General features: G+C 39.8%; 3 protein-coding genes across 5 annotated transcripts in view; 1 reads left to right on the top strand and 2 right to left on the bottom strand.

The window, feature by feature from the left end:
- ODAPH (odontogenesis associated phosphoprotein) overlaps positions 1 to 112 on the bottom strand; it is a 9,844-nt gene extending 9,732 nt beyond the window's left edge. The window contains exon 1 of the mRNA XM_069594997.1: positions 46 to 112. Coding sequence (XP_069451098.1) covers positions 46 to 112 — 67 coding nt within the window. The remainder of the gene's footprint in view (positions 1 to 45) is intronic.
- Positions 113 to 18,065: 17,953 nt separating this feature from the next.
- THAP6 (THAP domain containing 6) lies at positions 18,066 to 33,477 on the bottom strand. Of its 2 annotated transcripts, XM_069594396.1 has the most exons (6): positions 33,269 to 33,477; positions 32,808 to 32,905; positions 32,275 to 32,377; positions 28,880 to 29,087; positions 24,823 to 24,948; positions 18,066 to 18,522 (listed from the first exon to the last, which is right to left on the bottom strand). In XM_069594396.1, the coding sequence occupies exons 3-6, from the start codon at positions 32,352 to 32,354 to the stop codon at positions 18,268 to 18,270; spliced, it is 669 nt and encodes a 222-aa protein (XP_069450497.1). In that variant the 5' UTR covers positions 32,355 to 32,377; positions 32,808 to 32,905; positions 33,269 to 33,477; the 3' UTR covers positions 18,066 to 18,267. The 2 variants fall into 2 exon arrangements, with proteins under 2 accessions (XP_069450497.1, XP_069450496.1); XM_069594395.1 differs by lacking the exon at positions 32,808 to 32,905 and having other exon boundaries at positions 33,269 to 33,365.
- RCHY1 (ring finger and CHY zinc finger domain containing 1) lies at positions 33,122 to 53,580 on the top strand. Of its 2 annotated transcripts, none has more exons than XM_069594394.1 (9): positions 33,122 to 33,249; positions 35,116 to 35,235; positions 35,468 to 35,577; positions 43,887 to 43,965; positions 45,879 to 45,923; positions 46,033 to 46,091; positions 46,183 to 46,209; positions 47,138 to 47,258; positions 50,218 to 53,580. In XM_069594394.1, exons 1-9 carry the CDS (start codon positions 33,232 to 33,234, stop codon positions 50,344 to 50,346), a joined length of 708 nt encoding a protein of 235 aa, XP_069450495.1. In that variant the 5' UTR covers positions 33,122 to 33,231; the 3' UTR covers positions 50,347 to 53,580. The 2 variants fall into 2 exon arrangements, with proteins under 2 accessions (XP_069450495.1, XP_069450494.1); XM_069594393.1 differs by lacking the exon at positions 33,122 to 33,249 and adding an exon at positions 33,366 to 33,593.
- Positions 53,581 to 72,089: the final 18,509 nt, after the last annotated feature.

Raw genomic sequence — 72,089 nt, 5'->3', positions numbered from 1 at the left:
TTATTAATTAGTGGACCCACAGGGGAATAAAAGCAAAACCCTTACCTTCTGCCACAGTTACCACCAACCAGCAGACCAATAGCCAGTAGGAGAAGCAGGGTCTGTGAGCCATGGCTTCTACCCTGAGCAGTCACTGCCTCGAACCCAACGTGGCTTTAAAGGGGGTGGGTGAGTCACCCACAGCTTGATTCAGGGAGTTGTATTTGCATAATGGACCACAGCCATCAGGGCCTGTGGTGTGAGGGTAAAAAGTCAGCAAGGAAATACCAGACAGTATTTATCAACCAGAGCCTCTTATAATGACGGCCAAACACCATCTATCCACCCTTGACTGGAGTTGGATTATGGACAATCACACCCTCGCTATACTTCTAATTCCTTCAAATCTTTTTCTGTTAGTGTCTTCTCTTTACTTGTGTGCATAGGTCTCCTCAGCAAGAGAAAGGATCTGTCCAGGCAGTATTCCACACTCTTTCCTTCCATATAGCTTACCTCACAAAGCCAAACAGGATGGGGAGGGGGTTATCCAAAGGCTCAGGGACTGAAGCGGTTTGACGAGGCTGTTCACAGGTTTCAGATCAGGGATTATGTTTTTTCTGCTTTGGTTCAGGAGGCAAGAGCAACAGTTGAAAAACATCTTCTCTAGTAGCCATCATGGTGGTTGTCTAAACAGACACGAAAATTTTGGGAGATTAACTTAGTGAGTTGTCCTTTCAGGACTCCTCTGATTCATCAAATTGCCCCAAAGATGCCCAGTTTGTTTCCTGTCAGCTCCTGGAGAATGGGAGGGGATGGTCACAAGTGATTAAAAGCATGGACCCTCCCTAGCGATGATCATACTAAGTAAGTCAGAAAGACAAATATCATATGAAATCCACATGGGATCTAAAATATGGCACAAATGAGCTTATCTATGAAACAGAACAGACTCACAAACACACAGAACACATCTGCGGTTGCCCAGGGGATGTGGGGCACTGGGGGAGAGATGGATTGGGAGCTTGGGATTAGCAGATACAAACTTATAAATAGAATGGATAAACAACAAGGTCCTACTGTGTAGCACAGGGAACTATGTTCAATATCCCGTGATAAACCATAATGGAAAAGAATATGAAAAATGATGTATATAGGTGTATAATTGAGTCACTTTGCTGTATAGTAGAAATTAACACATTGTAAATAAACTATACTTAAATAAAATAAAGGTTAAAAAAAGGTATGGACTTCAGAGTCAGGAAAAACTGGCTCCAGCTCTGATTCCTTTTCTTACTAGGTGGGTGACTTGAAGCCTCAGGGATAAAATGGGGCTTGTAGTATTTCCCTCTGAGGATTGTTGTGACGAATAAAGAGGTAATTGACACAGAGCTCCAACCACAGTGTTTAATTGAAGGCCAATTGCTTAACAATATTGCGGTGGTTTTTGCCATACATTGACATGAATCAGCCACGGGTGTACATCCTGAACCGCTCTCCCACTTTCCTCCTCAGCTCATCCCAAATAAATAAATAAATTAGTTTAAAAATTACTTAATTATAAGGAAAGTTCAGCTGGCATAAAGAGGTTTGAGAACAAACAACACAGAACAGGTTTGGGGACCAAAACAACTCAGGTAGTTGGAGCAGACATACACGAAGGCGCTACAGAGAAGCTTCTGGTTTCAAATGTTCAACATGCTGCAGGCACCCACCAGACTGTTCTGTATAAAGACTGGAAGCTTCCATTAAGCTGTCTAAGAGAGCATCTTCTACTGTGCCAATATAGATATTGATAATGTTTACTGAGCATCTATTATGTGTCTAATAGGCACTGTGCTAAGCATGTAGCTTGCATTGTATAACTGAATGTCCATAATCCACGAGGCAAATATTATCATCTTTACCTACACGGCAACCAAGGCCCAGAGAAGTACTCAAGCAATGTATCCAAAGTTGCACCACTGAGGGGCGGCAACCAAGGCCCAGAAAAGTACTCAAGCAATGTATCCAAAGTTGCACCACTGAGGGGTGGCAGAGCTGAGATTTTTAAGTTGGTGTGAATCCAAGGCCTGTCTCCTCTCTTCCTGCCCACAATGGCTCTGCAAACAAATATTAAATAAAAGGTGTAAACAGTGGCCACAGGACTGGAAAAGGTCACTTTTCATTCCAATCCCAAAGAAAGGCAATGCCAAAGAATGCTCAAACTACCGCACAATTGCATTCATCTCACACGCTAGTAAAGTAACCCTCAAAATTCTGCAAGCCAGACTTCAGCAGTACATGAACTGTGAACTTCCAGATGTTCAAGCTGGGTTTAGAAAAGGCAGAGGAACCAGGGATCAAATTGCCAACATCCACTGGATCATCAAAAAAGCAAGAGAGTTCCAGAAAAACATCTATTTCTGCTTTATTGACTATGCCAAAGCCTTTGATTGTGTGGATCACAATAAACTGTGGAAAATTCTTCAAGAGATGGGAATACCAGACCACCTGACCTGGCTCTTGAGAAACCTATATGCAGGTCAGGAGGCAACAGTTAGAACTGGACATGGAACAAGAGACTGCTTCCAAATAGGAAAAGGAGTACATCAAGGCTGTATATGGTCATCCTGCTTATTTAACTTAGATGCAGAGTACATCATGAGAAATGCTGAGCTGGAAGAAGCACAAGCTGAAATCAAGATTGCTGGGAGAAATATTAATAACCTCAGATATACAGATGACACCACCCTTATGGCAGAAAGTGAAGAGGAACTAAAAAGCCTCCTTATGAAAGTGAAAGAGGAGAGTGAAAAAGTTGGCTTAAAGCTCAACATTCAGAAAACGAAGATCATGGCATCTGGTCCCATCACCTCATGGCAAATAGATGGGGAAACAGTGGAAACAGTGTCAGACTTTATTTTGGGGGGCTCCAAAATCACTGCAGATGGTGACTGAAGCCATGAAATTAAAAGACGCTTACTCCTTGGAAGGAAAGTTATGACCAACCTAGATAGCATATTCAAAAGCAGAGACATTACTTTGCCAACAAAGGTCCATCTTGTGGTCATGTATGGATATGAGAGTTGGACTGTGAAGAAGGCTGAGCACCAAAGAATTGATGCTTTTGAACTGTGGTGTTGGAGAAGACTCTTGAGAGTCCCTTGAACTGCAAGGAGATCCAACCAGTCCATCCTAAAGGAGATCAGTCCTGGGTGTTCATTGGATGGACTGATGCTGAAGCTGAAACTCCAGTACTTTGGCCACCTCATGCGAAGAGTTGACTCATTGGAAAAGACCCTGATGCTGGGAGGGGTTGGGGGCAGGAGGAGAAGGGGACGACCCAGGATGAGATGGCTGGATGGCATCACCAACTCGATGGACATGAGTTTGAGTGAACTCTGGGGGTTGATGACGGACAGGGAGGCCTGACGTGTTGCAATTCATGGGGTCTCAAAGAGTCGGACATGACTGAGCTGAACTGAACTGAACTGAACTGAACAAGAATAAAAATACAAAAGTGAAAAAAAAAAAAAAAGAAAGGGAGCTGTTGTGGTTGCAGCTGAATTACAGTGACTTCAATTCTTTGTTCTCTTAGGAGCTTATACTTGCCAACTCATTCTATTGCTCGAAGACCTAATGGTTGAGCAGAACATTTGCAGAAAGAACAAAACAGAACACAGTTCCTGGCTTCAAAAGGCTGGAATCTAAGGAGGGAGACTGTGCAAACTGAGAACCAAAGTGAATAAGAATGTAAACAACTCACCAGCTAGAAGAATGGTAAATTCCACAGACTTGATGATAAACCTAGGCAAAAATTCTAGAAATAGATGGTTCAGTCAACGATGCATCAGCAATTTGGAAAGGAAGCAGGGACAAGCTTAGTGCCTGAGATTCCACGGTTCAGTTCTGTTGACCACATGTCCTGTGCCACGTCTAGGGCTGGTATAGGTGCTCGGGCTAAAGATGGAGTTCCTGCTCTCATGGAGTGTCTAGTCTGGCAGGGACATTAAATACTAATTAAGGAGTGACATAAAGGGTTTGAGTGTTAAGATGAAAAAAGCATTGGGAGCTGCAAAGCAGAGACACTCATAACTTTACGCCAATGGGTGTGTATTACGTTTACTATTAGTACTTTGTATTCTGTATTAGAATCACATTGCCATGCGGATCTAATAAAATTAGATCCACATACTCTGTGTAACTACTGCCAGTGTTGTGTTTTATGGATTTACTGCAAACTATTTAGCCAAACATTTTGTATGATGGACATTTGTATTATTTCTTCGGCTCCTCTTTCTTTTTGTACTGAATTTCTGATGACCTTTCATTTGAAATGTTGATGAAAATAAGTAACAAAAGCAAAATGGTAATAGAATTTTTTTTTTCTGTTTGCATTTGTTGTCCTGAAGTTTATGAAGTAAAGAAATAAAACTTCAAAAGGAACAAAAATGTTTAAAGTTTCATACAATTCTTTTTTCTTTTTTTGGCTGTACTGAGCAGCATGCAGGATCTTAGTTCCCTGACCAAGGATGGAACCCATGCCTCCTGCCTTGGAAGCATGGAGTCTTAACCACTGGACTGCCTGGGAAGTCCCTCATCGAATTTTTATTTGACAGAAAATCCTAACATATCTTTTAAAAAAACTTTTATTATTTATTTATTTGGCTGAGCGGGGTCTTTTAAAAAAAAGTATTTATTTTTGGCTGTGCTAGGTTTTCCTTGCTGCCTGTGGGCTTTTCTCTAGTTGTGGGGGTCTACTTTCTAGTTATGCTGGGCCGGTTTCTCATTGCAGTGGCTTCTCTTGTTGGCCACCACAGGCTCTAGGGTGCACAGGCTCCAGAATTTCTGGCTCCGGAGCTCTAGAGCACGGTAGTTGTGGCACGCGGGCTTAGTTGCTTCATCGTATGTGGGATCTTCCAGGACCAGGGATCCAACCTGTGTCTCCTTCATTAGCAGGTGGATTCTTTTTCTCAGAGAGCTACCAGGGAAGCCTTACATTGGATTTTTAAAAAAAATTTTTTTATTTTTACTTTATTTTACTTTACAATACTGTATTGGTTTTGCCATACATTGGCATGAATCCACTTAGTTGCGGCCTGTGGGAACTAGTTCCCTGACCAGGAATCTAACCCAGGTGGCCTGCATTGGGAGTGGGGAGTTTTAGCAGCTGGACCAACCAGGAAGTCCCTGTAACATATCTTTACTGCTGGTCTTTATTTGCATGTTATTATTCAGACCATACAAGTTGAGAGCTGCTGGATGTCCGTCCGCGGCTTTGAGGGGCGCTCTGCAGAGCCCCCTATCACACGCTCAAAGGACCCCAGCACGACTGCTTGAGGATGATCAGCAGCACCTAGCCTCACTCACCTCCGCAGTCCTGATGGGATGAAGTCCCTGTTTTGCTGCCAGGCCTTAGACAACCAAAGGCGTGACAGACGTCCAATAAGGCTGGTTTCCTGCTGCAGAAACCGCTGAAGCTGTCTGGGGGAGGCGTTCCCCTTACCTGGCCGTGTGAATAAGCCGGGAAGCTGCCATCAGGGCCGCCGTGAGTCAGGATTACGGATAACCTGGGGAGAGTGATGGGTACCGGCCTGCCCCCTGAGTCAGGCCGAGGGAGTAGCGGCTAGCGCTGCGAGGCTCATTTCCTGGAGGCTCGGGGGTGGATCAGCGTGTTGTGTCAGGAGCACTGAGGCACACACTCCTTCCGGGAATCTATGGGTTTCTGTGGTTGGCGCCAACGTGGAGCAGACTGTATGACTCTCCTGCTAGGCTTGCTAAAGGCGTCTTCTGCTGGGATTTCTCCTAAAAGGGATTGCAGGCACCAGAGACATATCTCCAACTCAACCGCTTTGCAGATCTGGAGACTGAGATGAGACCTGGAGAAGTTTCCTAAAGTCATCCCAGTGATTTAACAACAGAAAGGCAGTAACATCCTGGCCAGGGGCAGAGTGATGCCCACCATGTGAGGGCTCTCATTTACCAATGGTCTGAAGCAGTATCAAACCAGTGGGATAAATCAGGGTGCTAGTCTCTGCCTTGACACCCATTAGCTGTGAGACCCTGGACCTGTCAGCCTGACTGACTCAGTTTCATCTGTATAATATAGCATTTGCTGTGTCCTATGCATCACTGTTCTAATTATTGTGCATACATCAAGCCATTTAATTCTCAAAATAACCCAGTGAGGAAGGTACTATTGTGAACCCCACTTAAAGATGAGAAAATTGAGGCACAGAGAGGTCAATTCATGCGACTACTAAGTGGCAGAGCCTTGGTATGAACACAGACAGTTAGGCTCTAGAATTCATGCTCTAATTGTTGCGCTAGGTGGACTCTGTCCCCCTGGTTGTCAGCTTATTGTTATAAAGGCTCTGTGAAAGTATCCTGAAAATACAGGCATGCACTGTAGGACAAAAGTTGGTTGTTAACATAATTTTTTTTTCAAGGCTTAAATAAATAAAAAGAGGTAGAGGGAGAACTTACAGATTAAAAGAGATTTAAGACACGTAAACAATGACAACATTTGGACCTTATTTGGGTCCTACTTCAAATAAACAAATTGTTAAAGAAAATACAACTAGGGAAATGTAAACACTGACTGGATATTTGATGATAATAAATAATTATTGTAAATATGATGGTGATAAATGATTTTAACAAAAAGATAAAGATGGATTCAGAGATAGTTGCTGAAATATTTACAGGTTATATGTTGTCTGGGATTTACTTCAAAATAATCAGAAGATGGGGAGTATAGATGAAGCAAGACTGTCCATGTTTAATAATGATTTAAGCTGGGTGAAGGGTGTGTTTGGGTTTATGTCAAAGCCCCATGGGCCTACTTTGCAGGGCTGGTGGGAAGAATGACAACTGATAGGGAGAGAGGGGGTTGGATGCTTTTTCGGAGATTCCCCTTCTAGGGTACCACTGATTTCAGGGTGACCCCAGTGCTTCCTACATGGCAGACTCTTAGTGGATTCTTCTGGCTTGCATGAATGCGTGAGCATATGGATGAATGAGTGTGAATGAGTCCGGCCCACGATGAGTTGGAGAACCAGTCTGTCACAAGATCAGAAACAGAATCTAATTTCTAGGTCAAACAGAATGATGAAATGATTCTGTATGTTTCCCAGTTAAGCGAATTGCACATTTAAAGGCATCTTTATCTATTGCTATCATAAGGACCAAAATACTCCTACACCTTCCCGCCTTATCCTGGTAGACAAAGCACATGAGAAGATTTACTAAAACCTCCACTCTGAAGCCATATCCCCACTATTCACACCTCGCAGAGACAACACTGCTCTGAGTTCCCCTGCTGTTATCTTTTGCTTGCCCTGCCCAACATGTGTCCTAGTGCTCCTGATTAGCCTAAGTTCCCTGGCTTCAGGTCTGTCTGTATCCTACACTTGTAAATCACATTGCTTTTGTATGGCCACAGAAATTGGTTTAGGGTTGGGCATTTGACTCAAGCCAAATCAACTGAGGCCCAGTCAAAACCAATCCTGGAACTTTTGTATAAGTGACTGGAAAAGAGGTGCATAAATTTTGCCTTTGGACTTGAAGTTGGGAGAGACATACCTACAACAGAGAGTCTGCTCAATAAAACTGATTGGAGAGATAGTGGGTTCAGACATCATTTGATCCCCTGGATCCAGCTATACCTGAGGCCATACCCAGTGCCCCGCATGCAGTGTGGTAAGACTGATTCTAAAGTATTACCAGCACAGTCACTATGGTAGCAAATCACATAGAGAATAAAGATTCTAGTCTAGTGTTGCTTGTTAAATAGAAAGAAGAGCTATTAATGTTTATATTCTTGTATTTGCTTACAAGCTATAGAAGTAGACAGGGAGTAGAAAACTATGCCAGTTCCAGTGGCTGGGTAAGGTAAGGCATTTGAAGAAATTAAGAGGATTCTTTTTATCATTCCATGTATTCTTCCTGAGAGCTGAGAGAAGCCGGTGACTAGACAGACTTCCCCGCAGGTGGAAGCTGTGGATACCTGAGTGTCTTGGCTACGAATGCGGTCAGGTGACTTCATTCTGTGTGCTCAGCCGCCCTGTTTATGCCTGGCAGTAGCATCAGACAGATCCAGGTTGCGGTGATGAATCACTATGGGCTTTCCCCAGCTTCAGACGCAGGGTGCGTACAAATTTTATCTTTCAACCTTAAACTGCCCCAGTTTGAGCTCCTGAATGAAATGAGTGAAGTCTGGCCTTTAGGTGTTTTCAATGAGCAATTCAGTATTTAGTGAATTGAAATCTCTGGGTTGTAGATTGGGGTTGATAACAATGTATCTCTTTGTAGAACTGAGGAGAATATGTATCAGGATACAAGCAGTAAGACCAAGGGGCAAGTTACCCAAGTTTAACTTCCTCCTCTATAAAATGAGAATAATAATAGTGCCTACCTCACAGGTTGTTGTGAGTTTAAATGAGTTAATGCCATTTAAACACTTTCAATGGAAATGGGGGCTATGTAAATATTAACTATAATTACTCTTGAAAAATAATAACTTTCTGTTTCAGACAAACGTTTCTTCTAGAACCTACATATCTGAAACAAAACTAAGAAAAGGCAGAACGTGAGGATTTATGAAAATTGTGACTTGTGAGCGTGTGTAATACCTCTCACACAGCAGTACTTTAAAGTCCTGTTTTTTAATTTTCTGAGGTATTGAGGCAGTTGGAAAGCTGAATGGGAAGGTTCTCAACAGGGAATGAAGGGGGTTTTCTTTAGGTTTCTGCTAGGTGGCTAGTCATAGGCAAGCTAATTAAAATCTTGTCATCATACTTACCCAGACAATGGTGTCTATAACTTGCAGTAGTTAAGCTGGCAGGGGTTTGAGAGAGTTCTTTGAAATATTCAGGAATTACAGGAAATGGTAATACTTTAAGACTTGTATCTAACATTCACCAATGTCTGCAGGAGATGATGAGGGTAATGGTAACAAGCAGCTACTAGTTTTTTCAGAAATGGTGTGGTTTTGATTTAAATTTGCAGAATGCTGTTAAAACTTGTTCTTTCCTTCCCTCTCCTCTCTCCCCTCCCCACACCTTCTTTCTCTTCCCACTCCCTCTACCCTACTTGAAGTATCTTCCTCCTTCTCTTTAGAACCAGCCACTTTAAACATTTTATTTACTTGTTTAGGCTGCATTGGGGCTTATTTGCGGCCTCAGGCTCTCCGCTGCATTGTGCGGGCTTCTCTCTAGTTGCTGCATGTGGGATCTTAGTTCCCTGACCAGGGATGGAACTTATGTACCCTGCATTGGAAGGTGAATTCTTAACCACTGGACCACCAGGGAAGTCCAATAATTAACCACTTTTTAACAATTTGTCACATATCCTTCTATTCCTTTTTCTATGTATTTACACACACACACACACACTCAAAAATTGTTTTGCAGGTGGGTTTAAAAATTTTTTTATAAATGGGATATTTTGAGTTGGCTTCTAAATTATTTCTTTTTCTTTTCTTTTCTTCACATGCCAATTCATATAGATGGATCTCTTTCTTTTGAATTGTTGCTTACTATTGCCTTGTATGGGTGGACCATAGTTTTATTTATCGATTCACTGCCTGATGGAATTTGAGTTCCTTTCCATTTTGTGCTCTTATAAACAATCCTCCCATAGGGCACCTGCTGAGTGCATTTGCCATAAGGTACATTTAAAAGTAGCTTGCTGAAATTGTTTTTAGATTTAAATTGTAGAATTCATCTTCATTTCATTCTAGTTTTCTGGTCCCTATGGCACTTTGTGGGCTGGATCCTTTGGATAGCCACATTTTATAGCTGGCTAAAATCATTTCGTATCCTTTCAACAAGGATATATCCAGATAATGGTGAAGGCCACAGAAAGGTGAAACGTACATCTCAATGAGGCATTCCCTACTCTTAAGACCTACCCACAAGTGTCAGAGAGAGTGTGGCAGCCAAAACATTTTTTTTAAATGCTCAGGATTTCAGAGGTAGTTCCCTTTAGCTGTATAGGCTGGCAACGCTTTGTACCATTATAAAGTCTACCTCTTTTATAAGCACTGGTACCCTTCTAATTAAATTGTATGTTGAGTACACTTTGCTGGCAAGTCTGCAGCTGGTGCCTGTCTCTACAAGGTGCTCATCTCCAGTATTTGTGGTTAGTGTCCTGCACTAACAGAGTATGCTTCACTATCTCTGTTTAACAAATCATGTCCGCTTTAGAAAGCACGAGACCTAGATTTGCCGAGGCAGATGTGATCTTCTGTATTTTTTTCTCAACAGCATAAGCTCTACCACAAGGATCTGGGAAATTTATTATCTGACACAAATCTGTTGGAGACTCCTTGGCTGTCAGCTGACCACAAATCATGGAGCCAAGGTTAAGTTCAAAGTATCTATCTAGTACGTGACCGGATACTATGAGACAGTGCTAACTCTAACTAGCCAGTTCAGAGTGAGATGAGGTGCTCGACCTAGAATGTAGATCAACACGTAGCTTCAGTGGGACTTCCCTGGTGGTCCAGTGGTTAAGACTCCATGCTCCCAATGCAAGGGGTATGGGTCAATCCCTGGTTGGGGAACAAAGATCTCTCATGCTCTGGCCAAAAAATAAACAAGTATATCCTAAAAACACATTGCTTTATTCGTGGAGAAAATCTCACTATGAAAGTATGTTGACTAAATAGTGGGCTTGGCGATGTAGTTGACTTCTTTTCTTACGTGAACTCCTTTACTTGGACACTGGTCTCTGAGCCATATGATGAGTAGCCCTGTCTCAAGGGCTTTATGAAATGGAATGAATGAGTGAATGAGACAGATCTAAGATGGATTAAGTGATCTTTTCAGAGTTGACATGGGAGGATGTGATTAAATAAAACTTTCCTGACTTTCAGTGGGACGATGTTCCTTGCTCGTCCTTGAGCTGCCACGGAGAGGGAAGGTTTGTTTAAGGCACAAACAGATCGCCTAGCTGCTGCTGCGTGTACTACTCTTATTCCCTATCAAGAGCATTTTTCCCCCCTTGTGCTCTGCCCTTCTTCTGGTTTTTATCTCCTTTCCCCATTATCCTGCCATAGGATTTAAAGAAAGAAAAACAACACATGGAAAGCTCATTGTATGGTCTGTGTTTTACAACCAGTTAAATATAATTCTCATCAATTATATTGATGAGGAAGGTATATTGTCTACTTTGTAAATGCTCATAGAGGTTCAGTAATTTGGCCCAGGTCCCATCTGTTGTAAACTGGCAGGCTTGAGACTTGAACCCGGGTCTCTTTGATTCTCCCCAGGTGGTTTGGTCCCCTACTCTTACATCTGAGGAGGCTGCTAATAGAGTCCCAGTCCTGTGACAGAAGTTTAAAAGTGTCTACATCGACACACTCGAGTTCCATGTTGGAGCTTGGAGGCTCCATACGTTTCGTAGCCACCTACTTTAATCGTCGCGGTCTGGCCACTTTGCTTACTTCTTTTGTGTTATATACGTGTGCATCCCTGTAGGCTGCCTATGCCTTCACCTTGTCATCTTTGCATCCCTCACAATACTGTATGGGGCTTTGAAAGCAGCACACGCAATGGGTTCTGATGTTAAATTGGCTAGTCTATAAGTTTCTTTATGTGCCTAAAAAGTGAAAGTGAAAGTCACTCAGTCATGTCTGACTCTGCGACCCCATGGACTACACAGTCCATGGAATTCACCAGGCCAGAATACTGGAGTGAGTAGACGTTCTATTCTCCAGGGGATCTTCCTGACCCAGGGATCCAACCCAGGTCTCCCGTGTTGCAGGCAGATTCTTTAGCAGCTGAGCCACCAGCTGAAGTAAATATTAAATGAAGGAGACTGAGACTCAAACACTTAAACTTTAAGATATTGTGGTATGAATTCTATTGCACATGTGCTTCTACTATTAATAATGAGGCAGTGAACAGTGAGGAGAAAGGCACCACGAAGCCCATTCTCCTGAACTGCACTTCTTGGCATTGTCAGATTACTGCTGTTGGAACTTCCTACTAGTTTCTAACCTTGAGGACAGGAACTGGTGTTTTCTCTGTTGGTTATCTAGAGCCTAGCGTATTTTCTGGCATTCAGTTCCTGAAACTTGAAAAATATGCGTTGACTGTGCTAAGTTCTCAGCATTTCCTCTTATACTGCTATTACTGGTGCTTGTTATGGACCCCCATGCGGTTCTTATTGCAGGTTATATCTGGCTGCTGCTCCTGGGTTCCCTGGTTCTGATCCAATATTTTCTTTTGCCAGTTTCATCTCTTCCAGCTCCTGCTTTGCACAGAGTATACTTCTGTGATTGGAAGTACAGCTGGGAGGAAGGTAAGGGATGTGGGAGCATGGGCATCGTTGTTTCTCCTGAGTGTTAGAAGTGTGGTGAAATGAAGTTTGAGGAAGCAAAGTCTGGAGGTAATCAGGTGTAAGCCTCCAAGAGTCATTTCAGTGTAGCATGGAATTGTGACAACATGTATGAAACTCTGTCTACTAGGGAAGTTCATGAAAGATTCAGGTTTACTGGAGGCTGGTTATATAGGCACTCTTTGCCTAAAACATTGTCAAATTCCAGACTCCCAGAGGAAAGCAGGTGTTCTTCACAAACCGCATTGTGTCTACAAACTCTTAAGACACAGAGAGGCCTTCTTATCAGTTAAGGAATGATGGAAATCCTCCTGAAATCCAAATTCCCAGATGCTAGCCAAGAGTCAGTTCTACAATCAGGCCTTTCTAAGGATAGCAGTCTCAGGCTTGCTGTGTTAATCCCTTTTTTCAGACCCCTTAGCTTCTGACTTGTGGGTGGGGTTGGTAAAACCTTGGTAAAGCATCTGCCTGCAATGCAGGAGACCCGGGTTCAATTCCTGGGTCAGGAAGATCCCCTGGAGAAGGAAATGGCAATCCACTCCAGCACTCTTGCCTGGAAAATCCCATGGATGGAGGAGCCTGATAGGCTACAGTCCACGGGGTCGCAAAGAGTCGGACATGACTGAGTGACTTCACTTTCACTTTACAGATCTTACAGGATGAAGGAGGAGTGGCTCCCATCTTATCTCCATTTAATTCACCACCCTGGCTCCTGCAAAATTTAGACAGAGGCTGCAGGATGACAGAAGACTAAAGCAAATTCAACCAAGGAGTAGCCCTGACAACGGCCGAGTGCCAGCTGTGACATCTTGCTAGAGTCGATTAACATGGCTCTGGGCGCATGGTAGGTGACCCAGTGATCAGCTGGGTGCCTGCCTTACTATCCCTATTGAAAACAAACAGGATCAGAAAACAGATCATATTAACATGGAACTAACAAAAAGCAACATTAACAGCCCAGGTTATAACTCTCTTGTTTCTGTTATAATTGAAAGAGACCTAGACCATGTAGACATTCTACAGAAATTCACTATATTGATAGATTATGTTAATCAAATGGGATGAGCAAGCTGTGACTAGTAAATCTGAAGCCTCGATAAAGTATGCTCTAGAGGGTGAGAAACTCATGAAATTCAGGGGTCTGCCACACCAGAAAACGTCTACTTCTGTCTTATTGACTTTGCCAAAGCCTTCGATTGTGTGGATCATGACAAACTGTGGAAAATTCTTAAAGAGATGGGAATACCAGATCACCTTACCTGCCTCCTGTGAAACCTGTCTGCAGGTCAAGAAGAAACAGTTAGGACTGGACATGGAACAAGGGACTGGTTCCAAATTGGGAAAAGAGTATGTCAAAACTGTATATTGTCACCCTGTTTATTTGACTTATATGCAGAGTACATCATGTGAAATGCAGGGCTGGATGAAGTACAACTCGGAATCAACATTGCCAGGAGAAAATGTTGGGTTGGATGAAGCACAAGCTGAAATCAACATTTCCAGGAGAAATATCAACCTCAGATATGCAGGTGATACCACCCTATGGCAGAAAGTGAAGGGGAACTAAATAGCCTCTTGATGAAAGTGAAAGAGGAGAGTGAAAAAGCTGGCTTAAAACTCAGCATTCAAAAAAAAAAACAACAAAAAAAAAACTCAGCATTCAGAAAACTAAGATCATGGCATCTAGTCCCATCACTTCATGGCAAATAGATGGGGAAACAGTGGAAACAGTGAGACTTTATTTTTGAGGGCTCCCAAATCACTGCAGATGGTGACTGCAGCCATGAAATTAAGACTCTTGCTCCTTGGAAGAAAAGCTATGACCAGCCTATATAGCATATTAAAAAGCAGAGAAATTACTTTACTGACAAAGGTCAGTACAGACAAAGCTATGGTTTTTCCAGTAGTCATGTATGGATGTGAGAGTCGGACCATAAAAAAAGCTGAGTGCCAAAGAATTGATGCTTTTGAACTGTGGTGTTGGAGAAGACTCTTGAGTTCCTTCGACTGCAAGGATATCAAACCAGTCAATCCTAAAGGAAATCAGTCCTGGATATTCATTGGAAGGACTGATGCTGAATCTGAAGCTCCAATACTTTGGCCACCTGATGCTAAGAACTGACTTGTTGGAAAAGACGCTGATGCTGGGAAAGATTGAAGGCAGGAGGAGAAGGGGATGACTGAGGATGAGATGGTTGGATGGCATCACCGACTCGATGGACTTGAGTTTGAGCAAGCTCTGGGAGTTGGTGATGGACAGGGAAGCCTGGCATGCTGCAGTCCACGGCGTTGCAGAGTCAGACATGATTTAGTGGCTGAACTCAACCACACAAGGAAAATTTGAGGCGGGGGGTAGAGAGTCCAGTGACCAGGGGCACGCCTGACCATCCCCTCTGAATAAAAGAAAAATTAGTAGTACAACTTCTATCTCTCACTATGAATGTGAAAGTTGCTCAGTCGTGTCCAACTCTTTGCAACTCCATGGACTGTAGCCTGACAGGCTCCTCTGTCCATGGGATTCTCCAGGGAAGAATACTGGCTGTTCCCTTCTCCAGATCTTCCCAACCCAGGGATTGAACCCAGGTCTCCTGCATTGCGGGTGGATTCCTTAAAGCTGAGCCACCAGGGAAGTGAAGTGAAGTCACTCAGTCGTGTCCGACTCTGCGATCCCATGGACTATAGCCTACCAGATTTTCCCGTCCATGGGATTTTCCAGGCAAGAATACTGGAGTGGGTTGCCATTTCCTTCTCCAGGAGATCTTCCCAACCCAGGGATTGAACCTGGGTCTCCCACATTGTAGGCAGACGCTTTACTGTCTGAGCCACCAGAGAAGCCCCCCACTATGAATAAGGAAGCACGATGCTTAATAAGCATCTCTAGGTTCTGATGGTAGCACATTTCAAGTCTAAGAATACTGCCCTTGCCTATATACTGGTGACATGAAGGCTGCCAGTTTTGAGTGAGGCTGGAAGGAGAGGGCTGAAAGGGGTCTATGGCAGATGCACACTGTGGTAGAAGCAGGCCTGCCACCTGGGTTACCTAATCTAGCAGACTCTAAAAGACAGCAGAGTGATTGGCGGAGGGAAGAAAAGGCAAAATTAAAGGAAAACCACTGTATATATACTCTTGATTTTTCTCTGCTCATTTTATTGAACAACTGAGTGAATAAAAACCACATAGAGCACATTACTAGAAAAAATATTTTATTTTTTAAATACATAATGGATTGTTATCCTCAATTATTTCTTTTATATTCTTAAGACTAAATATATATAAATATTAATAATTTCATCTTTTCTCAAATTAATGACAATGGTATAATTGTGATTATCTTTTAGCAACCAAAGTCTATTTCCAGAGGTTTGAACTTGATATGAGAAAAACACTGTATCAAGTCCATTGTACCTGATTTGGTGCTGAGGTTGAACTGGTGTAATGGTTTGCTCCAGGATCCAGAGGCTATTGTAAGCTTGAAAGCAAAGTGAAACCCTTAGGTTGACCTTGGCTGCTTGAGGATCCTCTGGATGGGGGTGAAGGGTGCCTAGTTCTGTTTTGCACAGGACGGCTCATCCTCAGGCTAAGCTGGAATCTCTGGGAACAGTGTGTGTGTGTGTTAGTTGCTCAGTCGTGTCTGACTCTTCGTGATCTCATGGACTATAGCCCACCAGGCTCCTCTGTCCATGGGATTCTCTGGGCAAGAATACTGGAGTGGGTTGCCATTTCCTTCTCCAGGGGATCTTCGTGACCCAGGGATTGAACGCAGGTCTCCTGCACTGCAGGCAGATTCTTTACATCTGAGCTAGGGAACTGAGGTATGCACACGTTCAGGCATTTGCCTGGATGGAAGGTGGGGAGGACTCTACTCATGTCACATTTCTACTGGCAATCCTTTCTCCATAAGGGCAAACGGGCAGCTCTGGATTCTTGACGATACCAATACTTTGCCCACAGCTCACTCTTCCTCAATGACACTAAGACCAATGAAAAAGAAGACAAAATCTTAGTTCACTGTGAACACAGAACACCAGTAATAAAAGTGACTGTGGTAACTGTGATGACAGTGGCAGAAACTGGGAACGGACTCTTGGAAAGGTCTACTGGGCTTGATTTATTTTAAGCAGCCAGGAGAGATCTAGAATTTGGACATGCAGTGTTTGGATCTATCCTTTTATTTTTCTCCATTGCCCACTGACTTTAGAAACCTAAGATCATACCCAAGCTTCCATTAGCGTGTCCAGCATAAATAGAAAATTAAATAACTCAAATAAATAAAGGGTAGCTGAAGAACACTTTAAAGGTAGTAAAAACATAGCACCTCACTGATTTCTTAGCATAATGCTAATCTTTCAAATGTGGGTAAAATTCCATTTAGTGGGAAGATTTGGAATCTTACATAAAAATACAACATGCATTATATATTTCTTGAATATAAAAAATTCAAGCAACTGTATCCTTACTGATATTAATATAACACAAAATTATAATGAATGTTTTAACACAAAATGCAGTTCATTTCTAGTTAACATAGTGAAATAACTGATATTCAAATTCTAACTATTATAGCACAGACATATGAATGGAGCTTACGTATATACATATGCTTCAAAGTAGCATTTGCTTTGGGGCTAGTACTTTTTATTCTAATGCACAGTATTTATGACTCATTTCAGTTGTTTTTACTAAGAAATCAGGAGATAAATTTCTGACTCTTGGATCAGTCAGAAAATAACTAAAAGTTATTCATCTATAAATTCAGTAAGAAGTTATTCTAAAATTGTTACTTATCTATTTCTCTAAATGAAATCTCAAATAGCAATCTTGTCTCCTAATTAAAGGAAAATATTATAACCCTCTTTCTAATTCCTATTTTAACTAGAAGAGCCACATCATTATTTTAAATGGTTTCTTCTGTATTTTTTACCTTAAAAAATGTTAGTAATACTACTTTCTGTAAAATACAAAACAGCATTAAAAGTATCCAGTTACTACTGGCATTCAGATTTTGAAGATATACCTTTACGATGAAATAACAGTCATGAAACAAAATGTTCAGAAGAACTGTCAGTAACCTTTAAAAATCAGATTTATGATCCTCTTTAAAAATGTTAAAGCGATGCTGGTTTACATCAAAGTGCTCCTAGTGAGGAGAAATGATGTACCGTATTGGAAAAATAAGACCTCATCAGGGGTTTTAACTTGGCTCCGAACAACCTTAAGAGCCAAAAGATCTGCACCATATGTTGTTCTCAAGGTTACTACCACGGGATGCCTTGTAAAAACATCTTTTGGTATTACTGATAATAAAAGCACCTTGAATTGGATTCTAGATGGACATGTGTTATAAGCAAAGATACTCCTTTGAAGCCAAAAATCTGATGCTGCTGAAGTGTCCACTTTCGACTAAAAGCTTAATGTAGCTTATCTAAAATCATTTCCTTAGTCCTACAGAATTTTCTTGATCTCTTAACATTTTAAAATAGTGACCTGGCACTAGTTTAGCTCTCAAAGTGTTCATCATTTGGTAGTGTCTGACTCTTTGTGACCCTATGAACTGTAGCCCGCCAGGCTCTTCTGTCCGTGGAATTTTCTGGACAAGAATACTGGAGTGGGTTGCCATTTCCTTCTCCAGGGGATCTTCCTAACCCAGGGACTGAACCCAGGTCTCCTGCAATGTGGGTAGATTCTTCATCTCTGAGCCAGCAGGGAAGCCCATGTAGTTTAGGCCTATAAAAACATAACTCTCACAAATTACTCCAAAACATGATAACTAGCACAAAATTTTTATGTATCTTTAAAAAAAAGCCTTTGGATAATAACTCTAATGCATCAGGCTGCAGAGGACCCAAAGGGCACTCTAAATGATGGAATGATGGACATTATTTAATGATGGTAAATGAGAATTATTTCCTTAAAAGCCAATATCAACTTTACCAATTTTAAGTAGAACATAACATGAGATTATTTCATGAAATATAGTTTTGTTCTATGCTCTCCTGACACCAGTCCCAACAGAAAGCTTCCAGTCTTTTTGCTGTTTCTTGACTGATGAGACATTCATCCTTTAATTCCCTGATTGTCTTCCTCAATGATTTTTGGAAACGTTTTTCTCGGTCTAGAACATTCTGCAGACTTTTCTTGGTATCCTCTAGCTCGCTGATCACATGATCTAATTTATGCTTAAGTTTCTTTGGGCTGTCCATCACACTGTAGCTATGTTCCTAAAAACATAAACACCAAGTTATTAAACCAGACAGACAAGCAGTTAGATAAAAAATTGTAACTAGGCCTCAGTTATTTCTCCAAATACTATGCTTAGAGAACATTTTTAAGTTGGTGATACGAAGAGGTTCAAAGACCACAGGGAGAGGACAGGGATATTTCAGGTGCCTAGAGTCCCCATCTTTGTCTAAGGTCTGGCATACACGAGGGCAGAATCCTGGGGGGAAGGCACTTCTCACCTGGAGGTAGGCATCTGTTTATGAACAAACAGCATGACACTCAAAACGACCATAACAGTTTTGGTCCCTAAGTGTGGGCCGCTAAGTTTAAGTTTTACCTATCAAAAAAACTTTTTAACCTTTTAACGGAATTGCTTTATTTGATGAATATTTCACTTTATAAGGGATGACAGGAAAGCACTGAAGCAGGTCCTCAGGCTGGGTGTGATGGATTTAGAGAGGACTCTGGTCTTGGATTTATAAAGAGATAATTTAAACACTCAGTACTTATTTTGGTTATGGTATGTTTGTTGGGTATTTTTTCATTCGAAAACACCACTGACATAATTTTGAAAAGCTGTTACTTAAAATTAGTGAAAATGACTTTGCTTTCAGCTTTGTGAAAATTAGTGAAAATGACTTTGCTTTCAGCCAAGATGAAATAAGAGACTGGATTGACAAAAGAAACCCAGGACTTCCCTGGTGGTAAAAGGCTATCTGCCTGCTAAGGCAGGAGACTGGGAAGACTTCACATGCTGTGGAGCAACTAAGCCCGTGTGTCACAACCACTGAGCCTGCACTCTAGGGCCTGCAAGCTGCAACTACTGAAGCCCAAGTGCCCTAGAGCCTGTGTTCTGCAACAAGAGAGAAGCCATCTCAGTGAGGCCAGTGCACTGCAATGAAGAGCAGCCCCTGCTCACTGCAACTAGAGAAGGCCTGTATGTGGCGACGAAGATGCAGTAAGACCTCAACACACAGCCAAAAGGTATTAAAACAATTTTGCACATAAGGACATCAGGCAAGGAAGGCAGAGACTGCAGAGAGATGGGAAACAAAGAGATGAGCCTTATGACTGCCCAACTTACTGCCTTGAGAGAGTTCTAGGCGTCAGTGCAAGGAGAGGAAACCCAGGCAGAGCTGGTTGGTCAGAGTTGAGGAGGTAGTGCAAAGTATTTGGGGAGACCAAGGTGGCTACAGTTTACAGAACAAAGTATCGATAGGAGAGAGGAGAACCTGGAGATCTTCAGAAGCTCCCTGTCAAGTATTTCCCTGAGTAAGATCAGAGTATGTGTGTAGGGAACTGCTCAAGGCTGAGGAAAGAGTGGCCAGAAAAGATCAGGAGTACCCTGAGCTCACAGATTTCACTCCCACCAGCCAGACCAGATTCATGGGGAACTGCGAAGAGTACACAGAAGAGTCTTGCCTCAGTGGTGGAGAACAAATAGCCTGAGAATTTCTGGTCCTGCCTAAAAAAAGAAAAAACCTGAAAGGACCAAATTGTTTCCAAATAACTATACCTCATAACAATGCTCAAGCATACAGGACACAAAAATATCCAGCATCCAGTGAAGCAAAATCCACAGTAAGTGGCACACAAAATTTACCAGGCATGCAAAACAGCAGAAAATATGAGCCATAACAACAGAGAAACCAGTCCATAGAAACCAACCCAGAACTAGCAAATGTTAGAATCAGTAGATGAGGAAATTAATGAAATTATTAAAACTGTATCATATATGTTAGAAAGTTAAGCAGAGACATGAAAGACATAAAAAAGAATCAAATAGGACACCTGGACTTAAAAATTACTATGTGTGAAGTGAAAAATATATTAAAGAGAACTAATGGCAAATTTGGAGAAGGCAATGGCACCCCACTCCAGTACTCTTGCCTGGAAAATCCCATGGACGGAGGAGCCTGGTGGGCTGCAGTCCATGGGGTCGCTGAGGGTCAGATATGACTGAGCGACTTCACTTTCACTTTTCACTTTCATGCATTGGAGAAGGAAATGGCAACCCACTCCAGTGTTCTTGCCTGGAGAATCCCAGGGACGGGGGAGCCTGGTGGGCTGCCGTCTATGGGGTCACATAGAGTCGGCACGACTGAAGCGACTTAGCAGTAGCAGCAATGGCAGATTAGAAATTTCAGAAGATTGGTGAAGGTGAAGATACAGCAATAGGAACTATCCAGAATGGACTACAGAGAGAAAAAGGAGTATTTAAAACACAAAAAAATGAACAGCATGAGTGAGAGGTGGCACAACTTCTGACAGCCCAATATACGTGTAATTAGACTCCCCAAAGGAAAAGGAAGAAAAGTTGAGGAAGAAAGAAATATCTGAAGAAATCAAGACTGAAATTTTTCCTAGTTTGATAAAAGCTATAAACTCACAGATAAAGAAACAATAAATCCCAAGCATAAGAAACATAAACAAAGCTAAACTACGGTATAATCAAATTATTTAAAACCATTAGCAAAGAAAAATTTTTAGCAAAGGAAGAAGATAAGAATGATAGATTTTTGATTAGCAAGCATGCATATGAGAATATAGTGGAGCAACATCTTAAGAAAACTAACAACAAACTCCCAAACTGTCAACCCAGAATTTGTCAATATCTTTCAAAAATGAAGACTAAATGATTGTTCAGAATTTTCCAAACTAAATAATGACTATTTAGAAGACTAAGTAATGATTTTATAAAAGCTGAAAGAATTTATCACCAGCATAGCTGCACTATAAGGAGTATTAAAGTTAAGTCCCTCAGGCAGAATGATACCTGATGGAAATATGGATTTACACAAAGGAATGAAAAGCCCTGCAGTGGCAACTATATGGGTAGCATTTACCTTTTTTTCTTATTATTTAAATCTTTTTAAAAGATAATTTACTGCTTAAACAAAAATAATATCAATGTAATATGTGGTTCATAGCATATGTATGACAGCTGTAGCAAAAAGGTTGGAGAAGAGAAATAAAAGTATATTATGGTAAGATAAGTATACTATACACTAAGTGGAATAATACCACTTATCATGTAGCCTGTGGTAAGTTAAACATGGATGTTATAGACCCAAAAGCAACTAACAGTTATGGTGAATGAATCAAAAAAAGGAGATAAGATGGAATTATAAAAAAATTTAATTAATTGAAAAGAAGACAAAAAAAGAAAAAAATGAGAACAAAGACTAAATGGAATAGGAAATAAGTATGATGACAGACTTAAATCAAACCATATCCTATTAGATAATTTGATATAAAGTAATATGATAATCATATTATTATAATGATGCTAAAGCTGAAACTCCAGTACTTTGGCCACCTCATGTGAAAAGTTGACTCATTGGAAAAGACTCTGATGCTGGGAGGGATTAGGGGCAGGAGGAGAAGGGGACGACAGAGGATGAGATGGCTGGATGGAATCACTGACTCGATGGACGTGAGTCTGAGTGAACTCCGGGAGTTGGTGATGGACAGGGAGGCCTGGCGTGCTGCGATTCATGGGGTTGCGAAGAGTTGGACATGACTGAGTGACTGAACTGAACTGAATTGAGTTTAAATAATCCAAATAAAATGTAGAAATTATATATAGAAAAGATTAGTGATTATAAATAACCAAGTTATATTAAAAAAAAATCAAGAACCAAAAGTACATGCCGCCAAGAAAAAACACATCTTAAAAACAAAAAGAAACAAATAGGTTGAAACTAAAGGTTTCAACTAGGATAACACTAATAACAGATAACTACGGTGGGTATATTACTATCAGACAAAGTAGATTTCAGAGCAAAGAATATTACCAGGGATAAAGAAGGCCATTTCTTAGTAATAAAGGGGTCAATTTATTAAGACATAAGAATTTTCTTTTCCAATGGGTTTGAATAATTTGATTATGATGTAGCCTAGTTTAGTTTTCTTCATGTTTCTTGTGCTTGGGATTGCTGAGCTTTTTATCTGTGGGTTTATAGTTTTTATCAAACCTGGAAAAATTTTGGCCATGATTTCTTCAAATATTCCTTTCAACTTTTCTTCCTTTTCCTTTGGAGAGTCTAATTACATGTGCATTGGGCTGTCTGAAGTTGTGCCACTTCTCAATGATGCTCTGTTCATGTTTTTCATTTTTAAAATATTCCTTTTTCTCTCTGTAGTCCATTCTGGATAGTTCCCATTGCTATATCTTCACCTTAACTAATCTTTTCTTCTGAAATATCTAACATGCCATTCAATTCAGTTCAGTCACTCAGTTGTGTCCGACTCTCTGCGACCCATGGACTGCAGCATGCCAGGCCTCCCTGTCCATTGCCAACTCCCCAAATTTACTCAAATTCATGTCCATTGAGTTGGTGATGCCTTCCAACCATCTCATCCTCTGTTGTCCCCTTTTCCTCCTGCCTACAAACATGCCATTAATTCTCTCCAATATATTTTTCAATTCACACACTGTAAGTTTTTTCTAATTCTTAGTTTTGCTTATATGGATGATAGATGTTCATCTAAACTTACTTACATCATGAAGTGATGATCACTTCATGATGAATGTAAACTAAATCATTATTGTACACTTTAAACTTATACAGTGATGTATGTCAATTATAGCTCACTAAAACTGAAAGAATAAAACAGAAAGGTACTTCCTCAGTCTGATAAAGGGCAATTATGAAAAATCCACAGTTAACATCATATGAATATCTTCAATGGTGAAAGACTGATGCCTTCCTCCTAAAATCAGGAGCAAAGCATAAAGATCAGTTCTCAGTACTTCTACTTAGCATAACTTTGGAGGTTCAAGGTAGTGCAATAAAGCAAGAAAAAGAAATGGAAGGTATTTACATTGGAAAAGAAGAATTAAAACTGTTTTTAATGATAGACATCATGATTATCTTTGTAGAAAACCTGACAGCCTTTACAAAAAAGCTTTGATAATTAATGTGTGAGTTTAGCAAATTTGACAGATACAAGACTCATATACAAAGGTCAATTTATTTCCATATACTAACAGTAATTAAAACAATGCCATTTATAATAGCATCCAAACATACAAAGTACTTAGGGATAAACCTGACAAAAGAAATGAAAGACTGTACACTGAAAATGACAAAACCCTGCTAAGAAAATTTAAAAGTTTAAATATATGAAGTGATGGGCTGGAAGACTTAAAATAGTTTTATTAAGATGTCAATTCTTCCCAAATGGATCTGTAGGTTCAACAGAATCCCAGTCAAAACTCCAGCAAGAATTTTGTAGAAATTTATGAAAGTGATTCTAAAATTTATATAAAAAGGCAAAGGACCAAGACTATCCAAAACAACTTTGAAAAAGAACAAAGTTGGAAGATTTAACACTGATAAACACTGCCTGATTTTAAGCATTATTATAAAACTATAGTAATTAAGATAGTAAAACATCTGGATTCTAGGCTTGATTCTAACATGAAAAAGCAATCAGATGAATAAATAAATGCAAGCTTCAATACTGTGTGTATGATAGTCCTTCAAGAAAACCTAAAGACATAGTTATTTTTAAAATTAGATATTTCCACATAGAACCTACAATACCAATAACTAAAGGGAAGAATTATTTATTGTATTTTATTGGTTGACATTACTTTGTTAACAAAGGTCCGTCTAGTCAAAGCTATGGTTTTTCCAGTAGTCATGTATGGATATGAGCTGAACCATAAAGAAAGCTAAGCACTGAAGAATTGATGCTTTTGAATTATGGTGTTGGAGAAGACTCTTGAGAGTCCCTTGGACTGCAAGGAAATCAAACCAGTCAACCCGAAAGGAAATCAGTCCTGAATATTCACTGGAAGGACTGATGTTGAAGCTGAAGCTCCAATACTTTGGCCACCTGATGTGAAGAACTGACTCACTGGAAAAGACCCTGATGCTGGCAAAGACTGAAGGCAGGAGGAGAAGGGGACGACAGAGGATGAGACAGTTGGATGGCATCACTAACTTGATGGACATGAGTTTGAGCAAGCTCTGGGAGTTGGTGATGGACAGGTGTACTGGTATGCTGCAGTCCATGGGGTCACAAAGAGTCGGACACAACTCAGCAACTGGACTAAACTGAACTGATTGGTTGAAATATTTTTGTGAAAGCATTCTTTGAATTAAATATGTATATATAAATTATAATGGCCCTTGGAAGCAATATTACTTTTGGTTATTATATATTAAAAAAAAATCTCAAAAACCTGTAAGTCCTAGTTTTTCAGTAAGATTTTAAAAAGCTTAATCCGAAGGGAGAGGGCATGTTCATCTTTAAAATATCAACTTTAGCCCAGTAATTTTACTTACAAAAATGAACTGAGACTGGAATTCTTCAACACACGAGGAAGCATCAACAAGCTTGTGATTGTGGTTTGTAACTGGAAGGGCTTTGAGGGTGAAGTTTTTCCTATAATGAAGCTTTTCTCTTTTCCCCTGTTAAGAATAGTTAACTGTTAATCAATCATTGTAGATATTTCTGTCCTTTTGTAAACTTTTAAATTTTTTTTGTAGTAAAATTATTATATATATTTTTAATGGAAATTGCTTTTAAAAGTCAGTAAAGTTTAAATTCACTGAGATTACTTTAAAGGAACTTCCCTAAAATAACTTTAAAGTTTACCTGGAAACATGAATTTTCCTTAAAAAAGAATGATAGTGAGGGGAGATTCATCCTACAAGGTATTAAAAATATCCTACAAGGTAATGATATTTAAGATAGTGTACTATTCTTTTGGCTTCCCAGATGGTTCAGTAGTTAAGAATCTGCCTGCCAAGCAGGAGGCACAGGAGATATGGGTTCTAACCTTGGGTTAGGCGACTATTCTCTAAGAAAAATATGAGTAGATCATGTAGATAAGAGCCTTCAGGATAAAAAATGGCATTCTAAATAAGTGGAGAAAGGCTATAAATCATGAAAAATGAACTAATTATGAAAATGTTATATCCTTTATGTACAGTAAATCACAATGAACTTCTATATAATGAAAATTCATGTAAGAATGAAAACAATGAGGAAGTAGAAAAATACATGGGAAATATTTATAAAATCTTAAATCAGACAGCACAAGAGAAAATATAGGACTACTTAAAAAAATGTATTTCATACAAAACAAACCAACACCATAATTAGAACTAAAGACAAAGAACAAAAAGTAACTGCAACATAGTTAAATGATTCATACCCTCGATATCTATTGTTGTTACAAAACAGCTTAGAAAAACATAAAACTAGAAGACTTGAATAAGTTATTCACAAAAGAAGAAGTAAAACTGTCTAATGAACACAGGAAATAATGCATAAATGCACTAATATTCAAAGATGAATTAAAACAATAAGATGTCATCTATGCCTATCAATTTCAGCAAAGGTTAAAAACATAACTTACACTGAGGATTAGGATGGACACTTTAATGCATAACTATTAGTATGGCAGTAGACTGATACAAACTTTATGATGGGCTTTTGGGAGGCTTGTATCAAAAGCAAAAGACTTAAAAATGTGTGTAATTTTTGGTCTAGCTATTTTATTTCCAGGAAATTAGTTTGGGGAAATAAGGATATGTACATAGATTCAGCTACAATAATGTTCATTCTAATGCTTTTTAAAACAGTGGAAGATGATAATCTATATACAATGGTAAGGATTGATTACATGAAGCATTTATTGTCCATACATTGGATCAACCACTATATGGTCATTAAAAATGTACTGTAAAGATGACATCACTAAATATGAGAAAGGATATAGAATCATAGGAACTCTTATAAGCTGATGGTGGGGGTATAAGTTGGTAAAACCACTTTCGAAAACTATGGTGATATCTACTCAAGCTGATCCTAGGATTCAGCAATTCCACTTCTAACAGAAATGTACATATACTCTGTAGAAATGTGTATATTTAACTGCATCAAAAGGCATGGACAAAAATGTTTGTAGTTGCACCATTCATAATAGCTCCAAAGTGAAAATCCAAACGTTCATCAACAGTAGAATAGAAATTATAGTTTATTTATACAATGTGCTGAAGAACTGATGTTTTTGAACTATGGTGCTAGAGAAGACTCTTGAGAGTCTCTTGGACTGCAAGGAGATCAAACTAGTCAATCCTAAAGGAAATCAACCCTGAATATTCATTGGAAGGATTGATGCCGAAGCTGAAATTCCAATACTTTGGCCACCTGATATGAAGAGCTGACTCACTGGAAGAAGACCCTGACGCTGGGAAAGATTGAGGGTAGGAGGAGAAGGGAGCAGCAAAAGATGAGATGACTGGATGGCATTACTCACTCAATGGACATGAGTTTGAGCAAACTCTGGGAAATGGTGAAGGACAGGGAAGCCTGGTGCACTGAAGTTCATGAGGTCACATAAAGTTGGACATGACTTAGCACTGAACAACAAATACAATAGAATATTATAGTGCAAAGAAAATACACGGACTAGTACCACATGCTGCAATGTGGATGAATCACAAGAACAAAATGTTGAGTGAAAGCAGCCACAGAACAGAGTATGTACTATATGACTCCATTTACAATAACTGACAGTGATAAAAGTCAGGACAGTGCTAATTTCGAGGGTGTAGGGACTGGGAAAGAGCATGAGGGAAGCTTCTGGGGCACTGAAAATTTTCTCCATCTTGGTCTGAGAGGAGTTACATGAGTGTATTCACTTTGTGAAAGTCCAGTGGTCTATACACTTATGATGTGTGCAATTTGTTAGATGTAGGTTGACTTCAGTATAAAGTTTAGTTAAAAAAATTGATGCTCCATATAGGTTTCTCTTAAAAATGTGATCCATTGAGCTGCAACACAATCATGCAGGGCGCCTATTACAAAATGCAGACCCTAGACTCTGAATCAAATTTTTTGGGAGAGGTGGTTAGGATTCTGTATTTTAAGCCAAGCTCCCTGGATAATATTTAGGTAGACTAAATTTGAAAGCCATTGTTATAGAAAAATATTTAACATCATGGAAAATATTATAATAGTTAAGAGTGAACTTTGGAGCTATAATACCTGGGTTTAAATCTAACCTCTGCCATTTAACAGCACTGTGACTTGGGGAATGTATTCTAGCTTTCTGGGTCTAAATTTTCTCAAGTAGTCAAATGAGAATAAGATTGTTTAACTCTTATGGCAGTTTGGGGGACTAAAAGAGTCAAAATATATGTAAAGTGCTTAGATTAGTGCCTGGCACACAGTAAGCACTGTATGAATGTTAAAAAAAGGACAAAGCAAATAATAAAAAGGATATACAATATAATCCTATTTTGTAGGAATATATAAATAGAGATGTATTTATATACAAACATACACATACAAATGACAGAAAAGATCCACATAGAGTGTTAACAGTGTTACTTCTGGATTCTGTGATTTCCTTGTTATTAGGAAATAACTTTTGGAAGTTAGTAATTTATTGTTATTTGACTTACTATGTCCATATTTTTTAAGGTCCGCTTAACATTACAGATGACACCATGGTATCGGAAACAAACCCTTTAGAGCAAACTGCAGAAGATACTGTACATTTATTAATATGGAAGAAACTGAGTCAGTTTCCACTTTATAACTCAAGTACTGAGATACGAACATCTGCAAATGTGGCCAAGACCCCTATGGGAGTAGACATCTTCTGAACTACTTCCTCTGTTTCCAGCTGTCAGGAAGGAGATACCTTTCAATAGGGGTTCATTCCTATTGGTGTGGGAACCACAGGCTCTCCCTGAATTTTCCACATTGGAATCAATCTCTAGAGTTTCTGAAAGTGAGTACGCGTTCAGGTATACAAAGTCAAGAGAGATACTGAGGGTGAAGCAGCTCATCCATGGCACTAAAATCACTGAGAAAAGCCACAGAATACAACTAGAGTTTCCTTAAACAATCCTTTTATTTATTTTTTCGACCTCTTCTTTCCTTCTCATCTTTTGGTTTTCTACCTTCCAGTTATACTTAGGTTTTAAGTGTGAATGTATGTGGCTCTCAAAGTATACTCTGTGTCTGTTGCGGCTCTGCTCTTGGCTTTTGCTCCAGTGTGAGGTGCACTGCCAGCTTGGAACTTCAGTTCAACTCTAACATTCCTCCAATTTTTAGACCCAAATCTTGAGCTATACTAACTCAAGTTTGCTTCACCAAATCTTAGTAAGGTACAGACATTAACATTTCTGAGGGGCTACTGGTAAAACACTCTTACTATTCATTAGAAAAGCTTACACAGCAGTTTACAAATCTAAAAAAAACTTAAGAGAATGGTTTTCAAATCAATAAGCAAACAGTAAAAAATGGTAGCAAGTGTGTGAAGGTTCTTAAATAGTCCATAAACAGTGAGTAATGATGGTAAGCAGCATCTGATAAACAAACCTGTAAGTGAGATACGGAATCAAAAATGGAAGGTACGACTCCAGGTTTCAGTTTAATATTTGGAGCACTTCTGTCAAAATCTGTCTTCTTAAAGTGTCTTGAACATAACACATCTCCTTTTTTAGGCTCCCAAATGCCTGCAGCATTCACATCAAGTCTTTTCATTGCTAATACCCATTTTCTTTTGATGTTTTCATCTGTAGGGAATCTAGAAAAAAATACATATTTATGTTTAATTTAACACATATACTTGAATTAAAAAGCTGTGCCGAAATTGATTCTTTAACTGGTTTGTTATTACTTTTGAAACTGGAATATTTAGGAAACCACTGCGATTTACGGTTTTACAACTTTCAGTTTTAACACTCAGATTTCTGTACCAAACATGCTGCAGGCAAATAGCCTTCATTTAATTCTTTCTCATATTATAAAGAAGAAAAGCTTACCAAGACATTTAATACCTTAGAGTAAAATTTACACCTGAAGGTTTTTCTTCATCTATAGATGATGAAGAACATCACTTGGGCCTTTTCCTATCTGATGAATTTATCCCAGATGAACAGAGACACTTGTAGTTCCATTCTTCTATCAGCATCAAAAAGTTGTTTAGTACAACATTTAATACAAAACAAGGAAAAAAATACAAAACAAGGGTATAAATGCTTGGTGAATGAATGTAGAGAACACCCGCAGTGTTCAATTTTGGAGATCAGAACGATTTTGAGATCTGGAAGTTAGCCACATCTTTTCCAATTTTCCAAGCTGGTTCAAGTCTTTTTTGGAATAAAGTGGGGTACACATGTTCATTTTTGATTTCCTTATACTTAGCAAAGTAGCTGGCAGATCTTTCTCTGGCACATAGTACAGTGCCTGGTACAAAAGCAACAAAATAAAACTTCAGCAAATGAATAATTATTAAACCTTATTGCTCCTTCTTTCCTATGCTGTCAGAAGAATGACTAAAATACTAAATTAAGACCATCTTGATTTATCTGGGGAGGCCTTCCAAATAGCTATGAAAAGAAGTGAAGCGAAAAGCAAAGGAGAAAAGGAAAGATATAAGCATCTGAATGCAAAGTTCCAAATAATAGCAAGAAGAGATAAGAAAGCCTTCCTCAGCAATCAGTGCAAAGAAATAGAGGAAAAGAACAGAATGGGAAAGACTAGAGATCTCTTCAAGAAAATTAGAGACACCAAGGGAAGATTTCATGCAAAGATGGGTTCGATAAAGGACAGAAATGGTATGGACCTAACAGAAGCAGAAGATATTAAGAAGAGGTGGCAAGAATACACAGAACTATACAAAAAAGATCTTCATGACTCAGATAATCACAAAGGTGTGTTCACTCATCTAGAGCCAGACACCCTGGAATGTGAAGTCAAGTGGCCTTTAGAAAGCATCACTATGAACAAAGCTAGTGGAGGTGATGGAATTCCAGTGGAGCTATTTCAAATCCTAAAAAATGATCCTAAAAAAGTGCTGCAATCAATATGCCAGCAAATTTGGAAAACTCAGCAGTGGCCACTGGAAAAGGTCTGTTTTCATTCCAATCCCAAAGAAAGGCAATGCCAAAGAATGCTCAAACTACCACACAATTGCACCCATCTCACATGCTAGTAAAATAATGCTCAAAATTCTCCAAGCCAGGCTTCAGAAATACATGAACCATGAACTTCCAGATGTTCAAGCTGGTTTTAGAAAAGGCAGAGGAACCAGAGATCAAATTGCCAACATCTGCTGGATCATCGAGAAAGCAACAGAGTTCCAGAAAAACATCTATTTCTGCTTTATTGACTATGCCAAACCTTTGACTGTGTGGATCACAATAAACTGTGGAAAATTCTGAAAGAGATGGGAATACCAGACCACCTGACCTGCCTCTTGAGAAATCTGTATGCAGGTCAGGAAGCAACAGTTAGAACTGGACATAGAACAACAGATTGGTTCCAAATCAGGAAAAGGAGTACATCAAGGCTGTATATTGTCACCCTGCTTATTTAACTTATATGCAGAGTACATCCCGAGAAACGCTGTGCTGGAAGAAGCACAAGCTGGAATCAAGATTGCCGGGAGAAATATCAATAACCTCAGATATGCAGATAACACCACCCTTATGGCAGAAAGTGAAGAGGAACTAAAAGCCTCTTGATGAAAGTAAAAAAGGAGAGTGAAAAAGTTGGCTTAAAGCTCAACATTCAGAAAACTAAGATCATGGCATCTGGTTCCATCACTTCATGGGAAATAGATGGGGAAACAGCGGAAACAGTGTCAGACTTTTTTGGGCTCCAAAATCACTGCAGATGGTGACATTGCAGCTATGAAATTAAAAGATGTTTACTCCTTGGAAAGAAAGTTATGACCAACCTAGATAGCATATTCAAAAGCAGAGACGTTACTTTGCCAACAAAGGTCCGTCTAGTCAAGGATATGGTTTTTCCAGTGGTCATGTATGGAAATGAAAGTTGGACTGTGAAGAAAGCTGAGCACCAAAGAATTGATGCTTTTGAACTGCGGTGTTGGAGAAGACTCTTGAGAGTCCCTTGAACTGCAAGGAGATCCAACCAGTCCATTCTAAAGGAGATCAGTCCTGGGTGTTCATTGGAGGGACTGATGCTAAAGCTGAAACTCCAATAGTTTGGCCACCTCATCCGAAGAGTTGACTCATTGGAAAAGACTCTGATGCTGGGAGGGATTGGGGGCAGGAGGAGGAGGGGACGACAGAGGATGAGATGGCTGGATGGCATCACCGACTCGATGGGCATGAGTTTGAGCAAACTCCGGGAGTTGCTGATGGACAGGGAGGCCTGGCGTGCTGCAGTTCATGGGGTTGCAAAGAGTTGGACACGACTTAGCGACGAAACTGAACTGAATTATCTGCAGTACAGCTAAACTTGGTCTGAAGTTGTAATTTATACCTTTTTCTTTGTAACATAAGCTTGATCTATTTTTAAACATTAATATAAACATAAGCTCTATTTATTTCTCTGTAACATAAGCTTGATTTATTTCTAAAGGACAGAATATATTTGAGCAGAGATCCTTGATTTGGATTGTAAACTACAACAACACAATTTCTTTGAAGGTATGTTAAAATGCAAAATAGTAATATTAGCAAAAAGGTGTGATGATATTTTTGTTAACCTGTCTGTGATACCTTTGCAGGTATCTTAAGCTTCTGCACTAATTATAAAAATGTAAAACTGTTATTGTCACTTCAAATATAACTAAAAAGGTTATTAAAAAAGAAGTTGAGAACTAAAGTTCAAAATCAAAGTTCTAGGTGGCATAGCTCAGGGGAAGAGCAACTGGCTGTAAAATTGAAGATTTAAGTAGACGTGTCTTTAGCTTCTTTTAACAGTCAAAAGTACTTGGCTTAACTACAGCAGACTCTTACACGTGAAATGTCAGTCCTTTTAACTTGGAATTTGGTAAACAGCGAGAGGCACATCCAACGGCCGAGCAACATTTCACCATTGTCTCAGCAACTCATAGGAGAACTGAAAGAAAATTAAGGGGGCAAGCGTCAGCAACTTCAAAGCTAAGGGGTACATATTTACCTTTCCCAGTACATTCCACGAGGTTAGAAAACCAAGGGCAAATATTTTCTTCTAAAACCCGCAGCTCTCCTCATAAAATTTTCTAGAGGTTTGGCTCTTTAACAAGGCAGGTCATATTCAGCTAGGCCTTATGTCAGTTTCAGGGGCGGGTACATTTCCCTCCCACCACTTCTAAGAGGCACGTGTTCCCTCATCACCAGATCCTGGCACACTGATGCCTCCTAGAAAGCTCATTCTGAGCTCTCAGCTCAAGCGTTGCTTCCTCAGGGAAAGCTTCCTTGACACCGGATTAAGTCAGATTCCCTCTGGTACTAGCTCTCTTGGAACACACACTTCCCCTTCCTAGCACTTCTCCAAGCTGTAAACCTACATGTATTTCAGGGTGTCTGTGGACTCTCTTTCTCCTTCACCAGTCTGAGTTCCCAGAACCGTTTTTGGTCACTTTCGTTTCCATGGCGTAGCTGGTGACTGGCACATAGTAAATGTTAATATACTACTGAAGGAATGAAGAGGAAGTAATGAACAAGGGGACAAAAAGGCATTCGGGTCGCTGACCAGCGCCTGGCTGCTCGGCCGTGGCCGCGAGCGCGCTAGGATTCGCTGTCAGCCGGCAGGCCAGGCAAGAGCTCCGCCCATTTCTCGAGGCTACGGCCGCTGCCGGGAGAGGGAGGGGCCGCCGTGTCACAGGTGTCGCTGAGGCCGGAGAGCGGCCCTTCCCCAGGGGCCACCGGACGTTTCCGCGCTGCTGCGGTTCTCCTCGCCCCGAACCGCGCCCAGGGTGTGGGCGGGTAGCGATGGAGGGAAAAGGGGAGGTAACCTAAGAATTATTACCGGTAGCGGTGAAGGCAGCGACTAACGACGACAACGGAGACAGTGCCTCCTTTCGCTTCCGCCCCGTGGTCCCGGGCGCCGGAAATCCGGCTGCCCCGGGTCACGTGCCCTGCCGCCATCTTGGCTCCGGAGGCCGCTGCAGCCGGGACGGGGTGGGCTAGAGCGGCGCTGCTTCTCTGGGAGTAACTTTTGGCCTGGGGGAAGTGGTCGTGGAGTTTGAGGGGAGGTGGAGGCGATGGCTTCCTCGACGCTGGAAGATGGCGCCCGCGGGCAAGCCCAAAGGCGGCGGGGCTGCGAGCACTATGACAGGGGATGTCTCCTGAAGGTGACGATTTCACTGGGCTCTTAAGAGCTTCCGCCGGGCTGGGGGTGGAGTGGGCTGGGACGTGAAGCTTGGGTTAAGTTTGTTGTTGGGCTAAGCTGTTGTCAGGAAAACTTCACCTCTGACTGGCTTCTTGCCGTAAAGAGCATGTTTTGTCAAGGCGACCACTGGCTCCACCTTTGTGTTGTAGTTTGCCAGCAAAGTTCTCGGTGGGCAAAAACCTGGCCTTGCCCATCGGTTACCTTATCAGGGGGTTCATTTATTTAGTGTTTTGGTGCTGGAAGTAGGCAGAGGTAGCCCTGGGCCTGTGCTGGCTTTTCCCAGGATCACTTTCAGGTGTGTGATGAAATAATGGAAGGCGGGTAAGCGAGTGGAGACTCGGAATACACTTTGATCTCCTGTAGTAAATAAGTATTATAGCTTGCCAGCTTCATTTTAGTGTGAGTAGGCCTAAGTCTGCCAGGCAGAAAACGTAAGCGGAAGGAATGAACTATGTTACAGTAAGTCATGGCATAGGAAGTCTTCAGGAATGAGTGGATCTTAAAGTTCACAGTGTACTGGAAGGTATAATATAAGGTTAGCTTCTTGGCCTAGAGACTTTTTGAGGTACTAGTTAGGGTAAAGCTAAGTTGCTGTAACAAAAAGACCTAGTAGTGATGTGAGTTAAAGAATAAAAGTTTATTTCTCCTCACCTCACAATTCAAGGTGAATGAATGATCTAGTTTGGTAATGAGGCTGTTTCACATGACCACTCCTTGGACAAATTTTCTCTATTGTGTTGCTAACTATGTTTTAGGGCATATAGTCATCAACTGGGCTGCTGCCATGTCCAAGTTTCATCTGGTGGAAAGGGAGAAGCGAGCGCGGGGGAAGAGACATGCCTAGCTTCTTAATACCTAGGCCCAGGATAGGCACTGATTTTATTCTGTGTGTATTCTGTTCCTAAGAACTTAAGTCATTTGACCACAAGTAACAGCAAGGAAACAGTAGTATAGCTGGGCAGTCATGTGTCCAGGAGGAAGGAGAGAGTCGACTTTCTTGTCTTGGACAACTGGAAGTCTTTGCCAATCTTGAAAACAAGGACGTCTTTTACGTTTATTGTGTCCTCCAAACTTTAAGACAGTTGATGTGTGGTAAACTTAAGTGGACTAATGCTTCAGCGTTAAAGTTGGTAAATGAATTTATCTGGAATGTCTTAAGTAGAAATTGCCTGCGTGCTACTTAATGCTGAGAATAAGTTTAGGGTATTGTGAGATTAACTTTTCAGTTTAGGGATGGCCATCTTTTATAATTCTTGTTTTGAACTGCAGGGTTGTGTTCAACTTGATAGAGACCCAGATGTTGATGGGAAAACAGTGAAATGTTATATGTAGTTATCAGTTTACCAAATGATCCATTGGTTGTAATCTTTGATCTTGTTCCAGGAGGAGGAGAAAGAAAGAAATTTCTTTTTGCATTATTTCAAACTTGCCTTGTCTTGCTGCTTATGCCTTTTTTTTCTTTTTTTCCCTCACCTGGGGATTAGGCACCTTGCTGTGACAAGCTTTATACTTGCCGATTGTGTCATGATAACAATGAAGATCATCAACTAGATCGCTTTAAAGTAAAGGAAGTGCAGTGCATAAACTCTGAAAAAATTCAGCGTGTAAGATTTTATTACATATTTCTATTTTTTTTAAACGTGTACTAATGTGGTTTTAAAAATTTAATAAAGAATATTGCAATAGCTCTTAAAATACGCAGTGTCTTGGGTTTAAATGTAGGAAAACATGTAAAGATAAAACTGCATGTACATTAAGAAAAAATCTGGACATTTAAATTAGTAATTCAAAATGTTTTGGCAAATTGTATATTTTTAGTTATTTTTTGTTTTTTAGGCACAACAGACTTGTGAGGAATGTAGCACATTGTTTGGAGAATATTATTGCAGTATATGCCATCTGTTTGACAAAGACAAGAAACAGTATCATTGTGAAAACTGGAATTTGTAGGTACTGTATGTAAAATGTTCTTTTTAAATTATTTCTAATATATCTTAGGAATAATAATTTTTAAAATCACCTTATTGGAATATAATTATATCGGGGAATGGCTACTACCCACACCAGTATTCTTGCCTGAAGAATTCCATGGACAGAGAACTTTCAGAATTACATCTTATGGGATGCTTTAATGTTAAATGTTCAGTTCAGTAACTTTGACAAATATATCTCCTAACCCTAACCATCATCACAAATCAAGGGTAAAAAAAAATTTCCATTGCCCTAAAAATTTCTTCATGCCTTCATCATTTAGCCCATCAACAATTGTGTGTTTATTTAAATTTTAAATTTGGGGTAGAAATTATGCTTTTATATGAAGTGGCTTGTAGAAAGCTAAGGTAAAAAATTAGGGTAGATTTTTCCTTTTTGAAAATTAGTTGAAAAATTTATCAAAAATTTTGATAAAATCAGTATAGGCTTAAGAATTGGATGATACAGGAAAGTAGAAAGAATGAAAATAAAATAGTCTTTAGTCCAGCCACCCACTGACAAGCTACTGTTGACTTGTTGGTGTATAGGAATTTTTTTCTTTCTAAAAATCCTAAAGTGTTACGTCCAGAAGCATATATGTAACAAATGTATGTTTTAAAGTATACTAATACATCAAACCACTGTTTTTAAGAATTAGAATGTTAACCAGTGTTGGAGCTCCAAGTGTCCTATGTCAGTCCTTTCTCCTTGTTTTTATTGGAGAATTTTAAATCACTTTCCATTTTTATGTAGTGTTTTGTTTTTTGGCTGTGCCATGTGAGATCTTAGCTCCCTGACCAGGAATTGAACTTGTGCCCCTTGTGTTGGAAGCCTGGAGTCTTAACCACTGGATCACCAGGGAGGTCCCTTAAGGTGTTTTTAAGGAAGGATAACAAATATACCAAAAGATGTGACAATCATAAGCAAACCCCCTTTTCTAGTTTTTATGTCTAGAATTTTGACTTGGGTCTTTTTAAAATTTTTTACATCTGTAGAAGGAAATGACAGCCCACTCCAGTATTCTTGCCTGGAGAATCCCATGGATGGAGGAGCTTGGTGGGCTACAGTCCACGGGTCGCAAAGAGTCGGAGGACACGACTAAGCGACTTCACTTTCACTTTCCTCTTTGCACACGTGGAATGTAGTAATAATAATTGGTTTCATGTTCTTCTCTGTTAATTCTAACCTCTGTGTCAGTTTGGATTGATTTTGATTGTTCAATTATTTTTTTAGTTGATTTTCTTGTCTTTTGGGTGACTGGTCATTGTTGGATACCAGACATTGTGATTTTTACCTTGTTGGGAACTTTTCATATTCCTGCTAATCTTCTTGAACTTTATTTTGGGATATAGTTAAGTTACTTTGAACAGTTTGATACTTCTGGGACTTGCTTTTATAATTTGTTAGATGGGTCTGGAGGTGTGCTTATTCCAGGAGTAATTATTCCTTACCACTGAGGCAGTACCTTCCTGAGGAATCAGCCCAGTACCCAATGAATTCTAAGGTTTTCCAGTCCGGCTAAAGGGAGTAAACACTGATATTGACCGTATCTGAGTGCCGAACACTGTTCCTTCTAGTTCTCTTGAATGGTTCTCTCCCTGGCCTTGGGGGGTTTCTTCACATGCATGAGTTGATGTGTATCCTGCTAAATACTTGAGGGGCTCCCCTGTGCAGCTCTGTCCTCTCTGGTGCTCTGTCCTGTGAGCTGCAACAATCTTGGGTTGCTTCGACTCTCAGCTCATCTTCTCCATCAGCAAGTCTTTTTGGCTCTGCTTTTGTTCCTCCAACTTGTCCTACTGCCTGAAAGTGCTCTAGGCAGTAAACTAGGGCAGTTTTAGGGCTCCCCTAATTTGTTTCCTGTATCTCGCAGGTCACTGTCTTTCATTGCTTGGTGTTCAGTGAAACTTGTTTCATATGTTTTGTTTGGGTTGTGTGGTGGTAGTTTTAGGTAAAGAGGGTAGATCCAGTCTCTTGTCTGTTATTCTGTCTTGGGCAGCAGTGGAGTCTCCTGCAGGGGTTTTACCTGTCGAATTGGACAGACTGATTGTAAATTTCATCTGAAAGAGAAAATATACAGAGCTGAGCAGATTTTGAAAAGGAAGAACAAGGGGATTGCCTTCCCACATAACCAAAACATGACAAAGTGAGAGTAATTTAAAAGGTATATTCTTTGTATAAGAATAGACAATAAAGGGAGAAACTGTGTGTGTGCACACACACATTCACATATTTAACATACGCATTTATAGCAAAAATGGCATTTCAGATCAGGAGAACAGGTACTAACATAACTGATTATCCATTTGGGAAACAAAAGATTGATTACTAAAATTCTATGTATTCATTAGAATATGGTTTTAGCATGTTGTAACAGAAATGCTAAATAACAAGTGGCTCAAAAAAGACATATATGTTTCTCAGGGAAAAGTCTGAACCGTGTAGTTAAACAGAAGCCCAGGTTTATCTTATTTTTGCCCTGCTATCCATAAGAATGGAGAAGGCAATGGCACCCCACTCCAATAATCTGCCTGGAAAATCCCATGGACAGAGGAGCCTGGAAGGCTGCACTCCATGGGGTCGCTAAGAGTCGGACACGACTGAGCGACTTCACTTTCACTTTCACGCACTGGAGAAGGAAATGGCAACCCACTCAGGTGTCCTTGCCTGGAGAATCCCAGGGACAGGGGAGCCTGGTGGGCTGTGGTCTGTGGGGTCGCACAGAGTCGGACACGACTGAAGTGACTTAGCAGCAGCAGCATCCATAAGATGCTTCCTTGTCTACACAATTTAAAAGAACTCATATTCTTGTCAGTGGAAAGGGGGAAATAGGTGAAGGGAAGGTACACCCTTTTCTCTGAGGGGCACAAGACAGAATTTCATTTGTGTCTTCTGTTCACGCTTCCAGGGAAGTTGGGAAGTAGTTTTTATTCAGTATAGCCTTGTGCCCAGCTAATATTGTGCAGGAAGAGAATAAGAGAAATTTGCGGACAACTAGCAGTCTCACCTTTACTATACATAGTGGATTTCAAATCGATGAAAGAAAAATATAAAAATTATAAGCCATAGTATTAGAAGTATATAGGAGAGTATGTATATGAGCAATGGGTTTCAAAAATTTTTCAAAATAAGAGGCATATCCTGAGGAAACCAAAAATGAAAAAGACACATGTATCCCATTGTTCATTGCAGCACTATTTACAATAGCTAGAACATGGAAGCAACCTAGATGTCTGTCGACAGATGCATGGATAAGGAAGTTGTGGTACATATACACAGTGGAAAGTTCAGTTCAGTTCAGTCAGTCTGTCAGTCGTGTCCGACTCTTTGCGACCCCATGAATTGCAGCACGCCAGGCCTCCATGTCCATCACCAACTCCTGGAGTTTACTCAGACTCGGGTCCATCAAGTCAGTGATTCCATCCAGCCATCTCATCCTCTGTTGTCCCCTTTTCCTTCTGCCCCCAATCCCTCCCAGCATCAGAGTCTTTTCCAATGAGTCAGCTCTTCCCATGAGGTGGCCAAAGTACCGGAGCTTCAGCTTTAGCATCATTCCTTCCAAAGAAATCCCAGGGCTGATCTCCTTCAGAATGGACTGGTTGGATCTCCTTGCAGTCCAAGGGACTCTCAAGAGTCTTCTCCAACACCACACTTCAAAAGCATCAATTCTTCAGCGCTCAGCCTTCTTCAGTTCAACTCTCACATCCATACATGACCACTGGGAAAAACATAGCCTTGACTAGACGGACCTTAGTCGGCAAAGTAATGTCTCTGCTTTTGAATTTGCTATCTAGGTTGGTCATAACTTTCCTTCCAAGGCGTAAGTGTCTTTTAATTTCATGGCTTCAGTCACCATTTGCAGTGATTTTGGAGCCCCCAAAAATAAAGTCTGACACTGTTTCCACGGTTTCCCTATCTATTTCCCGTGAAGTGATGGGACCAGATGCCATGATCTTCGTTTTCTGAATGTTGAGCTTTAAGCCAACTTTTCACTCGCCACTTTCACTTTCATCAGGATGCTTTTTAGTTCCTCTTCACTTTCTGCCATCAGGGTGGTGTCATCTGCATATCTGAGGTTATTGATATTTCTCCCGGCAATCTTGATTCCAGTTTGTGCTTCTTCCAGCCCAGTGTTTCTCAGGATGTACTCTGCATAGAAGTTAAATAAGCAGGGTGACAATATACAGCCTTGGCGTACTCCTTTTCCTACTTGGAACCAGTCTGTTGTTCCATGTCCAGTTCTAACTGTTGCTTCCTGACCTGCATATAGGTTTCTCAAGAGGCAGGTCAGGTGGTCTGGTATTCCCATCTCTTGAAGAATTTTCCACAGTTTATTGTGATCCACACAGTCAAAGGTTTGGCATAGTTAATAAAGCAGAAATAGATGTTTTTCTGGAACTCTGTTGCTTTCTCAATGATCCAGCAGATGTTGGCAATTTGATCTCTGGTTCCTCTGCCTTTTCTAAAACCAGCTTGAACATCTGGAAGTTCACAGTTCACGTACTGCTGAAGTCTGGCTTGCAGAATTTTGAGCATTTCTTTACTAGCGTGTGAGATGAGTGCAATTGTGCGGAAGTTTGAACATTCTTTGGCATTGCCTTTCTTTGGGATTGGAATGAAAACAGACCTTTTCCAGTCCTGTGGCCACTGCTGAGTTTTCCAAATTTGCTGGCATATTGAGTGCAGCACTTTCACAGCATCATCTTTCAGGATTTGGAATAGCTCAACTGGAATTCCATCACCTCCACTAGCTTTGCTTGTAGTGATGCTTTCTAAGGCCCACTTGACTTCACATTCCAGGATGTCTGGCTCTAGGTGAGTGATCACACCATCGTGATTATCTTGGTCGTGAAGATCTTTTTTGTATAGTTCTTCCGTGTATTCTTGTCACCTCTTCTTAATATCTTCTGCTTCTGTTAGGTCCATACCATTTCTGTCCTTTATCGAGCCCATCTTTGCATGAAATGTTCCCTTGGTGTCTCTGATTTTCTTGAAGAGATCTCTAGTCTCTTCCATTCTGTTGTTTTCCTCTATTTCTTTGCACTGATCACTGAGGAAGGCTTTCTTATCTTTTCTTGCTATTCTTTGGAACTCTCCATTCAGATGCTTATATCTTTCCTTTTCTCCTTTGCTTTTTGCTTCTCTTCTTTTCACAGCTATTATTAAGGCCTCCTCAGACAGCCATTTTGCTTTTTTGCATTTCTTTTCCATGGGGATGGTCTTGATTCCTGTCTCCAGTACAATGTCACGAACCTCATTCCATAGTTCATCAGGCACTCTGTCTATCAGATCTAGGCCCTTAAATCTATTTCTAACTTCCACTGTATAATCATAAGGGATTTGATTTAGGTTATACCTGAATGGTCTAGCGGTTTTCCCTACTTTGTTCAATTTAAGTCTGAATTTGGCAATAAGGAGTTCATGAGCTGAGCCACAGTCAGCTCAGATAATGATAACGGAATATTACTCAGCCATAAAAGGAATGCATTTGAGTCCTAATGAGGTGGAGGAACCTAGAACCTATTACACAGAGTGAAGTGAGTCAGAAAGAGAAAATACCGTATTGCAATGCCTATATATGGAGTCTAGAAAAATGGTAATGAACAATTTATTTATAGGGCAACAGTGGAGAAATAGACATAGAGAGTAGACTTATGGACATGGGGAGAGGGTGAGATGTATGGAAAGAATAACATGAAAACTTAATTACATATGTAAAATAGATAGCAATGGGAATTTGCTATATGGCTAAAGAAACTCAAATAGGGGCTCTGTATCAACCTAGAATGGTGGGATGGGGAAGGAGTTGGGATGGAGGTTCAAAAGGGAGGGTACGTATGTATACCTGTGGTTGATTCATGTTGAGGTTTGACAGAAAACAGCAAAATTCTATAAAGCAATTATCCTTCAAAAATAAAAATATTAATTAAAAAAAGGGGCAGAAGCATAAGCCGTAAATGGAAATATCATGTCTTTTATTACCTAGGAATTAAAATGAATATATGATAAAAGATATAAAAAAGATAGTTGACATACCAAAAAGTAATTTTAATATATACAACTGAAAAAGATTAATATCCAGGATGTATAAAAGTGTTGCTCTCAGTTGTGTCTGACTCTGTGACCCCATGGACTGTAGCCCACACAGCTCCTGTGTCCATGGGATTCTCCAGGCAAGAATACTGGAGTGGGTTGCCATGCCCTCCTTTAGGGGATTTTCCTGACCCTGGGATCAAACCCAGGTCTCCTGCATTGCACGTGGATTCTTTACCATCTGAGCCACCAGGGAAGCCAGGATATATAAAGAACTCCTTTAATTAGGTTCCTCAAAAAACTAAAAGTAGAAGTACCATATGATACCATGGGTAGTTCCATTCTTGGGGTGCTATGTGTGTGTGTGCACTTGGTGCTCAGTCTTGTTTGACTCTGCAACCCCATGGACTCTAGCCTGCCAGGCTCCTCTGTCCATGGGATTTTCCAGGTAGGATGGGTTGCCATTTCCTTCTCCAGGGGATCTTCCTGACCCAGGGATTGAACACGAGTCTCTTGTGTCTTCTGCCTTGGCAGGCAGATTCTTTACTCCTGCGCCACCTGGGAAGCCCCCACTCTTGCATACATATCCAAAAAAAGTGAAAACACTAATTCAAAAAGGTACATTTGTTCAGGAGTTTATAATAGCATCATTTACAGTAGCCAATATATGGAAGCGAAGCAAGTGTTCACCAGCAGATGAATAAAGAAGATGTGTACACACACACACTGTCTTCTCTGTCACACACACTCTGGAATATTACTCAGCATAGTAAAGAATGAAATTCTGCCATTTTCAGTATTGTGGGTGGACCTAAAGAGTATTATGCTTAGTGAAGGAACTCACAGAGACAAATGCTGTATATTATCACTTATATGTGGGGTCTTTTTAAAAAAATTAATATATATAACAAAATATAAACAGGCTTAGTTATAGAAAACAAACTAGTGGATGCTAGGGGGAGAGAGAAGCAGAGAGGGCAAGATATAGAGGTATGGAATTAAGAGATACCCGCTACTGTCTAGGAAATAGATAAGCTGCAAGAATATATTGTGCTTCCCAGGTGGTGCTAAGTGGTAAATAATCCTCTTGCCAGTGCAGGAGATGTGAGAGACGTGGGTTTGATCCCTGGGTTGGGAAGATCCTCTGAGTAGGAAATGGCAACCCTCTCCAGTATTTTCGCCTGGAAAATTCCGTGGGCAGAGGGCCTGGTGGGCTATAGTCCATGGGGTCACAAAAAATCGGACAGGACTGACTGTAGTGAGTTGCCATAAGGAAGCACAGCGTGCTTCCCAGGTGGTGCAGCACAGGGAAACAGTAGCCATTATTTTGCAATAATTTTAAATGGAATCTAATGTATAAAAATACTGAATCACTATGCTACATCCTTGAAACTAATATAATATTGTAAATCAAGCATATACTTGAGTTAAAGAGCTTCTTTAAAGTTATAAAAGACAAATACCCTATTAAGAAAAATGAACCGAGCACGTGAACAGACAATCCACAAGAGAAGTCCAAATGGCTCATAAATAGTAAAATATGCTCTGTGTATCATCATTTGAGAAATTCAAATTAAAGTGATGTTTTTATTTGTCATATAGGTAACCAGTGTTGGCTAGGGTGTGGGGAACATGGGTGCTGTTACACATTGTGGGGAGTATAAATCAGTACTGTCTTTGGAGGTCAGTTTGATAGCATCAGAACTGATGATGCACTGCCTTCTGACCCTACAGTTCCACTTCTAGGAATTTTGTGAAAAATCATCAATATGTAGTTGATATCTGTAAGAGGTATTTATTGTATCATTGCATTGGCTAAAGATAGTAAGTTTTATCAATGAAAGAATATTAAAAAATTAAGATATATCCATATCATTTAATATTATGTAACTTTGAAGAAGAATAAAGTGGTTCTGTATGTTCTTACATAGAATACTCTCCAAGGAATACTGTTAAGTGAAGAAGAAGTTGCAAAACAGGATAGAATCCATTTGTGTAAAAAATAAAACTCAAAGCGTGTGTATCTGTATGTATGTGTGTATGCAGTTTTATAGAAGAAAAAAATACTTGGAAAGATAGATACCATTCTGTTTGTAGTGCTTGCATTTGGGGAGTGATGTTGGGGAGGTAGGGATTCACCTCATATTCTTCAGTGTGGTTTGAACTTTGTTTATAGTGAATCTGAACTTATATATAATGAGTAACTATGTAATAAAAACATATGTAATCTTTTGTTTTCACATTATTTTTTTAGAATTGGTCCAAAGGAAGATTATTTCCACTGTTTGAAATGTAACTTATGCCTTGCAGTGAATCTCCAAGGGAAGCACAAGGTACGTACTTTAGTTTGTATGATTTAAAAAGTATTATATTTGAAAACAGCTAAAATCCCAATTTGTTTAAAAGCATGCTAACTTTCAGATGTTACTGAGTATTGTCATGTTGCTTTTTATTTTTAAGCAGTATTAAGTAAATGTTCTAAAGTACAGACCTTAGAATATTTGATTTACAGTTCCCTTTTCTTCTCTATAGTGTGTAAGAATACTTAACATCAGTTATTAGTATAACGTCGACAGCCTCTAAATTAGCCTGTGGATTCTTATCATTGGAACTGGTTTTGAGAATAGCTTTTAAAATGTATGGTACAGGAGAAATACAGAGCAGTGTAACCTTTTGTTAATATAGCATTCCTAGATAATCCAGTATTCCTTTTCAATAAAAATATTTTCAACTTGGATGTAGAATTTTGACCTATTGCTTGACCTATTTATATCATGGTCTTAGGTCTTTTAAAAATTATTTTTCATTATTTAGGAGAAAATCTAATAAGCTATCACTTATAGTACTGATTCTATCCAAGAGTTGAGAGAATGGAGAATCTGATGAGGGTGTTTTTAAAAAGATACTAGATAATGAAAAAGTGAAAATTAGTCACACAGTTGTGTCCTACTCTGTGTACCCATGGACTGTTAGCCTGCCCAGCTCTGTCTGTGGGATTTCCCAGGCAAGAATACTGGAGTGGGTTGCCATTTCCTTCTCCAGGGGATCTTCCGACCCAGGAATCGAACCTGGGTCTCCCGCATTGCAGGCAAATTCTTTACCAGCTGAGCCACGAGAGAAGCCCTGCTAGATCCTAGCTAGCCTAAAATACTGAGGTAGGAAGAGAAACTGAGGTGAATAATGACAATAGGGAGTACAGTGACAAGTGTAAGGGAGAGAGAATGGGGGCTGAATGAAGATGACTCCTGAGGATTTTAGTCCTGGCTTTAAGTACTTTATCAATAGACTGTAGGAGATGGTAAAAGATTGGATCTGGTTTTACAGACTTGAGTTTAGGCTGATTAACTATGCTGTGTTGCCGTTAGATATGCTGTGTTGTCTTTAGAAAACTATATACTCAGTTTCTCTTATGGTATTTTTGTTTTGTTTCTCGGTTATTTTTTTATTGTCTCTGTTAGTAAGTGGTGGTATCATCTACGCAGGTGTTTGCTAAAAAGCCTGGGTATCATTTATGGCTTGATGCTTTCTCTTACCTCTTCACACCTAATCAGACCTTGTCTTGTCAAGTTAAGAACTCAGGAGCACACATATATTTCCATTTCTTGATAGCATGTAATTTAGCTTCTCCAGATCTCAAAGGGATTTCCCAGGTTGTGCAGTGGTAAAGAACCCGCCTGCCAGTGCTCGAGATGTGGGTTCAATCCCTGGGTCAGGAAGATCCCCTGGAGAAGGAAATGGCAACCTACTCCAGTATTCTTGCCTGGAAAATTTTATGGACAGAGGAGCCTGGTGGGCCACAGTCCATGGAGTTACAAAGCCTTGGACATGACTGAGCACACTCGAATGCATGCACAGGCCTCAAATACCTCATCTGTAAAATGGGGTAAATACTTGTATGTGTTTCAGTGTTGTGGAAATTAATTGAGAATAGCAGGTAATGAACTTGACATATGGCATGTAGTAAAATGTCTTTAATATGAACTATTACTATTTATCTGTAAAATGAAAATAATTTGAATAATTAAGATATATTAGGCAATTTCATTGTTTCAGGTAATGTATAAAGCCTGAAATAATTGTGAGAGTTAACTGTTCAGTTCTTGTCTGACATATAAGAAACATATTAATGTTCATTATTACATTTAGTAAGTTGGTATTGTTTCTTTTGTTTTTTGTTATTAATGCTGTGGTTATATAATTAACATCTAGTTAAGCTTTCGGTAATTTTAATTTTGCTTTTAAACAGTGTATTGAAAATGTTTCCCGGCAGGATTGTCCAATATGTTTGGAGGTGAGCTTAAAATATTTTTTGCTTTGGAAATAGCCCCTTTTGAATTTAAAATACTGGGTATTTATATTGTATTCATGTAATTAACCACCAACTTTATTTGCTTTTACAGGACATTCACACATCTCGTATTGTTGCTCGCGTCTTGCCATGTGGACATCTTTTACATAAGTAAAGTAACTTTGTTTTTTTTCCTCAAAAATGTTTGGAAATGGTGGAGATACTTTTTGCTTTATTAAAATAATGTTATATTTTCTTTCAGAACGTGTTATGAAGACATGTTGAAAGAGTAAGTGTTTGATGGGATTATAAAAAATTGTTACTGTAAGATGTCTGTTTTTGTTTTTTGTTTTTTTTGCAGGCGAGTGGGGAAGGGAATGGACAAGACTCCCAGTTACTTATACCATGTTTGGATATGGTGGATATTTCCTTTGAGATGGGTAGGATAGATGAGTACTGTTAAATTGGGCAAAGCATGTTGGGAGAGAAACACTGGACTTTGCCTTAGTCCTCATGTTTCTATTATGTCATATCTCATTTGCAATTTGAGACAGATACCTTTCATTCCCTGGCTACTAATTGGGGAGCTTGGTGTCTGCTGAGATAGTCATACCATTGTAAAAATAAAAATGCTGAGACATGTTGCCCAAAATTATTAGCTGTTGTATTAGTCCACTATGATGAGCTGCAAAAAAAATCCAAAACTCATACCAAGATTTATCTAATGCTAATTTTGTTGTGGGGAAAGGATGCTAAAGTGAGATGCAGATAGTTAGAGGAAATTGTGTAAATGTATTTTGGTCCTGCAAACTGATGAGCAGAAATTTTAATTTAAGAGCCAGATAAAAGGGAACAGTTTCAGAATTTTTAGAAAGAAAATAACATGATCTGAATAAATTTTAAGGAATACAATCTCTTCTTTGCCTGACTATATTAAGAAATTGAGGCTGTTTAGCTAAAAAGCAGTTTAATTGGTTTTTAAAATATATTGCATATATTCTACAAAGAATATTAAATTCCTCTCCATTTTATAGAACTGAGGAAAAAGAAGTAGGTTTAAAAAATACCCTACGATACAGGATTTAAATGAAAAGGTTTGTGAGATGGTCTTGAAGTATAGAATAATGCTTGTTTTAGATGGGTTATATACCAGTTAGCCCGAGTTGATATACTCTCCATTTAATACTGGGAAAATAACTCTTTTATATCTCTCCTAGAGGCTACAGATGCCCATTGTGTATGCACTCTGCTTTAGATATGAGTAGGCACTGGAGACAACTGGATGATGAGGTAGCACAGACTCCTATGCCCTCAGAATATCAGAACATGACTGTGGATGTGAGTAGAATCAATGCCTAAAAAGACTTTTAAGGTTCCTTGTTGATGCTCATGTTTATTTTTGCCCTTTTGCTCAAATCTGTCTAAAAAGTACTATTTCAGCATAGATGTCACTGTGATGATTAATGGGAGGAACCATATAACCTTTAAATTTTAGTTATTCTGAACTCAGAGGAAAAAAGAAAATCTAAGAATATCTTTGTGCAGTACTTGCCAACACTAGATGGCAGGCAAAAGCTTCATTCTAAATTATTTACTATTAGTTAGCAGAGTCAATTGATAATAACTGAGTAGAGGTAGATTATTGGTCTGCTATTTTATTTTGATTATGTTTTAATTATTTTAAATTTTATTTAAGGCAAACATGTTTACTTTTTTTTTGAAGATTGCTTTTTGGTTTTTAATGTTTGCTTTTTATTCTAAGACTTTTAAATTTGGTCTTAGCCTGCAGTCTAAAATGTAAGAAGTATTTCTGTGCCTTTAGTCTTACGGAGAATGATCATCTTTTCTCCATTAATTGAGATGTGCTGCTGTGTAGTCTCAGAATAGCATATTCATTTACAGATTAGAATTGGAAAGTAGATAGCTTTCTGGTGCTTTAATAATTTTTGGACATAAAAAATTTCAAAAATCTTCAGTTCAGATATTTCTACACAAAAAGATAAAAACCCCTTAACAAAGCCAAATAAAAATCACTTTCTGTGTAATTTACACTGGAGCATTTCATAATTTATGTGGATAATTGTTAGGTCGATGAAAGATTATTTTTGTAATACTGATAGTTGTGTTATGTTTTACTAGAGGCTATAGTGTGCTATATTCTGTTTAGATCATTTTTTAAAGTAACAGCCTTATTGGGATATAATTCACATACCGTACAACTCGTCCATCTAAATTGGGTAGACAGTTCAGTGCCTTTTAGTGTATTGAAGATATAACCACCATCAATTTTAAAATATTTTCTCCACCCCGAAAGGAAACTCTAACCATTAGCAGTCATTCCTTAATCCTCTCAGTCTAGGCAGTGAGTACCATCTCCATTTAGATCATATTCTTAATTAATTTTCAGGAGGATTTCCCAGGCGATCCAGTGGTTAAGACTTTGCCTTCCAGTGCAAGGGGTCGGGAAGAGTCAGACATGACTGAGCGACTTCACTTTCACTTTTCCGTTCATACATTGGAGAAAGAAATGGCAACCTACTCCAGTACTCTCGCCTGGAAAATCGCATGGATAGAGGAGCCTGGTGGGCTGCCGTCTTTGGGGTCACACAGAGTCGGACACGACTGAAGTGACTTAGCAGCAGTAGCAGCAGCACCAGGGGGTGCAGGTTCAGTCCTTGGTTGAGGAACTGAGATCCCATATTCCTCATGGCCAGAAAACCAAAACAAACAATATTGTAACAGATTCAATAAAGGCTTTAAAAATGGTCCAAAGAAAAATCTCTAAAGGAAAAAAAAAAGTTACTTTCCAAGTTATAATTTAGAGAAAATTTGGATGTTTTCTACTTATTATGGTGTGGCTTTTCTAAAGTTAATACTTTTCTTACATAGTAATATATTGATTTATTTTCATGTTAACACCCTTTTTTATTTTTCAAAATCTCAGTATGAGAAGAGACTAATTCCTAAGTGGCATCTTACTGTCATTTTAGGGACGAACCAAAAGCTTTTCTTTGTTCAACTTTAGAAAGTACTCTTTTGAACTTTAATTCATTCTTGAGGCATCTAAGACCAGGAACTTTACATATTAACAAGCAAAAATATTATAAATATCTAAAAAAATTGTTGACTAAGATTGTCAGTGAAAAATAATGAAATTTATGTTTTTAAGTGTTGATCGGATTATTCCTATGTTAATTTTTGTACTAGTACTATTTATGCTATTTGGGAACTTTTAAAATAAGACTTAGTGCAAATCCACATTTTCATTTTCTAAATTTCAGTTCAGTTCAGTTCAGTTGCTCAGTCGTGTCTGACTCTTTGTGACCTCATGAATTGCAGCACGCCAGGCCTCCATGTCCATCACCAACTCCCGGAGTTCACTCAGACTCACATCCATTGAGTCGGTGATGCCATCCAGCCATCTCATCCTCTGTCGTCCCCTTCTCCTCCTGCCCCCGATCCCTCCCAGCATCAGAGTGTTTTCCAATGAGTCAACTCTTTGTATGAGGTGGCCAGAGTACTGGAGTTTCAGCTTCAGCATCATTCCTTCCAGAGAAATCCCAGGGTTGATATCCTTGCAGTCCAACGGACTCTCAAGAGTCTTCTCCAACACCACAGTTCAAAAGCATCAATTCTTTGGTGCTCAGCTTTCTTCACAGTCCAACTCTCACACCCATACATAACCACTGGAAAAACCACAGCCTTGACTAGACGAACCTTAGTTGGCAAAGTAATGTCTCTGCTTTTGAATATGCTGTCTAGGTTGGTCATAACTTTCCTTCCAAGGAGTAAACGTCTTTTAATTTTGTGGCTGCAGTCACCATCTGTAGTGATTTTGGAGCCCAGAAAAATAAAGTCTGACACTGTTTCCACTGTTTCCCCATCTATTTCCCATTTCTAAATTTAGAGCTACCTTAATAGCCTCTTAGAATTTCCAGTGAACAAATAAAAGGTATTCTATTTATGGAAATATTTAGACTTACATATGTATGTTTTCACATCTTCAGTATGGTTTTTTTAAATGATTTTTTGATGTGGACCCGTTTTAAGGTCTTCATTGAGTTGGTTACAACATTGCTTCTGTTTTACGTTTTGGTTTTACTTGGCTGTAAGGCATGTGGGATCTTAGTTCCTTGACCAGGGATCTAACCTGCACCCCCTGCATCGGAAGGCAAAATCTTAACCACTGGACTGCCAGGAAGATACCTCTTCAGTATGATTTTTGAAAAATTATTTTGAACAGACAGTACCACTTTCTGTTAATAAGGTTTAATTTACTTAATTCATCTCTTTTCAGATTCTCTGCAATGATTGCAATGGAAGATCTACAGTTCAGTTCCATATATTAGGCATGAAGTGTAATATTTGTGAATCCTACAATACCACTCAGGCTGGAAGATATAAAATTTCATTAGATCAGCAATGAACAGCCTATATTGCACTGGAAAAATAAGGATTTTCTGATAGAAAAAGGCTATCTTTTTGTCATAGTGCGTCACAATCTTTGCATTAGAGTTGATGTGTTTTGTATTAATGTCAGAGCAGAAAAGCATATTATAAGGCTTAAGGATTCAGGGTCTCTTTATAGAATTATCATTGCTCTACACTGAATGAAAGGCACCATGCTTGTGTTTTGATTGGAACTTTCTTTGGTGTCAGTTGTTTGGAAGTCAATGATGTTTGCCACTGAAATTCACATCCATAGACTTCTTATACTTCCTTGGAACTTTGTTTTAAGTGACACTATGCATACAGAATTAATTTCTAGTTCTTGATAGAACTGTACTTAATTCTCAGTATTATCCTTGATTCTTTAAGGGCTGTGCTGTAATGAGGATATGTTCTATCTTACTGTTAAAATCTAATTACATATACTCTAGAATTTTTAAGACAGTCCTTCGGATCCTGTAAATGTGCATTTTGATGTAATAACTGCTAATAAAAATATATTGAAACAGTATTTTATAGAAAGTTTTTTCCAATGCTATTTATTTTTGGTTCAGAGCACTATAGTCTAATGATGTAAAAGAAATCCACTTTTCTTTGTTTTGAGGTATTCTTCCATAAGAGTAATTGGGAAAAATGTAAAATAACAGAACTCTTCTAAGCCTTAAGATAACATTGAAAAAAGTTGTTTTAGTTGCCGAAAATTATTTTTTCAAAGAATAATTTATTCATTCAGTCAGCAAGTATTTATTGAACACCTATTATGTGCTGAGTATGCTTCTAGACAATATAGAGACAACAGTGAACAATAGAGATGAAAGCTCCTGCCCTCAGATTCTAATGTTCCTCATACTCGACTAGCTTTTTCCTTGTTTTTCTTATGTATGCAGTGGTTACCTTTGTTGTGAATTGGATGGGTTCTTTCTTCTCAGTGCTTGAAAGTAGGTGTGGATGAGTCAAAGTGGCATAGAATGTAACTTTTTCAGGTACTCATGATGGAATTGAATATACCTCTTAATTCAGAAACATGGTACACAAAAATATTTGATCCTGAACTTTTTTTTTGCCTTTTCATACTGTTCGTGGGAAAAAAGTTGCAGAGTTAGACGCGACTGAGCAACTGAAATAAACTTTTTTACACCAGTGTCCCAGTATCTACTTAGTCTTGTTTATAAAAAGGTTTAGACAGGAAGTAAAATGTGTATATATCAATTGACAGGTATTTTATTAAACACCAATTATGTTTCCAACTTTGATCTAGTTGAATCTCCTGTGTATAAGGAAAATGGTCTCTTAAAAATGCTAAGATTTCTCGTACATTTATTTCTTTTGTTGAAATCTCTTTGCCTGGCTAAAGCAGCAGCATTGATTTCTGGTTTGGGGCCCAGATCTTTATTCTATATTGTCTGCTTTTCTTGTCTTCTCTCCCTTGGTCCATTTCCTTGGCCTGGGCAGAGCATGAGTGCTGATCTTGATTTGAGGAAGGAATGGGATATATTTTTTTATTTTTCCTTTTTAAGGCACGAAGTGTTGGGTGATTTATTATACAGTGAAGGAGAGCAGAATACGCCATCACAGAATACGCCTTTTTGGCATAAAGATTATTTTGATCTGATTATTTTTGTGAAAGAGCTGTGTGGAAGCTCTGAAAACACGATAGAAGGTAAGGTTTTTAAGGGAAAGTTAGATTTATAAAGGAAGTTTTCATTTGTAATGGTCTCCTCTGTACCATGAAGAGAAAGATAACTTGAAATCACAAGAGTATCTTGTCAGTGGAGAATGTGTCCGCTTAGACCTGTGTAACAAACCAGTAATGGGCTATCTTGTTAGGTATTACAAGTCAGTATACAGATAAGGAAAGATTAGTTTTCCAGTTGTGTTACTTTTTATTTCTGTTATCTAATCTGCTAAACTTCCTTAAATCATATGGATTTAAAAAATTTTTTTGGCTATACCTTGGAGCATATGAAACCTTAGTTCCCTGACGGGGGGGTCAAACCTGTGCCCCCTGCATTGGAAGATGGAGTCTTAACCCCTGCTGTTTGAGTAGCAGTGAGTATGTAATAGTAACAAAGCTCTGATTTGAACATCATCTGTTGACAAGTCTTATGCATTAGCATTAATCGTCATGGTAATTCTGTAGGGTACGTGTTGTCTTCATTCCATGGATGAGAAAGCTGAAGTTCAGAGATGAAAGGCTTGAGTTGCTGAAAGGTACTCAGTGTTAGAGCTGGGAATCAGGTCCAAGTCTATGACCTCAAACCCACTGTATCATGCTGCCTTTAATTCGAACTTCCATTTTGCTGAACTATTCTTGATAGCTAAGTCATGGAGGAACTCCTGAGTTGATAGACCTTTCATTTTTAGATGTCTTTTTATAACTCTAAATCTGATTAGTTATATCTTCAGTTCAGAATCCAGATTTGTGTGGAATAATGCAGAATTGGTATGTAAAAGCTTGTTTATGACATCCAGTCATATGCATGAAGCAATTTTCAAATGCCTTTGGTTTCTTCAAGGGTTTGTCAATTCAGTGCTTAAAATCCTTCAACAGTTCTCACTGACAAGCAGAAATCCCTTAGTGTTCAGTATGTGATACTTAAAATGAAAAATCTTAAAAATATGTTTTGGCTTGTCCTGATTCAAAAATAGCTATATTGTAGGAAATTGTAGGAAAGAGGAAAAGAAGGTTAAAAAAAAAAATCAGAGATTACTACTGTTAATGTTTTCTAATGGATAACTTCATTCTTTTCTTGTTCATAGAGACTTCAGAAAGCTTGTAGGAATGAACGTTAAATGCTTAGTCTGATCTTGTGTATGGTAATATGGTAGAATTATTTGTTCTGAAAATAATACCATGCTGCAGAATTTGTATGTATTATATTAATTTAAATACCAATAACTCAATATGTTTATGCATTTCTTGGTGCATAGAAGCTTGTTGGCTCCTTTTGTCATTGATAAAATGTGTATCAAGTTGTTTACTTTTTACCTCTTGCAGTTTCTAGAGTCTTCTTAACTTGTATATGGATTTCTGTATGATATTAACTTTAGTTCATGTTTGTAGTAGTACTGTTTATGGTGTCATAGATTTTAATTTTGAACTCAGTTTTTTTTTCTAAAACCTATTTTCATATTGTACACATATTTAATATTTTTTAATTAGAAAAATTTTGGTTGTAAACCAAAATAAATGCAAGTAGTAAAGAGCCAACATCCCATCTTGTAAGTTATTCAATCTTCAAGTTGTGTCCAACTCTTTGTGACCCAGTGGATTGCAGCATGCAGACTCTTCTGTCCTCCACTTTCTCCTGGAGTTTGCCCAGATTCATGTCCATTGAGTCAGTGATGCTGTCTAACCATTTCATCCTCTGCCACCTGTTTCTCCTTTTGCCTTCAATCTTTCCCAGCATCAGGGTCTTTTCCAATAAGTCAGCTCTTTGCATCAGATGGCCAAAGTACAGGAGCTTCAGCTTCAGCCCTTCCAATGAATATTCAGGACCGATTGCCTTTAGGATTGACTGGTTTGATCTTGTAGTCCAAGGGAGTCTCAAGAGGCTTCTCCAGCACTACAGTTCAAAAGCATCAATTCTTCAGCTCTCAGCCTTCTATTATGGTCCAACTCTCACATCCGTACATGACTATTGGGAAGACCATAGCTTTGACTCTCCATACCTTTGTTTACAAAGTGATAGCTCTGCTTTTTTATACACTGTCTAGGTTTGTTACAGCTTTCTTTCAAAGGAGCAGGTGTCTTTTAATTTCATGTCTGCAGTCACCATCCACAGTGATTTTGGAGCCCAAGAAAATGAAATGTCACTGCTTTTACTCTTTCCTTCTCTGCCATAAATTGGTGGGACCTGATGCCATATGAAAGTGAAAGTCTCTCAGTTGTGTCAGACTCTGCAACCCCATGAACTATACAGTCCATGGAATTCTCCAGGCCAGAATAATGGAGTGGGTAGCCCTTCTCCAGGGGTTCTTCCCAACCCAGGGAGCGAACCCAGGTCTCCTGCATTGCAGGTGGGTTTTTTACCAGCTGAGCCACCAGGGAAGCCCAAATCTTAGTTATTTCGAATGTTGTTTTAAGACAGCTTTTTAACTCTCCTCTTTCACCCTCATCAAGAAGCTCTTTAGTTCCTCTTTCTACTATTAGAGTGGGATCATCTACATAGCTGAGGTTATTGATATTTCTCCCTGCAATCTTGATTTCAGCCTGTGATTGACCTGGCCCAGCATTTCGTATAATGTACTTTGCCTACAAGTGAAATAAGCAGGCTGACAGCATATAGCTTTGTCTTACTCCTTTCCCAATTTTGAACCAGTCAGTTGTTCCTTGTCTGGTTCTGTTTATTCTTGATTTGCATACAGGTTTTTCAGGGGACAGGTAAGGTGGTCTGGTATTCCCATCTCTTTAATAAGAATTTTCCACAGTTTGTTGTGATCTATACAGCCAAAGGCTTTGGCACAGTCAATGAAGCAGAAGTAGATGTTTTTCTTAAACTCCCTTGCTTTCCCCATGATCCAGCAAATGTTGGCAATTTAATATCTGGTTCCTCTGCCTTTTCTAAACACAGCTTATACATCTGGAAGTTCTTGGTTCACATACTGCTGAGCCTAGCGTGAAGGATTTTGAGCATAACCTTGCTAGCTGGTAAAAAGAGAGCAATTGTATGATAGTTTGAACATTCTTTGGCATTTCCCCATTTGGCTTGGGAGGAAAACTGACCTTTTCCAGTCCTGTGACCACTGCTGAATTTTCCAAGTTTGCTAACATTGCATGCAGTACTGTAACAGCAGCATCTTTTAGGATTTTAAATAGCTTAGCTGGAATTCTGTCACTTCCACTAGCTTTGGTCATAGTAATGTTTCCTACAACAAGAGAAGACTCTACACATGGACATCACCAGATGGTCAACACCGAAATCAGATTGATTATATTCTTTGCAGCCAAAGATGGAGAAGCTCTATACAGTCAACAAAAACAAGACCAGGAGCTGACTGTGGCTCAGATCATGAACTCCTTATTACCAAATTCAGACTCAAATTAAAGAAAGTAGGGAGAACCGCGAGACCATTCAGGTATGACCTAAATCAAATCCCTTATGATTATAGAGTGGAAGTGAGAAATAGATTTAAGGGCCTAGATCTGATAGAGTGCCTGATGAACTATGGAATGAGGTTTGTGACATTGTACAGGAGACAGGGATCAAGACCATCCCCATGGAAAAGAAATGCAAAAAAGCAAAATGACTGTCTGGGGAGGCCTTACAAATAGCTGTGAAAAGAAGAGAAGTGAAAAGCAAAGGAGAAAAGGAAAGATACAAGCATCTGAATGTAGAGTTCCAAAGAAAAGCAAGAAGAGATAAGAAAGCCGCCTTCAGCGATCAATGCAAAGAAATAGAGGAACAGAATGGGAAAGATGAGATCTCTTCAAGAAAATTAGAGATAAATTAGGGAACATTTCATGCAAAGATGGGCTCGATAAAGGACAGAAATGATATGGACCTAACAGAAGCAGAAGATATTAAGAAGAGGTGGCAAGAATACACAGAAGAACTGTACAAAAAAGATCTTCATGACCCAGATAATCACAATGGTGTGATCACTCATCTAGAGCCAGACATCCTGGAATGTGAAGTCAAGTGGGCCTTAGAAAGCATCACTATGAACAAAGCTAGTGGAAGTGATGGAATTCCAGTTGAGCTATTTCAAATCCTGAAAGATGATGCTGTGAAAGTGCTGCACTCAATATGCCAGCCAATTTGGAAAACTCAGCAGTGGCCATAGCACTGGAAAAGGTAAGTTTTCATTCCAATCCCAAAGAAAGGCAATGCCAAAGAATGCTCAAACTACCACACAGTTGCACTCATCTCACATGCTAGTAAAGAATGCTCAAAATTCTCCAAGCCAGACTTCAACAATATGTGAACCGTGAACTTCCAGATGTTCAAGCTGGTTTTAGAAAAGGCAGAGGAACCAGAGATCAAATTGCCAACATCTGCTGGATCATCAAAAAACCAAGAGAGTTCCAGAAAAACATCTATTTCTGCTTTATTGACTATGCCAAAGCCTTTGACTGTGTGGATCACAATAAACTGTGGAAAATTCTGAAAGAGATGGGAATACCAGACCACTGACCTGCCTCTTGAGAAATCTGTATGCAGGTTAGGAAGCAGCAGTTAGAACTGAACATGGAACAACAGACTGGTTCCAAATAGGAAAAGGAGTACATCAAGGCTGTATATTGTCACCCTGCTTATTTAACTTCTATGCAGAGTACAGCCTGAGAAACGCTGGGCTGGAAGAAGCACAAGCTGAAATCAAGATTGCCGGGAGAAATATCAATAACCTCAGATATGCAGATGACACCACCTTTATGGCAGAAAGTGAAGAGGAACTCAAAAGCCTCTTGACAGTGAAAGTGGAGAGTGAAAAAGTTGGCTTAAAGCTCAACATTCAGAAAACGAAGATCATGGCATCTGGTCCCATCACTTCATGGAAAATAGATGTGGAAACAGTGTTAGACTTTATTTTTTGGGCTCCAAAATCACTGCAGATGGTGATTGCAGCCATGAAATTAAAAGACACTTACCCCTTGGAAGGAAAGTTATGACCAACCTAGATAGCATATTGAAAAGAAGAGACATTACTTTGCCGACTAAGGTCCGTCTAATCAAGGCTATGGTTTTTCCTGTGGTCATGTATGGATGTGAGAGTTGGACTATGAAGAAAGCTGAGCGCCGAATAATTGATGCTTTTGAAGTGTGGTGTTGGGGAAGACTCTTGAGAGTCTCTTGGACTGCAAGGAGATCAGCCCTGGGATTTCTTTGGAAGGAATGATGCTAAAGCTGAAACTCCAGTACTTTGGCCACCTCATGTGAAGAGTTGACTCATTGGAAAAGACTCTGATGCTGGGAGGGATTGGGGGCAGGAGGAGAAGGGGACGACCGAGGATGAGATGGCTGGATGGCATCACTGACTCGATGGATGTGAGTCTGAGTGAACTCCGGGAGATGGTGATGGACAGGGAGGCGTGGCGTGCTGCGATTCATGGGATCTCAAAGAGTTGGACACGACTGAATGACTAAACTGAAACTGAACTGAATGCTTCCTAAGGTCTATTTGAACTACACTCCTTGATTTTTGGCTCTAGGTGAATGATCACACCATCATGGTTATCTGGGTCATTAAGACATTTTTTGCATAGTTCTATGTATTCTTATCACCTCTTTCTAATCTCGTCTGCTTCTTGTAAGTACTTTCTGTTTCTGTCCTTTATCATGCCTATCTTTGCATGAAATGTTCTGTTGGTATCTCCAGTTTTCTTGACGACATCTCTAGTCTTTCCCATTCTATTGTTTTCCTCTGTTTCTTTGCATTGTTCATTGAAAAAGGCCTTATCTCGCCTACCAATTCTCTGGAACTCTGCATTCAGTTTGGTGTATCTTTCCCTTTCTCCTTTGCCTTTTGCTTCTCTTCTTTACTTAGCTATTTGTAAAGTCTCAGAAAGCCACTTTGCCTTCTTACATTTGTCTTGTTGGGATATTTTTTGGTTACTGCCCCCTGTTAAATGTTACCAGCCTCTGTCTATAATTCTTCAGGCACTCTGTGTACTAGACTTAACCCCTGCATCTATTCATCACTGCGAGATACTGGAGTGGGTTGCCATTTTTTCTCCAGGGGACCATGTTTTATCAGAACTCTTCACTATGGACTTCAGTCCATCTTCAGTGGCCCTGGCACGGCATGGTTGGTAGCTTCATTAAGTTACATACACCCTTTCACAACAAGGCTGTGATCTATGAAGGAGGAACTTGTAGAGAATGAGATCAATAACCTCTTCCTCTTATGAAAAAGTGGAATTGAAAGCGTCGGTCACTCAGTTGTCCAATGGACTATACCTCTCTCCATGGGATTCTTCAGGCCAGAATACTGGAGTGGGCAGCCATTTCCTCCACGGGATTTTCCTGACCCAGGGATCAAACCTGGGTTTCAGACATTGCAGGCAGAATCTTTACTGTCTGAGCCACCATTGGCCTGACCTCCAGGGATGCTGGGCTGTGATACCAGGCAAGACCTACCTTTCACTCTCATCTTGAGAGTGAAGCAGTGCTTACTACAGTATGTGTGTGCACTTTTTCATTTATTCAGTCAAATCATGTGGCTATTCTAGGCAAAGAACAGTACTGTTGAAATTAGTCTGTCTCCTCCTTTTGACTTTGTGAGTTTATGTACTTCTTGAGGCTATTTCATTGTGAAGATAAACGCCTTTCAAGAAAAAATTGTGAAATCATAGCCTTTATAGCTGGAAGAGTGTATAGTCCAGCCCACTCTTATTTTGCTTGATCAAACTGAAGGCCAGCAAACTTCAGTTTACTTGCCCAAGCTTTCCATGAAGGCCTGCAAAGAAGTTGGTTATTTTCTGCATCAGTATCTCTTCTGAGGCTATGAATAATGTACATCATTGGAGGCAATAATAAATAGGGTTGTCCCCTTTGATAAACACCAACCCTAGACATATAGACCAGGAGAGATGATCTGGGTTGGGAGAAGGAAGACATGAGGAATATGGGAGAAGGACGGGAAACATGGAGGAATAAACAGCATCTTCTCTAAGCTGTGCTTAACCAGTGTCATAGTGGGCATTGCAGTCTAGGTATATTCAAACAACTCAGGCGAGTCTGAAGTTTCGGAGAGGGGGTCAGAAACAACTCTCGAGTTGTCTGATGTCTTGAATTGTATGTTGTATGTTGCATGAGCAGCTGGATGGAAGAGAAATGGCTTGAACTTTGAAAGCAGAAACACAGAAGTTCACATTCTGTCAATCTAGCAGATACTTGCATGTGACCTTGGGTCAGTTCTTCCCAGACATACTACTCTCTGTGTAATAGGGATGGTAATGACAGCCTCATAGGGGTTGTGTGGTGAGGTTTAAATAAGATAAAAAGTCTAAAACACTAAGAACAGTTCCTGTGTGTACTGGGCCTTCAGTAGGCATCCAGGCCCATACCCTTCCTGTTTGCAGTATTGAGATGATTTCTAACATGTGCTCCCAGTGAACTGTAGTAATATCCCCACATCTCCTGTGACTAGAACCGAGTTGCTCTGTCCTCTCTGAGGGAGGGTTTTTTCCTCCTCTTCCCACCATACAGGTTTCACTTGCCAAGTAAACCATTCTTCAGATTTGGAACACTCAGTGACTGCTTAGCTGATTTATTGGTTGGTGCATGAAGCAGTCAGATTGTATGGGCCTTGAACTTGTTATAGGGGAAATCCATTCTCTTTGTAAGAGCAGCTGAATAATTTTAGTGAGGTTGTGATGAGGGGCATTACTTTTGGGGTCATTGTAATATATTCTGATTTGTCAAAAAAACAAAAAGTCCTAAATTTAGAAGGAAAGAATCTTCTAAACTTCAGAATGATTTTATTGTGGTTAGGAGATTTGGATTGCTTCCTAATTTCTCTGCTTAGCTTGGGACAAATAATTTTCCTGGCAATCAGTCTTCTCCTAGCTAAAAGCAATAATGAAAGTGAAAGTGTTAGTTGCTCAGTTGTGTCTGACTCTTTGCGACCTTATGGACTGTGGCCTGCCAGGATCCTCTGTCCATGGGATTCTCCAGGCAGGAATACTAGAGTGGGTTCCCATTGCCTTCCACAGGGGATCTTCCCAACCCAGGGATTGAACCTAGGTCTCCTGCATTACAGGCAGATTCTTTACTGACTTAGCTACCATCTAGTAATAATTCTGGATACATTTAAAGAAACAGCTCTTCCTGCCCTCCTTCCCCACAGTAGTCACAGTTATATCTTAGGCAGTAGAGCAGAGTGTTTAAGGACATAGACTGTGGAGACAGATGGCTTGGATTTGTATCCTGGCTCTGACATTTGTTTGCTGTGTGACCCTGGGCAGCTTGTTTAACCTCTGTTTCATGGGTTATTTGTGGAGAGTAACCTTACTTCCGTAAAGGGTTTAAACAAAGATTGACTATATGATGATGTCCTTGATACTGGCTACCTCTTGAGATTCTCTGCCTGGCTTCCTTTTCCCTTTCCTATTTATTACCATTCAGCTAGACACCCTGACTGGATTTTCATTCTTTACTACTTTGCACAAATTAAGCTGCATAATTTTCCTCCCCTCTCTGATTTATGCTTTCACATCTGCCTATGATGATTGGCAGCCTTGGTACAAAGATGCTGGAGAAGTCTGCAGGGAGAATTAGCCCAGTGTACTTTCAAGTTTGTTTCCTGACAGCAGAGGGTGCCACAATGTTTCTGGTGATAGAAATGTTTTGTGCCGAATGATTTTTCTTCTACCTGGTACTTAAAATAAGAGCTTTCTCAGGATACTGACATTGAGGCCTTTTTAAAATCTATTATATAATAATGACACAAACCAACATCAAGAGTGCACAATCTTGAATAGTTTTAAGGTTTAATTAAGCATGTCTATTACCACCATATTTCATATCTGTTTGTATTCCTTGGGCCAGGTTTGTACAGGTGGAATATTTTCAAGAGTGTACGGCCTGTGTTATCTGCAGCTGTGTCCCTATATGTTTTGGAAAGGGCAAGAGAGGAGGGAGGTGGAATGGTGAGCAATAAGGGGGTGGAGGTGGAAGTCTGGGAGCAGGTAACACCAGTGCTGGAATGATGTAGATTTTGGTGCCAAGGGAAATCTGCAAGCTGAGTAGGGCCAGATGGACAAGCCCTCTGAGTGGGAAAGTACCGTTTGGCTTGCTAATAATTGGGAACTGATCAGAGCCAGAGAAACAAATGTGCATGCCAAGGGGGACCTGAAGTACGGCAGGTCGAATTTTCTAAGATGGCTACAACAAAAATCTTCATTCCACACGCTCATTTCCCAATGTGATATTGACACTCCTCTCATCAAGACAAGGGACCTAGTTTTCTCCCCTTGAACGTATGTGACTAGTGACTATGGTTGAAGTGACGTTTCCTGAACTAGGTCAAAAAGCTGATAGACTTGCTCCCTGGGATATTATAGGGATGCTCGCTCTTGGAACCTCACCACCATGCTATGGGGAAGCCTGTGTGAGCCCATGAGAACCCACGTGTAGTTGTTCTGGCTGACAACCTCCCCAGACATCCCAGCCAACAGCCAGATTTAGGAATGAGGGAAACTTACTGTAACTATGTGACAGACTGTAAGTGAGAACAGCCAAGTTCAACCTGGCCAAACCCCAGAACCATGAGAGATGAGAAAATAATTGTTTAAATACAAGTTGTGAGGTGATTTGTTACCCAGCAAGGTCCTTCAGCTGGAGGATCTGGGATAAGAGAGTTGAGTCAAGGTTGAATATCCAAAGTGAAAGGTAAACAATGGAAAGGCGTGTGAGCATAGCAGAGGGATGAAGACGGAGGGAGGGTCGGGGTGGGTAATGAGGGAGTCTAATGAGGCGTGATTGGGGAGGGGTCTGTGACCTGGCCGACTGCTTACCATCCTGCTCTTCTTGACAGTAAGCAGGTTGTAGCTGCCTGCACTCTCCTAACATCTTATTACGGAAAATGTAAAACGTGTACAAGTGAAGCAGTTGAACCCCATATTCATTGCCCAGTTTCACCATGACCAACTCGTGGCTGACTTTATATCCTGACTTACTTTCCCCTTCACATTATTTTGAAGCAAATCTCAGTCATGATATACTGTGTATGTGTTAGTTACTCAGGCATGTCTGACTCTTGGTGAGCCCATGGACTGTAGACCACCAAGCTCCTCTGTCCATGGGCTTTCCCAGGCAAGAATACTGGAGTGGATAGCCATTCCCTTCTCCAGGGGATCTTCCTGACCCAGGAATAGAAGCTGGGTCTCTTGCATTGTGGGCAGATTCTTTACCATCTGAGCCACCAGGGAAACTCAATATTATATTATCCCTACATATTTCAGATATAGCTCTAAAAGATAAGGACTATTTTAAAAACATAACTGTAATACTACTGTCATACCTAAAGCAATGAGAAAGGAACTGTGCTTTGCTTAATTGCTCAGTTGTGTCCAACTCTTTGTGACCCCATGCACTGTAGCCCTTCAGGTTCCTCTGTCCACGGGGATTCTCCAGGCAGGAATACTGGAGTGGGTTGCCATGCCCTCCTCCAGGGGATCTTCTCAACTCAGGGATCAAACCCAGGTCTCCTGCATTGCAGGTGGATTCTTCACTGTCTGAGCCACCAGGGAAGCCCAAAGAAATAAGCAGTTATTCTCTAAATATCTCTTTTAATAGATCAGTTTTTGTGTTTTAACCAGAATCTAAATAATACCAATAATAACAGTGCATGGGTACATGCTAAGTTGCTTGATTTGTGTCCAACTCTGTGTGACCCTATGGACTGTAACCTGCCAGGTTTCTTTGTCCATGGGATTCTCCAGGCAAAAATACTGGAGTGGGTTGACATGCCCTCCTCCACGGGATCTTCCCAGCCCAGGGATCAAACTTGTGTCTCCTGCATTGGCAGGGGGGTTCTTTGCCACTAGCGCCACCTGTGAAGCCCCAATAATATCAGTACTGCCACAGAAATAAAATGCAATCTACATGTGAATTTTAAATTATGGTTAAACAAAAAGATTAGTAGGTTTTAGGCTTCTCTGGTGGCTCAGATGGTAAAGAATATGCCTGCAGTGCAGGAGACCTGGGTTTGATCCCTGGAGAAGGGAATGGCAACCCACTCTAGTATTCTTGCCTGGAGAATCACATGGACAGAGGAGCCTGGTGGGCTACACTCCATGGGGCCTCAAAGAGTTGAACACGACTGAGCAACTAACGCTTCATTTAATCTAGAAACTTGATCAGATTTAAGTTAAATTTTTGTCAAGACTACTTGAACGTTATGTTGTGTTTTTCCATTAGGGGACACATAATAGTTAATGTTATGTCTTAGATCCAGTATATATTAGGGCTTGAAGATTATTTTATTATTCATCTTTTGTTCAGTTCAGTTCAGTTCAGTCGCTCAGTCGTGACCAACTCTTTGCGACTCCATGAACCACAGCACGCCAGGCCTCCCTGTCCATCACCAACTCCTGGAGTTTACCCAAATTCATGATCGTTGAGATGGTGATGTCATCCAGCCATCTCATCCTCTGTCATCCCCTTCTCCTCCTGCCTTCAATCTTTCCCAACATCAGGGTCTTTTCAAATGAGTTAGCTCTTCGCATCAGGTGGCCAAAATATTGGAGTTTGAGTTTCAACATCAGTCCTTCCAATGAACACCCAGGACTGATTTCCTTTAGGATGGACTGGTTGGACTCTTTGCAGTCCAAGAGACTCTCAAGAGTTCTCCAACACCACAGTTCAAAAGCATCAATTCTTTTGCACTCAGCTTTCATTATAGTCCATCTCTCACATCCACACATGACTACTGGAAAAACCATAGACTTGACTAGATGGATCTTTGTTGACAAAGTAATAGAGAGTTCCAGAAAAACATCTATTTCTGCTTTATTGACTATGCCAAAGCCTTTGTGTGGATCACAATAAACTGGAAAATTCTAAAAGAGATGGGAATACCAGACCACCTGACCTGCCTCTTGAGAAACCTATATGCAGATCAGGAAGCAACAGTTAGAAATGGACATGGAAAAACAGACTGGTTCCAAATAGGAAAAGGAGTACGTCAAGGCTGTATATTGTCACCCTGCTTATTTAACTTATATGCAGGGTACATCATGGGAAGTGCTGGGCTGGAAGAAGCACAAGCTGGAATCAAGATTGCCAGGAGATATATCAATAACTTCAGATATGCAGATGACACCACCCTTATGGCAGAAAGTGAAGAGGAACTAAAGAGCCTCTTGAGGAGAGTGAAAAAGTTGGCTTAAAGCTCAACATTCAGAAAATGAAGATCATGGCATCTGGTCCCATCACTTCATGGGAAATAGATGGGGAAACAGTGGAAACAGTGTCAGACATTATTTTTTTGGGCTCCATAATCACTGAAGATGGTGATTGCAGCCATGAATTAAAAGATGCTTACTCCTTGGAAGGAAAGTTATGACCAACCTAGATAGTATATTTGAAAGCAGAGACATTACTTTGCCAACAAAGGTCCATCTAATCAAGGCTATTGTTTTTCCAGTGGTCATGTATGGATGTGAGAGTTGGACTATGAAGAAAGCTGAGCGCCAAAGAATTGATGCTTTTGAACTGTGGTGTTGGAGAAGACTCTTGAGAGTCCCTTGGACTGCAAGGAGATCCAACCAGTCCATTCTAAGGGAGGTCGGTCCTGGGTGTTCTTTGGAAGGATTGATGCTAAAGCTGAAACTCCAGTACTTTGGCTACCTCATGCAAAGAGTTGACTCATTGGAAAATCTGATGCTGGGAGGGATTGGGGGCAGGAGGAGAAGGGGACGACAGAGGATGAGATGGCTGGATGGCATCACTGACTCGATGGACGCGAGTCTGAGTGAACTCCGGGAGTTGGTGATAGACAGGGAGGTTTGGCGTGCTGTGGTTCATGGGGTTGCAAAGAGTTGGTCACGACTGAGCGACTGAACTGAACTGAACTAATGTCTCTGCTTTTTAATATGCTGTCTAGGTTGGTTATAACTTTCCTTCCAAGGAGTAAGCATCTTTTAGTTTCATGGCTGCAATCACCATCTACAGTGATTTTGGAGCCCAGAAAAATAAAGTTAGCCACTGTTTCCACTGTTTCCCCATCTATTTCCCATGAAGTGATGGGAACGGATGCCATATCTTAGTTTTCTGAATGTTGAGCTGTAAGCAAACTTTTTCACTCTCCTCTTTCACTTTTGTCAAGAGGCTCTTTAGTTCCTCTTCACTTTCTGCCATAAGGGTGGTGTCATCTGCATATCTGAGGTTATTGATATTTCTCCCGGCAATCTTGAGGCCTGGCGTGCTGCAGTTTGTTTATTAGCCTGAACATAAGTATAAGGAGAAAACTCCCCCTCAGTTTGGTAATGTAAATAACAATTGTGGGTTTTTCTGTTTTTAAGCTATTGTTTTAAAATTGTATAAAAATCAGTAAGAATGTCTCTTTTTCCATGGTGAGTTTTCTATTCAGATCAAAGTTTTTCTTAAAATTACTTTTGTTCCTTATTATAAGAATAACACATATTCATGTTAGAAAATATGTAATAGTGGAAAGAAGAAGAGAGGAAAACAGTGGCCTTGAATTATATCACCCAAAGGCAACCCTGTGTACATTTTGGTTTATTGCCTCACAGTCCATTTCTTTAGGCATTAAACACCCCTCTTTGTAACCATGTGTCATATATATTTGTGTCCTGCTCTTTTTCATGTAATGGAACAAACATGCTTGTAGTAGTATAGTCTCTCTATAAACATCGTTTAAAATTCTTGCATAATATTTGTTTATAGACATTAAGCATTTAGAGTGTTGCTGATATCTTTTCATTTTGTAAATGTGTGATGAAAAGTGATGTATTTCACTCTTCTGTATTTGAGACTGTCCTTTGGAAATGCAATTTATTTCAAAAAGCTATGAAAAAGTTTATGTGCAATGTAGCATAACAAAATCAAATAAGAACTCCACAATCTAACTGTTCATTCAATCACCAAATATTTATTGAATTTCTGCTATGTCTCTATTTCAGACACTGGGATACAGTGGTGAAAAAATAGACACAGTCTCTTCCTCTCATGCGGCTAATACAAGTCAGCCCTCTGTATCCATGAATTCTGCATTCAACCAACCACAGATAAAAAATATTTGGGGAAAAAAATTCCAGCAAGTTCCAAAGGCAAAGTTGACTTTGTTGCACATTGGCGACTATTTACATAGCATTTACATTGAATTTACAGCTATTTATGTATCATTTGCTGGCTTCCCAGGTGGCTCAGTGGTAAAGAATCCGTCTGCCAATGTAGGACATGAGGATTCATTCCCTGGGTCGGGAAGAGCCCTTGAAGATGGCAACCCACTCTAGTATTCTTGCCTGGGAAATCCCATGCAAGGAGCCTGGCGGGCTACAGTACTTGGGCTCGCAAAAAAGAGTTGAACATGACTTAACAATTAAACAATAACAACAATGTAGCATTTGCATCGCATTAGTTATTACAAATAATCTAGAGATAAGTTAAAGTATATGAGAGGATGTGTGTAGGTTATATACAAATACTATGCCACTTGATATAAAGGACTTGAATACCCATGAGTTTATGTATCCATGTAGTGGGGGTGGTGGTGGTGGTCTTGGAACCAACCCCTGCAGATACCAAGGGATGATCAACAGTTTCAGAGTGTATATGGAAAGACAGACAATAAACAGGTAAATGCGATAATTTCAGACACTAATAAATATTGGGTTGGTTGAAAATGTCATTTGAGTTTTTGGCCAACCCAATACTGTGAAGAAAAGATAGCATAGAGGGGCTGCTCTAGAAAGAGTAGCTGTTTATGGGGGTCTGGCTAGAGACTAAGTTTGGAATAGTTGGAAGTATGTGGAACAATGATGAAGCAGAAAATAGGATACCAAAGTGTGCAAACATTCTATTGGTAGAAGAGAGAACAAATATTTTAGAATTAAAAGAAGTGATCTAGGACTTCCTTGGTGGCATAAGGTGAAGGTGAAGTTGCTCAATTGTGTCCGTCTCTTTGCGACCCCGTGGACTGTAACCTACTAGGCTTCTCTGTCCATGGGATTCTCCAGGCAAGAATACTGGAGTGGATTGCCATTTCCTTCTCCAGGGATCTTCCCGATCCAGGGATCAAACCCAGGTCTCCCACATTGGAGGCAGATGCTTTAACCTCTGAACCACCAGGGAAGCCCTTTTCCTTGGTGGCATAGTGGATAGGAATCTGCCTGCCAGTGCAAGGGAGACGAGTTTGGTCTCCAGTCTGGGAAGATCCCACATGACACAAGGCAACAGCCTGTGCCCCACAACTACTGAAGCCCAAGTGCCTAGAGCCTTTGCTCTGCAACAAGAGAAGTCACCGTGATGAGAAGCCTGCTCTGCAATGAAGAGTAGCCCATGAAGAATAGCCCCTGCTTGCCTCAACTAGAGAAAACCCACACAAAAGCAATGAAGATCCAGTGCAGCCAAAAATAAATAAACATATTAAAAAAAAGTTCCTAAAAGAGTCCTAAAGTGAGTCTGCTGGTTTAAATCTGCCAGCCATATAACAAGATTCTCAACATTATAAGCCATCAGGAAAATGAGAATCAAAACCACAATGAGACACTACTTCACGCTGTGATCAAAAGGATAAGTGTTGGTGTGTATGTGAAGAATTTGGAACCCTCATACTTTGATGGTGGGAATGTGATATGGTGCTACTGCTTTGGAAAACAGACTGGCAATTGCCTAAACGTTTGAACATAGAGCTTACCATATTACCCAGCAATTTCACTCCTAGCTGTGTACCCAAGAGAAATGAAAACGTGTTACACAAAAACTTGTATATGAATGTTCACGGTGGCTTTATGCATATTAGCCAAAGGTTGAAAACAACCTAAATTATATCATTTGGATAAACAAAATGTGGCATAGCCAGGTAATGGAATATTATGCAACCATCAAGTGGAATGAAGTACTGATCAGCCCTATAACATAGATGAACCTTGAAAACATTAAACTAGGTGGAAGAAGCCAAATCACAAAGGACCACATATAGCATGGTCCCATTTATATGAAATGTACAGAGTAGACAAATCCATAGAGATGGTAAGTAGATTGGTGATTGCAAGGGGCTGGGAATGTGTGGTATGGGAAGTGAGTCTTAGTGGCTATGAAACTTCTTTGTTTGTTTTGTCTTCGGCTGTGCTGTGGGCATGCTGGATTATATTTCCCTGACCAGGGATTGAATCTGTGCCCCCTGCAGTGGAAACATGGAGTCCTGTTTCCACGGGACTGCCAGGGAAATCCCCGAAACTTCTTTTGGGAGTGATAAAAATGTTCTAAAATTGATTGTGGTAAAAATTGTGCAACTTTGTGAACATATTAAAAACCATTGAGTCATACATTTAAAAGGGTAAATTTTATGAGTGAGTTCTATCTCATAAAATTTTATTATGTGAGTTCTATCTCATTAAAGCTGTTATTGAAAAAGATATGCTGATACCCAACTCAAAAATGTTTCCAGATGTTATGATATCTGGGATTTTCTTCAACATAATCCATTATTGAGGACTAAGGTTCTAGATGAAACAAGATCGGCCATAATTTGATAATTATTGGAGCTGAGTTGTGTGTTTGTTATACTACTGTCTCTGGGTTTTTATATATTTGATATTTTTCATAATTAGCATTAACAATGTATTTTTTATTTAAAGAACTGATTCTAGGGTAGTTATTTGCAGGTCATAACCATGAGAATCAGAATGGCTTGGTTAATAGCCAGGTCTCTGGAGGTAGTTTTGATATATATATATATTTAAATTTAATTTTATATTAGAGTATGCTGCTGCTACTGCTGCTAAGTTGCTTCAGTCGTGTCCGACTCTGTGCGACCCCATAGAGGGCAGCCCACTAGGCTCCTCTGTCTCTGGGATTCTCCAGGCAAAAACACTGGAGTGGGTTGCCATTTCCTTCTCCAATGCTTGAAAGTGAAAAGTCAAAGTGAAGTCGCTCAGTCGTGCCTGACTCTTAGCGACCCCATGGACTGCAGCCTACCAGGCTCCTCTGTCCATGGGATTTTCCAGGCAAGAGTACTGGAGTGGGGTGCCAGTGTCTTCTCCGATATTAGAGTATTGATTTAAAATGTTATGTTAGTTTCAGATATATAGTCAAGTGATTAATTTATACATATACATATATCCATTATTTTCCAGATTCTTTTCCTGTATATGTTATTTCAGAATACTGAGTAGCATTCCCTGTGCTATACAGTAGGTGCTTGTTGATTATTTTATAAATAATAGTAGTATATATTTGTTAATCCTAAACTCCTATCTTATCCCTCTTGCCATGTTTCCCCTTTGGTAACTGTAAGTTTATTTTCTAAGTCTGTCAGTCTGTTTCTATTTTGTAAATAAATTCATTTGTATCATTTTTTTTAGATTCCACATATAAGTGATATCATATGATATTCATTTTTCTCTGAGTTACTTCGCTTAGCATGCTCATCTCTGGGTCCATCCATGTTGCTGAAAATGGCATTATTCATTCTTTTTTATGGCTGAGTAATATTCCATTGTATATATGTAGTGCGTCTTCTTTATCCATTCCTCTGTTGATGGTCATTTAGGTTGTGTCCATGTCTTGGTCATTGTAAATAGTGCCTGATGAACACTGGGATGCATATATCTTTTTGTACTGTGGTTTTTATGGATATTTGCCCAGGAGTGGGATTGCTGGTCATATAGTAGCTCTATTTTTAGTTTCTTAATAAACCTCCATACAGACTTTTATTTTCTTGGACTCCAAAATCACTGCAGAAGGTGAGTGACTGTAGCCATGAAATTAGAAGGCACTTGCTCCTTGGAAGAAAAACTACAATCAACCTAGGCAGCATATTAAAAAGCAGAGACATTACTTTGCCAACAAAGGTCCATCTAGCCAAAGCTACGGTTTTTCCAGTAGTCATATATGGATATGAGAGTTGGACTATAAAGAAAGCTGAGCACTGAAGAATTGATGCTTTTGAACTGTGGTGTTGGAGAAGACTCTTGAGAGTCTCTTGGACTACAAGGACATCAAGCCAGTCAATCCTAAAGGAAACCAGTCCTTCCAATGAATATTCAGCTGAAGCTGAAATTCCAATACTTTGGCCATCTGATGCAAAGAACTGACTTCTTAGAAAAGACCCTGATGTTGGGAAAGATTGAAGGCAGGAGGAGAAGGGGATGACAGAGGATGAGATGGTTGGATGGCATGACTGACTTGATGGACATGAGTTTGAGCAAGCTGCAGGAGTTGGTAATGGACAGGAGTTGGTGATGGACAGGGAAGCCTGGTGTGCTGCAGTCCATGGGGTCTCAAAGAGTTGGACATGACTGGGTGACTGAAATGAACTGAACTGTTCTCCATAGTGGCTGAACCAATTTACACTCCCATGAACAGTGTAGGGGGGTTCCCTTTTCTCTACACCCTTTCTAGCATTTATTGTTTGTAGACTTTTTGATGGTGGCCATTCTGACTGGTGTGAGGTAATACATTAGAGTTTTGATTTGTATTTCTCTATTTATTAAAATGTTCAGTATCACTTAATGTGCTTTTTAGCCATCTGTATGTCTTTGGAGAAATGTCTATTTAGATCTGCCAATTTTTTAATTGGGTTGTTTGTTTGTTTAATATACAGCTTCATGAGCTGTTTGTATATTTTGAAGATTAACCCCTTGTCAGTTGCTCTGTTTGCAACTATTGTCTCCCAATCTTCATATTTTAGATCCTGGTTTTCCTCTCTTACTCTGGGAAAGCCATGTAACTTCTTTGTGCCTCAGTTTCACCATCTGTAAAATAGAGGCATAAAACACTCTCACCTAGGGATGTTGCAGGATTAAATGAGTTAATATTTACAAAATGCTTGAAACACTAATACTTGGTAAGCATACATAATGGGATATGGGTTGCAACCATCAAAAAGGGATATGGATTGCAACCCATTAAGTTTAATTTTATGACAAAGAGTTCAGTTTGGCAACATCATTGCCATCTTGGAACTTGGCTATCTCCTTCCAAAAACCCATTTTATTTGATTAAATTAATTAATTACTTAATTTTTGGCCATGCTACATGGCATGTGGTATCCTAGTTCCCCAACTAGGGGTTGAACCTATGTCCCTTGCATTAGAAACATGAAGTCTTAACTACTGGACTGCCAGGAAAGTTACCCATTTCACTCTGTATTTCTGGTGTCTTGTGCAAAGGGATGGTGTCAGCGCCTGTACCTCCATCCTCTTGCTTCCCTGAGTGCTGGCAAAGGAATGAAACACCAACACTGCAGAGTGGTTTGAATCTTTGTATTTTAACCCTTGCTTCTTACAGCTGCTTTATTTTATATCCCTTGCACAACAACCTACAGGGCAAGTTGCCAAGCACTATGATTCAGAGACTATTCAGTGTGCAAGCGCAGGGCGAGATAACCTTTACCTTGACTTATTTACTGCAGCTAAGACTTTGTTTTGGGGAACTTCCTTATCAACTTAGAATCCATTTTGTCCCTGGGTCTGTTCCTTTTGAGGAATCAGAGAAACATCCTTGTGTGCAAGAAATGTTCTTTTCCCATGGGAACAAACAGAGGATTCTTAGCTGAACATCTCGTTTGCAAGAATGTTCAGCCCTGGTTGAGAGTCTTGTTTGCAAGCACTTCTCAACCTTCCTTATACCTTGGTTCCCTACACTGAGTGTGGGTGTCCTCAGCGAAATGAAATACGTTGGTATGGGGACAGGACCATTCACTCAAGTGAAACTCATTTTGATTGACCACGCCTAGTTGATCACAAACAAGATGAATTCTTTCCTCTTTTTAAAGAAAGAACTTTATCTCCCCTCCTCTCTCACTTTAAAATTGAGAATATGCTTTTGCTTTTGAAACTCATCTATGGAGAAACAAGTGCTGCTAACATGCCCCAAATGAAGTGCTGTTCAGATGCTAATACAGATCAGGAACTGATGGGAGGCTTGTCTTCCTTAGCCTGCTGTTCCCAGACACTTAGCATCATTTGTCAGACGCTCTGGGAATGCATTTACACAGACTGTGTTGAAACAGGTCCCCTCTGGCTGCCCTTCACTGCTGCCTTACATATACAGTTGACCCTGGCAGCCATTTTCCTGTCTGCCA

This window comes from Ovis canadensis, chromosome 6, assembly GCF_042477335.2.
Source record: "Ovis canadensis isolate MfBH-ARS-UI-01 breed Bighorn chromosome 6, ARS-UI_OviCan_v2, whole genome shotgun sequence".
NCBI classification, from domain to species: domain Eukaryota; kingdom Metazoa; phylum Chordata; class Mammalia; order Artiodactyla; family Bovidae; genus Ovis; species Ovis canadensis.
The sequence above is the reverse complement of the archived record's forward strand: the minus strand, read 5'-3'. Positions and strand labels throughout refer to the sequence as shown.

Coding starts and splice junctions, on each gene's coding strand:
- THAP6 (XM_069594396.1), bottom strand. CDS start 32,354: ATGGTGAAATGTTGCTCGGCCGTTGGATGTGCCTCTCGCTGTTTACCA. Junction 29,088..32,274: donor AAAGGACTGACATTTCACGT/GTAAGAGTCTGC, acceptor ATTTTTTTCTAG/ATTCCCTACAGATGAAAACA. Junction 18,523..24,822: donor TCCAGTCTCAGTTCATTTTT/GTAAGTAAAATT, acceptor TTATGTTTTTAG/GAACATAGCTACAGTGTGAT.
- RCHY1 (XM_069594393.1), top strand. CDS start 33,504: ATGGCTTCCTCGACGCTGGAAGATGGCGCCCGCGGGCAAGCCCAAAGG. Junction 33,594..35,115: donor ACAGGGGATGTCTCCTGAAG/GTGACGATTTCA, acceptor CCTGGGGATTAG/GCACCTTGCTGTGACAAGCT. Junction 35,578..43,886: donor CATTGTGAAAACTGGAATTT/GTAGGTACTGTA, acceptor TTATTTTTTTAG/AATTGGTCCAAAGGAAGATT.